We start from the raw sequence: 71,335 nt of genomic DNA, 5'->3' as shown, positions 1-71,335 counted from the left end.
CTTTAAGTGTTTCATGTATAGAATTTCTGGTACAAAAAACCTTTTGGTTTCAACTAAGTTCAAAACCTTTCCTAGCCCTATAAATAAGGCTTTGCAGCAAGGCACTTGGGGGATCACTCATTCACCCAATTTTCGTCCATTCATCTAGCCACACCACTCTACACATCCTAAAATCCTAGAAACACAATTCCAGCCAAACACTACACCTTGCCGTGCCTATCCTCCATCCAATTCCATAATCCCTAATCCTAAAACACATCCCAACCATCCCATTCACCTTTGTGCCGTAGCAAGGAGAAAGAAGGAAAGACTCTTGGATGCTCAAGCTTCGTCGTTGGTGCATTCTAGGTGTAATTCGTTTTATGAGTTCAATGTTTAATTTATTTTCCTTTCATTTTGCTATGAACATGAGTGGCTAAACCCCTATTGGTTAGGGGTGATTTCGAAGCCATAACTATGTGTGCAAGTTGATTTGATAAATTCCAGTTATGAGTTCTTGAATCGTGAATGCAATTGGCTTAACTGTGTGAGTAATAACGTATTTGTGTTTGTTAATTAGGGGTCGACACTTAATTGGCTTGCATGAATATGATGCTAGAATATAAGTTTGTTTCACATAATTGTCACACACTTATATTCACAAGTAGTGAAGATTGCTAGTCACAATCGCGTTAAGTTCAATTCCTAGCATAAGTGTCATGATGTCATAGTCACAAGTGCTTTGTTAATGCTTATAGTTTTCATTGAACGTAATGATCTTTGATTGTATCTTTATTATGATGTCATGTAAGGAACTTTTGAAGAATGCTTTGGGTTGTCGTATGATGTCATCCAATTCAATAACACAAGGAAAACTTGAGAATTAACTAGTGATGTCACGGTTAATTTGGGGCATTGTCATTCATAATTCTATGAAGGAATAACTGGAAATCGAGTCATTTGCATACTTGTCATGTGTGGAGAAAGAACCCCTAACAAGTCCATCATCCATTAAAAACCCCAAAAACGTTTCAAGATCAGTTTTACTTTGCAATCTGTTTTCTCAACTTTAATTTCGTCCAAATCAAATCCCCCTTTACTTTGAAGTCTCAATTTAGTTAGAAATTGTTTTGGTTCATGTTTTTAAGTGTTTTGAGTCAAGTTCTCAACCAATTTCGTCCAAATTAGTGTAGGTGCTCAAAACTGCCCAGAAAGTGGTTTTTAGGCAGTTTTGAGTCTTCTAGTTGCTGTTTTGAGTTTTTGTTTTGTTTTAGTGTTTTAACTTTGGTTTTTCATTCTTTGAGTCGAAATTAGTGTTTTTAACTTTGTTTTGGAGTTCTTAGGTCAGTTTTCAAGAGTTTAGCAATCCCTCCTAATCCCCGGTTTTGAACGATCCCTACTTACATACTTTGCTACAATTGTCAGAAGAGGGTTTAATTTGTGTGCTTAATATATTTCGCATCACCGTAGCTCAACACTTGTACAGTGTGAGTTTACTTGTAATAGTACTTCAAGTGATCAGCGTTCCATGGATGGCCAAGGGTCTTGCCATCGGAGCTCCTGAGCTTGTAAAAACCAGGGCGACTGATGCCAATAACTTTAAACGATCCATCCCAATTTAGGCTAAGCGTGCCTTCACTCGGGACTCTGTCGCAGAGTAGTCTTTTCTTCAATACCCAGTCCCCCACTTTGAAAGAGCGAGGTTTGACTCTTGAGTTATAGTAGTTAGAGATGCGCTGCTTGTAGGCGACATTCCTCAAGTGAGCCTGATTTCTGTGTTCCTCGACTAGATCCAAGTTGAGGGTGAGTTGTTTGTCATTTTCACTTTGCATGTAGTTTTAGACTCGAAATGTTGCTTGCTCAAGCTCAATTGGGATAACAGCCTCTGTACCAAAGGCAAGTGAGAGAATGGAGTTTCTTCTGTTGAAGTCCGATATGAAGTGCGGTATGACCAAAGAACTTGTGGTACAAATTCTGGCCAACAACCTTTAGCCTTGTCCAAGCTGGTTTTCAAAGTGCGCTTGATTATTTTGTTGATGGCCTCAACTTGTCCGTTAGATTGGGGATGAGCTGGAAAGGCAAAACATAAGTTGATGTTGAACTTAGAACAAAACATCCTGAACTTCTTGTTGTCGAACTGTCGCCCATTGTCCGTGACTATCGCATTAGGAATGCCAAATTTGCAAAGGATGTTCTTCCATACGAAGTCTTCTATTTTTGCCTCAGTAATGGTTGCCAAAGGTTCTACTTCGGCCCACTTTGTGAAGTAGTCAACTGCAACGATTGCATAGTTGACCTTGCCCTTTCCTACAGGCATTGGGCCGATCAAATCAAGTCCCCATTGGGCGAAGGGCCAAGGGCTGATCATAGGAGTAAGAGGCTCGGGAGGGGAGTGGTGAATAGTTGCGTAGCGTTGACACTTATCACATGAGCGGGATATTCTGATGGCATCTTGGTAGAGTGTTGGCCAGTAATATCTTTCGTGAAAAACCTTGTGTGATAGGGATCGAGATCCCACATGATCTCCGCAGACTCCTTCATGTATTTCTCGAAAGACAATTTCCGCTTCCGCAAGTGTGAGGCACCATAAGTATGGTAGGTTAAAACCTCGCTTGTAGAGTTGGTCATTAATGATCAGGTAGCAGGTAGACTTGTATCGAATCTGTTTAGCTTGGACTTTATCATTTGGGAGAGTACCATGAACAAGGAATTTATAAATTGGGGTGATCCAGCTATCCCCCTGTTGCAAGTTGCACACTTCTGTGACCATGGTGCTTGGTGTTGCCAACAAGTCGACATGAATTTTTCTCCCAATCTTGTCTTCCACTGCTGAGGCGAGGCGAGCCAAAGCGTCTGCATGACTGTTTGCCGCTCGAGGGACTTGGGTGATTTGGTAGTGGAAATGCTTGAGCAAAAGCTGCGTTTGCGCAAAATACGCTGCCATGGAGTTATCCTTAGCGTCAAAGTTGTTCGTCACCTGGTTAACCACCAATTGGGAATCACTGAAGATATCAATTTGTTTAACTCCAAGGTGTTTGGCCAAACGTAAGCCTGCTAAAAGAGCCTCATACTCGGCTTCATTGTTTGACACCTTGAATTTGAAGCGAAGAACATACTTCATTGCCACTTTGTCGGGGGTAGTCAGGATTAGTCCTGCTCCACAACCCTGTTGGTTGGATGATCCATCAACATATAGAGTCCATACTGGGAGTGTTGGTTCTACCTTCCGGGCTTCCAGGGGTGATGAAGCCGCTGCCTCAGGTGTAGGAGAAATGTCAACGGAATAAGTGAATTCGATAATGAAATCTGCAACTGCTTGGCCCTTTTCAGCTAGCTTTGGGTGGTAGGAGATGTCAAACTCTCCCAATGCTATGGCCCATTTGATTATTCACCCCGAAGTGTCATGACTCTGAAGTATTTGTCGAAAGGGGTACTTGGTAAGCACGATGATGGACTGTGCTTGGAAGTAGGGGCGAAGTTTCCGGGCAGACATGACTAATGCTAGAGCTAATTTCTCAATGTTGGAGTATCGTGTCTCCGCATCTTGTAAAGCCTTGCTAGCGTAGTAGACAGGCCGTTCGATACTACCATCCCTACGAATGAGGACGAAACTAACTGCTGAAGCTGAGACAGATAGATAGACAATTAGAGTGTTGCCAACTTCAGGTTTGGAAAGCAGAGGGGCTTTACTCATGTATTCCTTGAGGTTCTTAAATGTTTCGGCACATTCATCAGTCCACATAATGTACTTCTTACTTCCTTTAAGTGCTTTGAAAAAAGGAGCGCATTTGTCTGTGACCTTAGAGATGAACCTGATCAAGGCTGCCACCTTGCCAGTAAGGTTCTGGATGTCTTTTGAGGTTACTAGTTCTTTCATGTCCATGATTGCTTTGATCTTCTCGGGGTTAGCTTCAATGCCTTGTTGGCTAATCATAAAGCCCAAGAATTTTTCATAGCCCACACCAAAAACGCATTTGTTGGGGTTCAACCTCATTTGATACTTCTTCAGGATGGAGAAGGTTTCAGACAAGTTGGCAATATGTTGGTCAGCATGTTTGCTTTTGACTAACATATCATCAACATAAACTTCCATGTTTTTCCCAATCTGTTCAGCGAACATTGAATTGACTAATCTTTGATAAGTCGTCCATGCATTCTTTAGGCCGAATGGCATGACTTTATAGCAATATAGTCCTCTATCAGTGGTGAAGGCCGTGGGTTCTTGGTCCGAAGTGTTCATGAGGATTTGATTATACCCTGAGTAAGCATCCATGAAGCTCAAGAGTTCACACCTTGCTGTAGAGTCTACAAGTCTATCAATGAGAGGAAGGGGAAAGCTATCATTCGGGCATCTTTTGTTTAAGTCGGTGTAGTCGACACACATTCTCCACAAAATCTTTTGAAGCAAGAGACTTTCCTTGGTCGGAGACCACATTTGCTACCCACGTTGGATAATTGACTTCACGGATGAAGCCTATGCTTTTGAGTTTTTCAACTTCTACCTTCATTGCTTCATATCGTTCAGCATCATAAGATCTTCGCTTCTGTCTCACCGGCTTGGTCTTGGGATCAATACTCAAGCGATGACAGATGATATCGGGAGAGATGCTTGGCATGTCCTCGTATGACCAGACGAAGACTTCAGTGTTCTCTTGCAAAAAATAAATCAATGTCAACCAAATGGGTGATGACAAAGTGGTGTCAATCTTCACTATGCGATCTGGATAATCTTTTGAGATAGAGACCTTCTCCAACTCTTCAGCAGGTTATGCTTGCTGGGTGAAAGAGTCATCTCGAGGATCGTCAGGTTGATTGTTACCACCGTGAATATTCAAGTTGGCTTTGTCCGAGCTGGTCTTGATAACTTCATCAAGTATAGAAAATGTTTCTTTGGGTACATGCAAGTGTTGTTGCTTGATTGAAGTGTTGTAACATGACCGTGCACTAAGTTGATGTCCTTTGATGTAACCATTGTCATAGAGGGTTGGAAATTTCATCAACAACATATGTGTGGATACCATGGACTTGAGATTATTAATGCCTGTGCGCCCAAAGATGACATTGTATGTCGTTGGGTAGTCAACCACCAAGAAGTTAGTGGTGATGGTGGTTGTGTACGGGCCTGTACCGATGATGAAGGGTAAATGTACGCTCCCTAAAGGTTGCATGACATCATCAAAAAAGCTTATCAGAGGAGAAACCGAGTGATCGAGCAAGTGTTCAGCTACATTAAGTGTTTTGAAAGCTTCAGCAAACATGATATTGACCGACGCCCCCGTGTCTACCAAGATTCGTCGTACATCAAAGTTGGCTATGTAAGCCTCCATAATCAGTAGGTCGATGTGAGGATAAATGATACCTCTTTCTTCCTCAGGGTAGAAACATATTGGATCCTAGTTAAGCTTTTGATACTTGTCTCCCCTGATGTCTTCCACGTGAAACACTTGGTGGCCAGGCTTCAACGTTCGTTCATTGTTTTTCATGGCTCTGTTGGAAGATTCAGATATGGGTGTGCCACCGCTTATGGAATATATCACATTCACTTGGCGTTGGTTGCGGTTATCCCTTGGAGGGTGAAGAAGGAACTGGTCAATTTTTTCTTCATGTGCTAAAGCTTCAATATGATCACGGAGGGTGATACATTTCTCGCCGTCATAGCCATTATACTCGTGGTAACCACAAAACATGTATGTGTTCTTCATGGACTTGAAATCTGGCTCCCTCGGCTTTGGCTTTGGTATCAAGTGAGCTATACTGGGGTAAATGGTCGTGCATGTGGCGTTCAAAGGTGTGTATGTCTCATACCTCGGGGTAGGACCATTCTTGACATGTGTTTGGCCCACTACATTGACCGTCTGGGGGCGGGTATTATCGTGGTGATACCCTTGGTTATCGCGATAGTGCCTCTTACTCTTCTTATTAAAATGAGACTAGTGAAGATGAAAGTCTTTCCTCTTACCCTGAGAATGATACGTCTGTTGACTTGGCGAGGTATTAGGTAAGGCAGGGGGAAGCGTCACTACTGTTTGGAAGGTTGAGGTCTTCTCATTCGGCTGGATTTGGCTTCCACTCCCCATTTGCTGATAAGGGATGGTTGTAGGGGGTTTCCCTTGATATGTCATTGTCTCGGCGAAAGCATGGTTATAAGCATGTGACATTACCTCAGAGTAAGTCTTCCAAGTGTTAGCATTGATCATGTACTTGAAGAAACAATCGCGTAAGCCTACCGTGAAGGCTTTAAGGACGGTCTTGTCATCTGCTTCAGCGCAGCGAGAATACTCATGGCTGAAGCGGCCAGCATACTTTCGTAGTGACTCATTTGGCTTCTGGCGAATAATGTACAAGTCATCTGCGGAATGCAAGCGATCTGTCTGGAAGATATGTTGAGAGACAAATAGTTTCCTCAGTTCCTCAAATGAGTTTACTGTCTCAGGTGGAAGACGACAATACCAATTCAGAGCTCCGCCAGATAGGGTAGAGGGGAAGAGAAGACATCGTTCTTCATCAGTGTGCATCCGGTATGCCAGGTGGACTCAAAGAGGTTAAGGTGTTCAATCGGGTTCTCCCTTCCAGTGTAGAGTTGTAAGCCAAGCTTCTGCTTTGTCTTTGCTTGGAGGGGGTGTCGAGGATCCTCCTTGTAAGAAGGCCAGGCCTAGGTTGGTTCCAGTCAGGTATTTCGGCCTTCAACTTGTTTACTTCCTCAAGGAGTTGTAGGACAAAGGGGTCCTGAGTGGAGTCACGTACTGCTGGATCTTTCTTCCATAAGTCTCCATCTCCTCTTGGAAGTAGGAAAGCTAGGTCAAGGGCATGAGATTTTTCTTTGGACTCACCGTACTAACTTCCAGGGCGAGCCTATTGAAACGCCCCTGAGTCTCCTGTACCTTCATATTCCTCTAGGACATGTCACTCATTCCCTAGATTGGCAATTGGCTTGGGGCATGGGAGAGGACCGAACCTTTCAGAAACCTTTGGATCATTGACTTTCGAGCTTATATAGATGGGGTTCTCTCAACGTTGCCTCAAGAAGTCCCGACAGTCACGATAAACGGCTTTTGATCCTTCCACTCTTTCTGCAAGAAGGTGTCTTCCTCCAGTTCTCCTGCTTCGGGTCGAAGTAACTGGGTCGAGAGAGGTCTCATGTTGATCAACACCTTGATGAGTAACTCGCTCCCCATTAGGGATATCCATGTTGAAGACAGGTGATCCCCCGTGTTGGGGGGCACCCAGGTGGTGGTTGACTTCCCCGGGGACGATGAGTTCATGTGTTTGAGTATGCCTAGCTTCATGGAGCATTCCGAAGAGCTTCTCATACTGCTTTTGGAGGATCTCATTCTTTATTGCTATCTTGTTGTTCTGAGCCTCTAGCTCATCGACTTTAGCCTGAAGAGCAAACCTCTTTCGTTGCTTTGCACTAAGTGTGATGGGGTGTCGTTCTGCGTGCTGTGGCTCCCTTCACTCCCCATGTTGGAGAAGGGTGCCTGGTCGAAAAAAAGTATGCGAATGGTGGAAACCAGCTTGACAAAGCTAGAGAGAGTAGGAATAAGTGCGATTCCCACAAACGGCGCCAGATGTTGATGCACAAAATCGGCGAGGACTTTGGTACAACAGAAAGTGTGAAGTTTGTGACCTTCGCTAGATTACTCTAGTCATTAGTGTGGATAAGTATGTAAATGGATAAAGACAGGGAGGCAAACAACACAAAATGTACGTGGTTCACCCAGATTGGCTACGTCCATGGAGTAGAGGAGTTCTCATTAGTTGTGAAGGGTTTACACAAATACATAGGTTCAAGCTCTCCTTTAGTGAGTTATAGTGAATAGTTTAGTACAAATAACATTAGGGATTATTGTGGGAGAATGATCCTCTTTTATAGAAGAGAGTTTCTAGTTTTGTTGTGACATTGACACGTGTCGTGTTATGATTGGTCTCTGATATCGACATGTGTTGTGCTGTGATTGGCCTCTGATACCGATACGTGTCGCGTTGTGATTGGCCTCCTAGTTAGAGGAAAAGTGTTGTGGGTCCTTGACAGTATGTTGTTGACCGGTGTTTAGTAGTTTTGGGATTGGTCAAGTATGGTACAAACAAGACTGACATAATTAATGTCGTATCAGTTGTGTTTATTGGTATATCGTTAATTGCGAACATATCAATGATATAGTAAACAAATATCAATGACATGTTGAAAAACTCATGTCATTTTCTTATAGGTTGTTATTGGTTTTTCTCCGTTATGGTGTGTGTTGATTTTCTTTAAATCATCATGGAGCAGTGTATTTTTCTTGTCAGATATCATGGAGCAGTTTGCCATCTCAAATTTGTTTTAGTCCTCTTTTGAAGAACTTCACTGGAGAATGGGCTGGTGTTACGTTTAGTGGTATGTTGTAGCCAAGGCCGTCTCTGAGATTTCGGAAAGTTCTGTGCAAAATTTATGAAAGGACCCATTTTAAAGATAGGCTTTTTAGAAGGAAAATTCACACTTAATAAAGGTGCACTATCAGAATAATTTTTTTTTTTTTTTGAACAAACGATATTATTTACACTAAGGGGGTGGGGGAGCTGGCTAAACCTCACAATGGGCTAGCAATAATGTGGTTTAAATTCATCTTTGGCGAGAATCAAACTTAAGACCTCTCACTTACTAATGAAAAGGAATATCACTAGACTGTAGTACTAAGTGAAAAATGCACTATAAGATTTTTTTCTTTTTTTTTTTTTGAACAAACGAGGAGGAGGGGTGATCTTAGTCTCACAATGGGCTAGAAATAATGTGGTTCAAATTCGCCTTTGACGAGAATCAAACACAAGACCTCTCATTTATAAGTAAAGAGGAATATCATTAGATCGTAGTACTGAGTGGCAGTGCACTATAAGATTTTAAAGTGCTAATAAAAGTTTTTTTTTTAATATATATAACATTATTACATATAGGAAGCCTTTAAGAGAAAGGATCCCCATTTTTATGATCCCCATTTTTTTTATAAAAATGGGCATTAGTTGTGGGGTCCACACCACAACTAACTTTAACGATCCGAACCATCTATTTTTCAAGTTGTACCTCATAGATCATCCTTACAAAATATTAGCCAAATTGGAAATATTTAAGACATCTAATTAGGTTCAAAGAAATGAACGAATACTTCGTTATATAAGAAACAATGAAATTTGATCTTGATAATTAAATAGGCAAGTGGTTTCGGATTTACTTAAATTTTTGGAAGGATGATTTATGAATCGAAACTAACAAAATAGACGTTCGGATCGTTGAAATTCGATGTGGAGTGGGCCCCACACCTAATCCCTATTTTTTTCAAAAAATGGGGATCTCTTTGCATAAAGTGTCTGATTACATATAAATATAAGATACAAAAAAATTTTAGGGGTCCTGTGCAATTGCACCTTTCGCTCCCCCTCAACGCCGCCTCTAGTTGTAGCCTTAAGTAAAGGGTTGATCGGAAATTCTCTCATGAACATTTTTATTCACAAGTGAAGATTTAGTTAACAATCATTTTTCTGGGTCCTTTATTGTGCAGGAGAGTAGAGCCTGTAGGTTGATTACTTGCAATTCTCAAATAACAAAGGTAACCGTTGTCAATTGGTTACGAGGCGGAGGTTCTTAATCCTAACCGTTGTCAATTGGTTACGAGGCGGAGGTTTTTACCCAAAATTTCAAAACCAACCTAACCCAATTCAAAACGACCCGACTTTTCGATTTTTATCCCAAACTGACCGATTCAGTTTCAAACTCAGTATAGAAAGTCTTAATCTTTCAGTTCATTTTGAACCAAACCGATATTTATATATTTATGAAATTGTTTTGAAATGTCAAATGAATTTATACACTTTTTTTTTTTTGTTGTATGAACCGAGATTTTAAGCGATTTGTCATATCAACTTGTTGAAATCATTAATTTGTCACCTCATCCTAATTGCATTAAGTTTTCAATCCAAAATAATTCATGACTTAAGTTTAGGGTTATTTTGGGCATTTCAACACCTCATTACTCTGTTAAGTTCATGATTAACTTGTTATATCACTCTAACTCTGTTAATTCTCCCTGTAAACCTTAGACTTTGAAGGAAATCAGTTGAAAATGTTGTGAACATTAAGCAATATTTTCTCATTACTAGGTGCCCTTGATTTTCAACATGATTAGGCAATGGACTAATACTTTTGACATGGTAGCAACGAAATGAAAGAGATGTCATTATTAAGGGAAGTGTTATTGGCACTCCAAAAATCTCATTCTACACTCCTCACAAGTGTATTTTTCTTTCCAAATATAGAAAGTTTGGAGTGTAGAATGAGATTTTTGGAGTGCCAATAACAATTCCCATTATTAATCACATTTTGTTTATGGATTGGCCATGTTTTTTAATTGGGTAAATTACACTTTACCACCTTAGGTTTGTGGTTGATTTCAATTCCTTACAACATCTTTAAAACATTTCACTTTCATACCTCAAGTACTATTTTATTTCAATATAATACATCTGTTACATTTTCCATCCATTTGTCCTTTAAGAGCTGACGTGGCTACCACATCTGTGCTACGTGGCTAAACACTTAATAAAAAATTTAAAAAAATTATTTAAAGAAAAGTTATAAAAAAAAATAATAAAAAAAACAAAACAAAACCCAGATCCCGTTTGTCTTCCCCAGCCCACCCGTGCCTACCCTCCCACCCCCCATCACCCACCCCTTCGCAATCCCTCATCTTTACCTCTCTTCTGCAACACCAACACCATCCTCATCTTCTTCCTCGTTTTCACTCCCATTTTCTTCAATTCCAAACCTCCTAACCCCATAAATCCCCTAACTGGGTCTCCCTATTCCCATTCAATCCCCAATTCTCCCCCAAAAAGTCCCAATCTTTCTCCACCATTGACTAAAAATTCTAGAGAGATCCGAACCGCCCCAATTGGGTTCCCAAGGGAACCAAATATCCCACTCAATCTAACACCCTTTGAAATCCCAATGCTGCAAAACCTCTTTTTTTTTTTCTTCAATCAATAAAGTGCAGCGAAAACGTTGAGCTTTGAGAGAGAAAGGGACGTAGAGAGAAAAATGAAAGGGAGCTAGAAAGATCAAGAGAAAGTGATTTGGGATCAGATGCGGAGCTCCATAGGGACCCCAATTCCTGGACCCAGCTCCGAATCTTGAGCCACCCCTAAACTCCTCGTCTGGCTCCTCCTCTTCGTCTCTTTAACTTAACAAACTAAAATCTCCGTCGGCTAGTTTACTTTATCGGGTTGGTGGGGTGGGGCGGGGGAGGGTGGGTGCGGATTGGGATGGAAGGGTTGGGTTGCGGGGCAGAGGACGAGGATGGGGACGGGGACGATGTTTGGGTTTTTTTTTTTTTTTTTTTTTTTTTTTAAAATGCATAAAAAATTATTTTTTTGCCATGTGGCACAAATGTGGCAGCTACTTTAGCTCTTCATAGACAAATGGATGGAAAATGTAACGGATGTATTATATTGAAATAAAATAGTATTTGAGGTATGAAAATGAAATGTTTTAAAGATGTAAGGAATTGAAATCGACCCCAAACCTGAGGTGGTAAATTGTAATTTACCCTTTTTAATTAGTCAAAATTAAAGGACTTGTACTAAACTGCAATGAACAACTTGTAGAAAGGAGGTCAAAAGTCCGAACTAATCATGTAGACAAGTCATGTACAAGACATGTGACTTATTTTGGATGAAAAGTTAATAGTGTTAGAGTGAAATACCAAATTAATGATTTCCAAAAGTTAATATGGCAAACCGTTTAAATTTTTAGTTAACATGACAAATTGAAAATGTGTATAAGTTTATACATGATATTTCACAAAAAAAACAAAAAAATAAAAAATAAAAAAAATCCTATAGCAAAATTGATGCTAAGGAGACTCACTATACCAACCATCAACTTTTGATGATAAATACATGTTATGTAGTAAAGGGAATTGTTATTAGCACTCCAAAAATCTCATTCTACACTCCAAACTTTCTATATTTGGAAAGAAAAATACACTTGTGAGGAGTGTAGAATGAGATTTTTGGAGTGCCAATAACACTTCCCGTAGTAAATATTAATTATTCAACTTAACATCTCCTCAAAACCACGGTCGCCATCCTTTTTCACTCTCTCTCCTCGACTTCACTTCACTGCACTTCAGTTGCAGATCGACAACTTCACAATTTCACAACACACTCTCTCTCTCTCTCTCCTCTCTCCCTTCTCTCTCTTGTTAGACGATAGAATCCTAGATGAAGTCTAGATTTGATTGTATCCTAATTGTAGTTGTATTCCTAACTTGTAGGGATAATATCTTGCTCTGCAAGGAACGTACTTGTATATATTTCTTTCTCACGTATCAATACAAAATACACTTTTCCCATATATCCTTCTCTACATGGTATCAGAGCATGTTTCAAAACCCTAGCTTCTTTTTAAATTTTTTTTTTCGGCAACCTCTTGCCGTTCCTGTTCTTCCATCATGGGAGACTCAGATTCCTATTCCCCTTTTTACCTTCCCCATTCTGATCATCCTAACCTCGTTCTTGTCTCCAAAAAATTAAATGGTGACAATTATACCACCTGGGCGCGCGGCATGGAGATATATTTGAGCGCCAAGAACAAACTTGGCTTTATTAATGGTAACATTGAGGAACCATCTTCCTCCGAGGATCCCGATACTCACGCTACTTGGCGTCGCTGCAACGATATGATTCTTTCCTGGCTTCTTCATTCGTTGGAGCCTGACCTTGCCGAGTCCGTCCTTTTTTCCACCACTGCCAAAGCCGTCTGGGACGACCTCCGTGAACGGTTTTCCCAAAGCAACGTTCCCCGCATTTTTCAACTCAACCGTGACATTGCCATAATCTCCCAGGGCACTTCATCTGTTTCAGCCTATTTCACTCGTCTTAAGGGTCTTTGGGACGAACTTGCCTCGTACAATGACCACTGCACATGTTCCTCTGGTACCAAGAACGACCGCCAGCAGCTTATGCAATTTCTCATAGGGCTTAACGACTCTTTTTCTGCCGTTCGTGATCAAATCCTCTTGATGAACCCTCTGCCCACCGTTCGCCAAGCGTGTTCCTCCGTGTCTCAGGCCGAAAAGCAGCGTTCCATGGGTTCTCTCCGTTCGGCCAACCAACCTGCAGCAATGGCGATCCGTGGTTCGTCCCGTTCTTCCTCCGACTGTCCTCCTCTTCACTGCACCTACTGCAATTATGATTTTCACACCCGTGAAAATTGCCACAAGCTCCATGGTTATCCTGTTGGTCACCCTCTTCATGGCCAGCCATGGTGGCCCCCCCGTCGGTCTACATCTGCTGGTGTTTCACGCGGCCATGGTGCTATTGCTGGTTCTTCCCGCAGCCCTAGTACTCGGCCCCCCACCAGCCTCCAAACCCACACTGCTCCAGTCCCTCCATCGGTCCACCACGTGCAAGGGCAGCCCACGCTGCATGATGTGCAAGTTGCTATGCCCCACCTCTCGGCTGACCAGCTCTCCCGCGTACTTGCCGTCCTCACTGACGCTAATAACCCTCCTTCGTCTCCTCAGGCTCATGCCGTTTTAAGTAAGGATTTTGCCAAAGGTTTGTCTCCTGTATCTTCTCGTCATGGTCAATGGATTCTTAACAGCGGTGCTACAGATCATATTACCTCCTCTACTTCGTGTTTGGTTAATACTTCTACCTCACACTTGCCACCTGTTTCTTTGCCTAGTGGTGCCACCGCACCTATTACTTTAACTGGCACCCTTTGTTTAAATTCTTCTGTACATTTGAAAGATGTTTTATGCGTTCCTACTTTTAAAGTGGACCTTTTATCGGTTGGTAAGCTTACAGATGGATTATCGTGCTCGGTAACTTTTTTTCCCTCTTGGTGTATTTTGCAGGACTTGGTTTCGAAGGCGATGATTGGTGTGGGTAAGCGACGTGGCGACCTATACTACCTTGTGGCCCTTGCCTCCTCCATTTCATCCCGTCAACCCCTCTGCAATGTCATCAACATCCCGTCCTCCCTATGGCATAGGCGCCTTGGTCATCCTTCCCCTCCTCGTTTGCAAGCTTTAGCTTCTCGTTTTTTAAATTGTTCTTTTGATTCTAGTCATGTTTGTGATGTTTGTCCCTTGGCGAAACAAACTCGTCAACCTTTTAGTTTAAGTTCAATCTCAACAACTTTTCCTTTTGCTTTAATTCATTGTGATATTTGGGGCCCAAATCGTCAATCTTCCCTTTCTGGAGCTCATTATTTTTTAACCATTGTGGATGATTTCTCTCGCTTTACATGGATCTTTCTCATGAAACATAAATCGGATACTCAACAATTAATCAAGGATTTTTTTGCTTATGTCAATACCCAATTCCACACTACCATCCACTGTATTCGTACTGACAATGGCGGCGAATTTCTTTCTCTTCGTCCATTTTTCTCTGATAATGGGGTTCTTTTTCAAACTTCTTGTGTTTATACCCCTCAACAAAATGGCGTTGTTGAACGCAAACATAGGCACCTCTTAGAAACCGCACGTGCCCTTCGTTTTCAGTCACATCTTCCTCTCAAATTTTGGGGTGAATGTGTCCTTACCGCTGCTTATCTCATAAATCGTCTCCCTACCCGCCTTCTTCATAATAAATCTCCATTTGAGATCCTCTACAACAAAGCTCCCACCTATGATCACTTCCGTGTCTTTGGCTGTCTCGCCTATGCCACATCTGTCATTCCCCCTACAAAATTTTCCCCTCGGGCCCATCGTTGCATCTTCCTTGGTTACCCTCCCGGCCAGAAGGCCTACAAACTTTATAATCTAGATACCCACCGCATCTTCACCAGCAGGGACGTCGTCTTCCATGAAGATTCATTTCCTTATATCCTTCCACCTTCTCCTACTCCATCCCTCACGCCTACCCTGCCTCTCCCTTCCCCTCTGGACCTTCCTTATCCACCCCATTCCCCTACTGCCACGGCTCCCTCTCCTACTGCCACTTCCCATGACCACCATCCCACCCTTCCCACCCCGGCCCCACCTGTTCCCTCCACCGACACCATCCCACCCTTCCCATCTCCTACTGCCGCTTCACATACTCCCCATCCCTCATTTCCAAATCCGGCCCCACCTATTCCCTCCACCGACACCCCCTCAATTTTACCCCCTTCCACCGCTTCACATGATCTCCCTCCCTCATTTCCAAACCCGGCCCCACTTGTTCCCCTCCCAGATATTCCCTTAGTTTCCCCCAACCCACCCACGGATCCCTCCACCTCTTCCCTTATCCGCACCTCTTCCCGTACCCATCATCCCCCTTCCTACTTAAAGGACTACGTTTGCTCGCAGGTGATTCTGCCACCACACCAATCATCAACTTCGCCACCCAGTTCTCCCAAAGGTACGCGATATCCACTTTGTAATTTTATTTCTTATCACCGTTATTCTCCCAAACATCTTTCCTATGTCTATTCTGTTAGTCGGCCTCTGGAGCCGTCCTCATTTGCCGAGGCTGACAGTGATCCTAATTGGCGTCGTGCCATGACTGAGGAGCTTCAAGCCTTACATGCCAATGGTACTTGGACCTTGACTACCTTGCCCCCTGGCAAAGTTCCCATTGATTGTAAATGGGTATACAAATTGAAGTATAACTCTGATGGTTCCATTGAGCGTTACAAAGCTCGCTTGGTTGCTAAAGGTTACACACAGGCCGAAGGTATTGATTATCATGACACTTTTTCTCCTACTGCTAAGATGATTACGGTGCGTTGTCTTCTTGCTCTTGCTGCTAGTCAATCTTGGTCTCTTCATCAGCTCGATGTTCATAATGCTTTTCTGTACGGTGATTTACATGAGGAAATTTATATGTCTCCTCCTCCTGGTCTTCGGCGACAAGGGGAGAATCTTGTGTGTCGCCTCCACAAATCTCTTTATGGTCTCAAGCAAGCTTCTCGCCAATGGTTTGCCAAATTCACTACTGCCATTCTCTCTGCCGGTTTCCACCAATCAAAGGCTGACTATTCACTGTTCACCAGAAAGACCGGTACTTCTTTCACTGCCTTACTCATTTATGTGGATGACATTGTCATTACAGGCAACGATGTCAGTGCCATTGATTCTCTGAAGTCTTTTCTCCGTGATCACTTTCGGATAAAGGACCTTGGTGAGTTAAAATATTTTTTGGGTATTGAGGTCTCTCGATCTCAACGTGGGATTTATATTTCACAGCGAAAGTATGCATTAGAGATTCTCAAGGATTATGGTTTTCTGGGAGCACGGCCCATTGCTTTCCCTATGGATGACACTAAATTATCTGATCGAGGAGAACTTCTCAAGGATCCTGAAAAGTATCGGCGCTTAGTAGGACGGTTGATATATCTCACCATAACCCGGCCAGATATCACATATTCTGTGCATGTCTTAAGTCGGTTTATGCATGAGCCGCGTATACCTCATATGGATGCTGCGCTTCGTGTTGTTCGTTATTTGAAATCCACTCCAGGTCAAAGCTTATTATTTCATTCTGACAATCAGATCAAGTTAGCTGCATTTTGTGACTCTGATTGGGCAGGTTGTCCTATCACACGTCGTTCGACTACTGGGTATTGTGTATTCTTGGGAAATTCGTTGATTTCGTGGCGCACAAAGCGACAGAAGACTGTGTCACTTTCTTCAGCAGAGGCAGAATATAGGGCTATGGCGGGTGCTTGTTGTGAGGTAGTTTGGCTTCGGTTCTTGTTAAAGGATTTGAACATTCCTTTAGATAGCCCTTCCATTTTATTTTGTGATAATCAAGCAGCATTACATATAACCGCTAATCCTGTTTTTCATGAGCAGACTCGTCACATTGAGATGGATTGTCACTTTATACGTGATAAGATTTCAGATGGAACTATAGCAACCGGGTATGTTGGTACGGCACACCAGTTTGCTGATTTGTTCACTAAACCTCTTGGGAAGGACAAGTTTTCCACTTTGACACGCAAGTTGGGTGTTCTTGACATTCACTCTCCAACTTGAGGGGGAGTGTTAGACGATAGAATCCTAGATGAAGTCTAGATTTGATTGTATCCTAATTGTAGTTGTATTCCTAACTTGTAGGGATAATATCTTGCTCTGCAAGGAATGTACTTGTATATATTTCTTTCTCACGTATCAATACAAAATACACTTTTCCCATATATCCTTCTCTACATCTCTCTCTCTCTCTCTCTCTCTCTCTCTCTCTCTCTCCACCATGATGACTATCACCATCGCTAAAGTTCCTCCTCCATCACTTTTCTCGCCACCATCGCTACAAATCAACCACTGCCACTCCATTTCAACCATTGCCACCACTGAATTTCAACCACCACACTTTACCGAACCGACTCAAAACCGAAATAAGTTTCGGTATTCTTGATTTTTGGGATCCCAAAATTTTTTGTTCGGAGTCGGGCCAAAAAAATCTATTTGACTATTTTGGGATTGTATTTCAGGAATTCATATCCGGTTCAAATTTGAAATCTCTCTTATATTTAATACAATCATCATTTGACCGTTAGATATGTCAATATATTTCGTTAATGCAACCATCATTTGACTGTTTAGTTGATTATATTAGATACATATAAGCATTGTGACAAATTCTCCAAATTTCATACATTTCTTATTTTCCAAGTGTTTTTTTTGTTCCCTTTTCTAAGTTTTAGATTTTTAAAAGAACAAATGAGAGTAAGAGAGAGAAACATTTCGTACACTTTACAGGAGTTAGGAGTAAAGAGCAAAATTTTGGATGGAGCACAAAACAATAAATAATGCACAAAACATTTGAATTACGTAACGTACTATTGAATATTGATGAAATAAATAATGCACAAAACAATAATTTTACGAAATGATATACGAATATGATTCTAAAAAGTAATATCCCGGAAATTAGTCGGAAAGAAAATAAACTGGCATATATTCGCGCCCTCCGCCCGCGCGAATCTTTGGTCCACCGACTAAAAACAAGAAAAAACACACGCTAACGTCGACGCGGCAAAATCCGACTGCAAATCTCCCAGCAAAACCCCAAAGCCCCGCTCCTCCCCCTCTCTCCTGTTTCATTTGCTTGCTCGCCTACTTGCAATTTCACCAAATCCACAGCTTCTCTTCCTCCGAATTCCAATTCACTTGCTTTCTTTTGTTTTGTTGATCTCCGCAATCTCCAATCTCCGATGGAGAATTCTGAGGCCCACGAGTTGGGGCTCACAGATCGCCGGCCGGGCGCTCTCGGAAACTTCCGAGTCCTCCCCGACGATCTCATCTGCGACATCCTGGAATACCTCCCTCCTCGCGACGTCGCTCGCCTCGCTTGCGTCAGCAGGTGCCCGTTTGAATTTTGAATTTTGGGACTTTGATTTGCATTTGGATTTGAAATGTTTCTGTTATGAATTGAAGTTATCGTTTTGGTATTTGATTTTAGTTTATTTTATTGGATTTTTGTATGTTGGTTTGTATTGATTACTTTTTGGAATTGATTATATCTTCTGGGAGATTTGGTATGTGCAGTGTGATGTACATACTGTGCAATGAAGAGCCTCTTTGGATGAGTTTATGCCTCGGTAAAGTAAATGGTCCGCTTCAGTACAAAGGCTCGTGGAAAAAGACGGCACTGCATTTGTATGAATCGGAGTTTATGCTGTGCTTTTCGATTAACTGTACATTAGTTTTTTTCAGAATTTGAGTCCTAGTTGTTGTGTTTTTGGATGCAGAGAGAATGTACAATATGAATGCGACGAGGCTGGCAGAAAACCACTGTATTTTGATGGTAATGGATGTCGTGTCTTTCCAATACAAAGTCCTCTTTTCTTCTCTTCTATTGAAAATCTTCTCAAGATGATGTCTTTTATAATTTCCCGCTGATGGTTTTAGTCATTTCCTATTTACTTTCTGCAGGATTCAACTCCTTGTTCTTGTACAGAAGATTATACAGGTGCCATACCACATTGGATGGTTTTTCTTTTGACGATGGGAATGTGGCAAGGACGAAGAACCTCGCTATGGAAGACTTCTCTCGTGACTATGATGGGAAGAAACCGGTACAGTGATGAATGATGTTGATTCATTTTTTAATTCACAATTTAGATTGAATTATAACACGCTGGAAGAAATAGTTATATTTTCTTCCCATTGATTATATATTGACATATTCTTCTTTTAAAACTTAAATCATAGTTTTAGATTTGAGAAAGAAGGATGCTCTTTCACAGGACCCCCATGGATGAGCCATACACAAGCATGTGCTGATGTTTTTGTAATGGATGCCATATCAAATAAATGAATAAATGGAAAAATATTTTATTTTCTATTAAAAAATATATATATCCTATTCGTATTGCTACCACCGACCATTAACACTTTGCCACACCATACTCCCCTACTGCTCATTCTACCATATCCACACCCTTCCATTACCATTCCCTCAGTATCACCAGCATATTTTACAGCACTAACACCTTTCTATAACCGACCATGCCACCATCGTCATTACCATAATACCACTTTACAACCACTGCAGTTGAGTTCACTATCGAGTACCACAACCTGCCACATCAAGTGGAAAAGGAACCAATAAACCTCTTTACAACCTTTAATCACTAGCACCTCTATGCCTGATTTTTCCATGCTTCTGTTTTCACAGCTTAAAAATATCCTCTCCCCCAACAACCCAAAGTTTCCCACCATGCTCTCATTTGATTCACAAGTTCTAGCATGTCTGATTTAGTTTTTTTTCTTTTCTGAAAGAATTTTTCAAGTACACATGGCGCCAAAAGTTTCATATTTTGAGTGCGGTCATTATTGTGTTTGTGTTCACTATGGTATTGATTTTATTCTGGGAGAATAAAAGGGAAACCGGAGATGAAAACCTGGGGTTGTCCAAATTTGACCTTTTTCCTATGCTTGATGGTCTTGTACTATAGAGAATTTTAAATTGCAAATTGGTAGTCACGATTAGCATGATGTTTATTCTGTACATACAGACTGGTTTTAAGCTATTCACATAGGTCACTGCCAATATTACCAGGTTTTGCTCATGGGGTTAGCTGATGCTTGGCCTGCAAGGCATACATGGACATTTGACCAGTTATTGCAGAAATATGGAGATACAGCTTTCATAATTTCTCAAAAGAGTGCTCGTAAAGTCTCAATGAAATTCAAGGATTATGTTTCATACTTGAAAATTCAACATGATGAGGATCCCCTATATATTTTTGATCACAAGGTGCTCAATGGTTCTGTGTTTATGTTTGAGTATACCTTCGGATTATTTTGTTTTTTTTTTTTTTTTTTTTTAATCTAATGTAACTTCTTTTTTAAGCAGTTTGGAGAGGTTGCACCTGCCTTGTTGAAAGATTACAGTGTACCTTGTCTATTTCAAGAGGACTTTTTTGATGTTTTAGATGGAGATAAACGACCTCCTTTTAGGTGGCTCATTATTGGGCCACAGAGGTCTGGTGCCTCTTGGCATGTTGATCCAGCTCTGACCAGTGCTTGGAACACACTGTTAGTAGGCCGTAAGAGGTAAAATTCAACTTTTTTTCTCAAAAGCTCTTGTATTTAAGAATATATCGTTACTTATGCTTGTGTTAGTTGGGGACATGGATTTAGTATAACACTTGCATTTTGTGTAATTACCGATTTGTTCTACTTCTTCGTCGTTCGAGCTCCTCCACTAGTCCAATGCTGTTTCTAAATTTATATCAATTACAGAGTCTCCTTTTTGCTTGCCTGTTGTCCAGGTTGAATTTGATTTAATTCTCCCCACTCCTCGCAAGTTCTCCTCTCTTACAGTTAATGGATAGGATAGCTCATTATCGTATACCTAAAACATGAGGCTAATGCTAACCTGAAAAAAGTTGAGAATACCATCAATGTATTTTGCTAATGCATCCATCATTCCCAAATCGTCTGAATGATGTTTTTTTTTTTTCCTCTTCTATTCTTTATTTTTATTTTTATTTTTTATTTTTTTTGCCTGTTTGGAATTAAATTATTGAGGTCAAGATTGCGTTTTGTGAAGGTGGGCCCTGTATCCTCCAGGAAGAGTACCGCTAGGTGTTACCGTACATGTAAACGAAGAAGATGGTGATGTCAATATTGAAACTCCATCTTCACTGCAGGTATTTTATTCAGCTGTTCTAATCCTCTATGATTTTTCATGTTTTCTGTTGTGGTTTTTAAGTTGCTGTTATTGGTTCCTTTTTATGTGTTCCAGTGGTGGCTAGATTTTTATCCACTTCTTGCTGATGAAGACAAGCCAATAGAGTGTACCCAAGTTCCAGGGGAAACTATTTTTGTTCCAAGTGGATGGTGGCACTGTGTCCTAAATCTGGAACCAAGTATTGCCGTTACCCAGAACTTTGTAAATCCCAAAAACTTTGAATTTGTGTGCTTAGACATGGCACCTGGTTATCGTCATAAGGGAGTTTGCCGTGCTGGATTACTTGCACATGAAGAAGGAAATTCGGAGAATGATTCTATTATCTCTGATCCGATTAGGAAAAAGAAGAGAGTGAGAACTCTCGAACCTGGAGAAAAGAATGCTGATGCTGCCTCTAATGACCGTAATGTACCACAAGGGAGTTACCAGGGTTTTTCGTATGACATCAATTTCTTAGCCATGTATCTGGACAAAGAGAGAGATCACTACAACTCTCCTTGGAGCTCAGGCAATTGCATAGGACAAAGAGAAATGAGAGAATGGTTATTTAAGCTTTGGTGTGGAAAACCAGGAATGAGAGACTTAATCTGGAAGGTACTTCTACTTGTTAGCCTATTCTTCATGCTTTCCTAATTGAATTTTATATAAATTAGTGAAGTGGTTGCTGGTAATCTATATTTAAGAGTCTAGAAGACAGATAACAGGATTTTCTACATGGGTTTTAATTTCTAAAGTGGTGGATCCTTTGCCAGTGACATCTATCCCAATCACCACCACCCCACCCACCACCCCCCCCCCCCCCCCCCCCCCCCCCGCGCGCCCGTAACTATCATGTTTACTTGCACTTTTTCAACTATAGTAAGCCACTTTGTGCTTAAAAAAAGCTGTTCACTATTTTGTCTCTTGTGAGCTTCTTGTTTCAGTTAATTTCTTGAAAGGTGCACTCCAATTTCTTTTCTTTTACTTTTTATTAGAATTGTGATTATTTCTTGCTGTGAATTTCAGGGAGCTTGTCTTGCATTAAATGCAGGGAGATGGTCCGAATGCCTGGCAGAAATTTGTGCATTCCATAATTTGCTTTCTCCAGCAGAAGATGAGAGGCTTCCTGTTGGCACTGGTAGCAATCCTGTAAGTTAAATTTATCAAAGTGGCACATTTTTGCATATATATATATATGTCTGCTAATGTCTTCTTGGACTCATAATTTAATTCTCTCTCTCTCTCTCTCTCTCTCTCTATTTTTTTAAGGGAAACAATGTTAAAGAATGAAATCTTTGTCCAATGCGCGGATGAGGAATCCATAATTGAATTACATGAAGCTAGAATAACATACGATCTGAGAAAAAGACTTAAGCAAACACAATCTGTACACTAAATTTAAACTTCATCTTCCAACAGGTAAAAAAAAATTCACATTAATGAAGAATAATGATAAGGTCATGAATACTATTGGATCTGCTAGTCAACTAAGCTGTGGGAGGAGGTAGCATATAATTTAAAGGAAGGTTTAGGATTGGATCACTAGATCTAAACCAAGCATTCTCAAGTGTGAAGACACTTAACCCCTTCAAGCAGTCAGTAATTTTGTACCCTGTCATATGAGATAATACGACCAATGCCTAGTCATGTCCTGACAGAAGAAAGCAGTCACCAGTAGGCCTCAGAGCATATTAGAGTAGCCATGGGAAACTAACCACAGTACTGGGGATATTTCCTATCAGTATTAATACGAATAATTTCACGAAAGTTACCACTAGGGTGGCCAGCTGAGGGGATCATAGATTATGATAGATGAGAAATCGTATTGAGGAAGGACCAAACTTTCTATTATTAATTTTCTCGATTCATTAGAGTTGTAGTTAGTTTTTGAGTTCAAGTTCTGGGGTATTACATGACAATGTATGTGATGAGTATTAGGGAAATAGATGATTCTGTCCAGCCTGGGTGGGCAGCTGAAGGGATCAGAGATTATGATAGATGAGAAATCATATTAAGGGAGCACTAAACTTTCTATGTTTAATTTTCTCGATTCATTAGAGTCACAGTTAGTTTTTGATTTCATATAGTTCTAGACCTCTAGGGTATGAAAAAAAAATGTATGTGATGAGATTTGCTAAATAGATGATTGTGTCCAGCCTGAGAGTGGTATTCCATGAAGATTCTCCCCTTATTTCTCTTAATTATTTCCAACAGGTTTATCTCTTGAGCGACTGTGTAGTCAAAATTTTTGTTGAAGAAGGGCTGGAAACGTCACTCTATGGTCTGGGCACAGAGGTACTATTTTTCTTTTAATTATTTTCTTGCAGCATTTTTTATATACATCTAACATTTTAGTGCCCCATTGCAGCTAGAGTTTTACAATCTCCTATGCAAAGTCAATTCCCCTCTGAAAAATCACATGCCTGATGTTTTGGAAAGTGGGATCATTTATCTTGAGAATGGAGTTTACAGAATTGTACCATGGGATGGCAGCACGGTTCCTGATGTGATTGCCAGATGCAATCTTATTCCTGAGAAGTTCAATGCAGATGGTTGTCCTTTTGGTGTATGGAGTAAAAAACAATTTAATTACAGAAAGGCTGGGATGCCAATACATGAAACTGTCAGCTCACCTGAATGCTCAAGAATATGGCCATATCTTATAACAAAACGATGCAAAGGAAAAATATACGCAGAGTTGTAAGTGAATTTAGTGTATAAGTTTCCTTCTTGTAGTTCAACTTCTATTTAGAGTATACACAACACAGCTCTTTAATTGGCCTTGTTTTATTTCTAACTTTGCAGAAGAGATACCATATCATTGGAAGATGCACTGAACTTAGCATCCTTTCTGGGAGAGCAGTTCCGTAACCTCCATCTCTTGCCCCGGCCACCTCTTAGTGTCTCAACTTTCTCAGATATTGAACCAGAAATAGATATGCCCTTATCTAATGATTGTATGGAGGCTGTTCCTGATAAATCAAAAATTCCAGCTGAATGGAATATTTTCATCAGAACTCTAATCAGGAAGAAGAAGGATGTCTCAAGCCGCTTGGTTAAATGGTATATTATCTAGTACTTCTGGATAATATACTACTCTGTACTTTATTTACGTATCTGTTTTGATATACTGCTCCATACATGAATGCTGTGATTATGATAGAGTTTGTTTCCGACAGTAGCATCTATACTAATATATAAAACCAAAGATTGCAACATAGTACATCATAGTAAACGAAAAAACGAGTATTAACTTTTGACCTTCCATGGAAGGTATCATGTGGTGAACTCAAAATGCGTATCAGAGAACTAGACCATTCTTGTTTACCCCAAAAAACAGAGAGAGAAAAAGTTATTTTTTGTAGAGGTGTCCTAATAGGTGTCAGATTGTTGTAGATGCTAGGTCTTGTCAATTATGTCATACTTTAACTAGAAGATTCTCATTTCATAGCTTTATTTAATCAGTTGTGATAGGTCTTGACTGTCATACGTCATTGTAGTAGATATAGTTGGTTTACCTTGATGGATAGTCCATAAAAGGTTGACTGGCTGGATTCTCTCAAAACATTGGGATTTTTATTAGATATTCAAGGTGAAGGAATTGACTCTTGTTGTGATTATCAATAGCCTGAGTAAGCGTGTGCTGTTTCAATCAAGTCTTTCACTTGCAGTTGAAAGTACTGTGCTAAAGCACATTGCATTTTTATGCATCGTATATCAAGAGTTATATTTCTTACACATGCCACACGTATTCTTGTTTCATGTTTGTGCTTTGTTTCATTGTGTGTATTTTTGGGCATTAGTGCTCCTGTGTATATGTTTGATGTCTTGAAATGTTGCAGAACTGGGTTTTACTTGCTGAGAGATATTTTTCGAATCTATTGTTCTTAGTACATGTAGTGGTGGTCAAATGTATTTATTTAGTGTAATCTGGGCTCCAGTATGTTTTAAACATGGTATGAGATTATCTTACAGGGACAGCTGTTAAGTATCTGAGTTTCAATATGCAGGGGAGATCCAATTCCTGCCACACTAATAGAGAAAGTCGATGAATACTTACCAGATGATTTGGCCAAGTTGCTTCACGTATTTGAGGTCTCTACCCTGTCCCATCATTTAATAAACATGTCAAGATCAATTTCAATTTTATAATAATTTAATGTAGATCACAATCTTTCAAGACCATACATATGCTTGGTCTGATTTGACCATTTACGGTTTCAGGATGAAAATGGCTTAAACAAAGTGGGTAAACTTTGTTCCTGGATACACTCAGATATCATGGATGATAACATTCACATGGAATCGTGTGGTGCTAATTCTTGCTTGATTGAGAACACCAAAGACAATGGTCTGGTAACCAATGGTTCAGAAAATGGAAATGGCAACAGTGCAGGGACTGAGTCATGGCGTCCTAGCCACATTCTTGATTTCAGTGATCTTTCTATAGGTTGGTATTTAGTTATTGAATTAATTTTCCATGTGTTGTTTTATGCTTGTGTCATTGCATTAGTACTTCAATCATATGTTGATTTCTGTTATTAACTTTTCCATGGTTAATCTTTTTTTATGAGTTACAGTTTTGGAATTTGTATGTGTTTATTTTAGTTTTCCGCTTTATTATTTACTATGCGGAGATGCCGGTTAGTTTTACTATGTGCATAGTTATCCTTGTTTATAATCTTCAAATTATATATATTTGTAAAGTATCATACACTTAGTACACATCTTCAATTGGCTTTCTGATATGATGTTTAGGCTTGTATGTACTGTTTTCAAGTTGATTCTTTTATTTCTTTTGCAGGTGACCCCATTTTTGATATAATACCCATATACTTGGATATACTTAGAGGTGATACGCGTCTCCTTAAGCGGCTTTTAGAAAGCTATAAACTTCCTTTAGTGAGTGGAGAATCACAGAATAAGTCTGTTAAGGGTGGAGACGAGTTTGGACGGCTATCCTACCATGCGATGTAAGTAATAACCCTCGTATATGCTTGCTTATGCTGTTTTATCAATTTAGTTGGAAATATATCTTATAATGTTTTAGGCATTTTCAGTGGTATACTGTATACATCATTCGTGTGCTATTCAAACTATGAGAATAGTTACGCAAAGGGTATGCAATGCCTTGGATGTAAAGCCAAGGAAAATTACATTCTGAACAGATATACCCTTTGGTTTAAAAAGGAAAATTACATTCTGAACATTAGCAGTCAAATTTGCCAATCCAATGTTAATATTTTAAGTTCTTACATCCAATCTCTGTTCATGTTTCGTATCAGTATCGTCAGTTGGTCGTTGTTCTGTCAAGCTTGCATTGATGTTTATGTTTTATCTGCTTTGGTGCAAAATGTTGCCCAAACAATGACGGTGGTTGAATTTATTTTGAATGGTTTCATTTGTGTAGGTGCTACTGTATTCTGCATGAAGAGAATGTGTTGGGAGCTATTTTTAGCATGTGGAACGAACTCAAGACGGCAAAGACATGGGAAGAAGTTGAGCAAGTGGTGTGGGGAGAGTTGAATAATTACAAAGGTTTCCCTGGTTTATCTTCCACTTAGCATTGACTGTTGCTAATTTATTGTTTTATCACTTCATAAGGTCCAAATAATGCGTAAAATCATGATACCATGTAAGCAGAGGCCAATGTACCCCCATTTTTATATATGATCGAACCAAGTTTCATGTTTACTTTGTTATGTTCAACATGTTTTTCCCAATCTTTTTTTGTCAAATATGTATTGAGTATATCGTCTTCGCTGTGTGAGTTTTGGGACCAGCATTAGTGCAGTCAACTCCCGCTAAACCGAAGGTTAGTTGGTGTTATCTTTAACATGCTCGAGAAATCTTAGTTATAGGCTTGTATGTGGACGCAAATTTGGTACATGGTTGAATTGACGAAATTTAGACTACAACCAAAAATACTATTAGCGTAATTGACGAACACCTAGAAAAATGGGAGGGCGTCCACCAAAGGTTCTTCAATTCTTAAGTCAGAAAAGTCATTTGAGAAAAAAAGAGAACTAGAGAGAGCTTTGAATAATTACTTTTCCTATTCGACTTGGCTATTTGTAGACATGAACCCTAGCAAGCAGCTAGGAGGGGAGGTTGTAGGTCATATTAGGCAGACCGTAACGTCCATACTAGGCAGACTGTAACGTTCTGCTAGTGATGGTGCAGACTGGTCTCCACAATCTTGCTAGCTAGTAGTCCTAAAGGTCTATTGGTGTAAGAGCGCAGGCACGCCGGACATCCAAAAGGATACTCTGAAGAGTTAGCTTCTTGCCACCGTTAGGCTAGATATGGGCTGGTGGCTAGACATATCATGGGCCCCAAAGCACCTTTGAACATTGAAGGCTCAAAGGTCTAATTATCACAAGATAAACAGGTACCACGGTACCTCTTAAAGGACAGACAAATGCCATGTTCCCTGGAGTAGTTCAGGATCTGCTCACAACGTCAAGAGTAAAACCATCATAGCGAGCATATGATCCATGTGTCCTCTTATTAGATGTGGTTAATATGTGTATCCACAAATACCCTCACTTGTATTTAAGTAGAAAACAAAAAGAGATGTACTTCCTATTTGCATAGGAATTTTCTTCCAAGACAAACTAGGTTTGCAAGCCTTGGTAGGAAAAGGTTTTCTTTTTATTTTCCCACAAGAATTTGGTATGTAGGAGATATACCTTAGTTGAATTCTCACAAAATTCTTTACTTTTAATTCAGGCTTTGTGAGGAGAATTCAGAGAGAAAAATCTCGGTATGAAATTTTTCCCTCTTTCTTCTTCCTTCCCCGATTTCATCATGCATTACCGGCTCAACGGGGGCTGCCCTCTGGTACATCTCGACCCGGGCAACACGGATGTGCTACAGGGTGCTGCACCCTGGAGCTGCTGTTGGCTTTACCGAACTTGGGATGGAAACCGGACCCAATTGGGCATGTGCTGCTTGCTAGAGCGCGCAAGCGCGCGTGGGCGGGGGTTGCAGGTGCGGGTTGCCTGGAGCGGGTAGAGCCGGTCCAATTAGGCCGGTTCAGCTGACTTTTCCATTTTTTTGTTTATATTTTTGAAAATTCCCCGGTTCTTTTTAGTTCAATCCAACATCAATCCATTTTCTGTTATAAATAGACAAAAGTTAGACAGATAACCTTTGCAAAGGACAGGGGCTAAATAGATGCAAAATATCACACTATAACTTTAACACAAAAGTATTGTTAAGGAGGTGAGAGATACTGATATTATTTCTCTTGCTTGCTTTCTTTTTGCAGCGTACATTTAGATAGCACACGGAGAGTTCTATTTATAGAGTAACTCCCGTAACTACAACCATCCAAATACAATAATGATACTTTTGAAAGTATCAAACACTATTCCTAAGTCTTTATTCCTTTGAGGGCATTCACCCACTAATTCTACAACATTTTCAGCATTGATATCAACAAAAGCGATATCTGACTAAATTAAGGTGTTATGAGCATCTTTTGAGATTTTTTTTCCCTTTCTTTGGGCAATAATTTAAACCAAATACTGTAATGTTTCGACATGTAGAGTTGATTTACAATCACGAAGAATAATGTGAAGCGACAAGGATAATCTGTGTACACGTTAGAAGTCTAGTTGAGTATGGATTATACGGGCAAACAAAACTATCAAATGACAAATTAATTCGGGTGTATAGCATTAGACTTTACCTTGAAACAGAAAAATAAGATACGATAAAAGAAAATTTTAACAAAACACTACAAGTACTTTCCATTTTTAACGAAAAAAACATTTTTACTTTAAAAACTACCACAATTCACTTACAACACCTTTTTATCCTTCTAATTAGAACTAAGTTTTCAAACTTTTTTCATTAATTTTCCTAAGATAAAAAAGGGAAAATGCAGCCACAATTATTAACGACTTATAAAAAGCTCCAATATATTAATAAAACGGAAGTTCTCCTAGTGAAAATTCCAATTATCTCAGCAGCAATAGAGCAAGAACTTTAAACAGTCATCAAGTAGCACAAAAACCGGAAAACAATAACACACTAACATCCATCTTTCAACTTTAACAAAACTTAGATGACTCGACCACGGATTATGCTGCAATAGATGGCTTTGAAGCAGCAGAGAGCCTGGACCTCTTCTTGGCCAAGCTCTCACTTCGGCGATCCCTCTGCTCCTTCAATCTTGATGCAAGGAGTTTCTGGTACTCAGCAGCCTCAGACTTGGCCTTTGCAACCCTCTTCTTCTTGTCTGCAATTCTAGCTCTCTTTCTTTGCAGGGTCAATGGAGTGACCAGTCTCTGGATCTTGGGGGCCTTGCTGACCTCCTTACCTGCGAAACCAGATGGGATAACCGAGTTGAAAGAGCCACCAAACCAAACAAACTTCAAATGTAACACATTACAATACCAAGATTGCTTATGAATCCAACAGTCTAAAGGTACAAAATTTAAGCACAACCAGAGGACAGGAAAAGATATTAACTACACCTATGCCATATGTAGATTCTTATAATATGTAAGTCGGCTAACAATAATTTTCTAGCTAAGGATTCAAAGGCATTCTTTAGAGAATAGTTTCCTAAGATAAGGATACTGGCAGTTTGTCAAACTGTCAAAAACATGAGATACAGTATAACGATGCATCAAAGCGTACAGTTTAAGAAGCCAAATCGCCCAAACATGAGCAAACAGAGTGGCAACAACTAAGAAAGCTTACCCTTTTTGTTTGTGAATGTTCTACGGTATGTGTTGACATACTTGCGAACATCATCTTCTTTTGAGAGGTTAAAGAGTTTGCGGATCTTAGATGCCCTCTTGGGACCTCTCATCCTAGGCTTCTCAGTGTCGGTCAAACCAGGAAGGTCATTGTCACCCTTCTTCACAATGACCAAGTTCAAAACAGAGAGGTCGGGGCTGACAATGCACCCACGCACAGACTTCCTCCTCCTCTCACCATTTCTCCTTCCATAACCACGGAAGCAAGGAGTTCCTGACCAAATAAATTTACCAGGTTGGGAAAAATGAAGACAAGCTTCTGGGAAATTTATTTATGAATGGAACAAATACTGATATTAAGCATGAGTTTCTAACAACCTCTGTGGAGCAAGAGGCGAACACGTCCAGGGGTCAACACTCCCTGCTTCATGGGGAAACCTTGCTTGTCACAGCCTCCCATGATCTTGAAAACATAGCCCTTAAATTCCTGTTTCACAAATAATAGTCATTCAAAAAACTTGAAACCCAAATGAAGAAACACGAAAAAGACAGAAAAAAGTGCAAGTTGTATACCTCTCCAAGAGCATCTCCGCTGACCTCCTGGGAGATTCTCTTGTCAAAAAAGGCACGCCTACACAATAGCAGAAGCAAATAAAATCAAAACCTTTGCCCAATGAAATAACTAAACAACTGCTAATTTAAAATCTACAAGCCAAAATCTAAGCAAACTGTTTCTGGGAAAGAATCGGAAATAAAATGCTAGCATTCAAATCAAAGTTTAAAATTTCAAACCCTAGCGTTCACAAAACTAAAAAACAAATTTCACAACAAATCCGAAATACAAGGCAAATATTCAAGACCAAATCTAAACAAAAAGCAACCCAATAATCCAATTTAACAGATGCAACAAATATCAGAAATGCAAAACAAATATTCAAGGCATTCTAGCTAGACACAATACATACTCAAATCGTCGAAAACAGCGGTACAAAAAATTAAAATCATGGATAAAATTGCATTAAAAAAAATCACATCATTTCAAGAAAACCCAGATGAAAAAAGGCGTTACAGTTTGTGGTCATCGTCGATTTCGAGCTTCTTCTGGCACCCAGTGGTGGGGTTGGCGATGTTGAACTGCACAGTAAACAGGTATTAGGAGTCAGCGAAAACGGAGAAGGAAGAAGGAGAGAGAGGAAAAGATGGGAATTGGGTGGGCGAGAGAAACCTTCATGTTTGGGTCTCAGATTGCAGAGGCAGCCGCGCAACCGAGAGAGAAGGAAGATCGGCGGAAACTATATTGCGCTCTCTCGCTTGCTCTAGGGTTTTGAGCGGCGAGTGATGGGCATTTTATACACTGGAGTTTTGTGTGGTTTGTGGGGTTTAATGCGGACGCTGTCGCAATTTTTGGGATGAAGGCCCAAACTTATGTAGCGGCTACTGGAAATTGGACTCAGCTCATTTGCATTACAAGCCCCATAAGCGATATTTAAAATTTTAGGGTTTTTTGTTTCACAACAATTTTTTAAGGTTTTTAATTTTACCCAAAAAAAAAAAAAACCAGAGAAGGATAGTACTAGAACTGTTTTTCTTTTTCGGGGACAAGTTCATTTCATTATTTATTAGTGTCTTTTGGGCGAAGTCCTCTTTTGTGTTGTCGAGTGATAGTTGCAGATATCGTTGGATCTCGTGGACTTGTGATATTCTTGTGTAGTCTTTCCTTTCATTTCGAGTTTATCTCTCGTTGTCAACAAAAAAAAAAACATTATTAGTGTTTAAATATTCATGTGTAAACTACAAATAGAAATTTAGTACTCTCTATTGGATTAGGCTTATCGCTTATGCGCTTCTTGTAATTAGAGAAGGACTCCTAAGCTTTTAGATGGAGCACACAAGAAGTTAGGCTTACGCATTTTTATAAATTCACCAACTGAAAATATAAACATAAGGCATTACGCGAAACAAAAGAACACACAAGAAGTTCTATTATCCCTTTTCTCTTTCTCGTGTTTTTTATTTTTTTTTGGGTGTTTGTCACACATTCATTTATTTCTCACACAATGTTTTTTAATTTATATCATTTAATTTTGTTTTAATTCATTGAATTCAATAACTAAAATTTTAAAAAGTCGTGCAGAAGGTAGAAAGGGGTACTTAAATAGCACTGCTTGTTTTTTCTCTCTAATTCTGCTCTACAACCAAACATGTTTTTAAAAGAATGTATATGTCTTGCACATTTGCTCTGCAATCAGGTTGTACTCGTGGACATTCTCTTTAATTTTATTGCTCTTTCTATCAAAATAAATAGGATAAATTACACAAAACTACCTCAATCATTAGGTCATTACCAGTTTCATACCTCGTCTTTAAAAAGTTTCAATGTCATACATCATCTATGAATTTGTTACAATTTCATACATTCCATCAGTTGTATGTCAATTCCTCCGTTAAATGCTGACGTGGCTTGAGGCGAGACTGTTCTATTAAAAAATTAATTAAATTTTAAAAAATTTTAAAAATTAAAAAAAAAAAAAAAAAACCCAAAAAACCAAACCCAAAATCCCCTTCCCCCCGAAACCCCTCATTCCTTCCCATCTTCCCCGTCGGTCCCCTCCCCCCACCCCCCAAGACCTTCCTTCCAAGCCCATTACCTCACCCCAACCTCCCCTCCCATTCAAAATTAAAATAAAATAAAATAAAATAAAAAAACCAACCAGTTGAGGTGGTTCAACTTTGATGGGAAGGATGAGGTGGTTCGACTTCGATGGGAAGGAAGGGTTGGGTGGGGTGCGACGATCTAGACAATCTAGGTTTAGATTTATTTGTTTGTTTGTTTTTTTTTTTTTTTTTTTTTTTTTTAAAGTTTTGAATGGGAGAGGAGGTGAAAAGAGTGGAGGCTCAGGAGGGAGAAGAGGCCAGGGGGGGGCGCGTTGTGGGGGTGGGGTTCAGAGCTTGGAAGGAAGGTTTTGGTGGGCGGGGCGGGGCGGGGGGGGGGGGGGGGGGGGGAGGGCATCGACGGGGAAGATGGGAAGGGAATGAGGGGTTTCGGGGCGAAGGGGATTTGGGTTTGGTTTTTTTTTTTTTTTTTTAATTTTTTAATATTTAATTAATTTTTAATAGCAAGTAGGTCCCACCTCAAGCCACGTCAACATTTAACGAAGGAATTGATAGACAATTGACGGAAGGTATGAAATTGTAATAAATTTGTAGATGGGGTATGATGTTGAAACTTTTTAAAGACAAGATATGAAACTGTTAATGACCCAATAGTTGAGATAGTTCTGTGTAATTTACCACTCTGTTTGGGTGAAGAAATTTAAGATTACTAAGGAATTTAAAAATGACGGAAATTGAAATGACGAGATTTTATTTTCTAGAATTTGTAAATTTTCTTGTTTGGTTAACCTAAAAGAACAATGAAATTGAATACGGAATTTGTTAATTTTAAACTCTCAATCATAGAAATTGAGAAATGACACCTATTTACATGGAATTTGAAATTAGGATTTGGAGGTCCCAAATTCCAAGTTTTTTTTCCATGCGGAAATTCTAAATTTCTATGTTTATGAATCCAAACAAGAGAATTGGTGCCTGTCAATTTATAAATTCTGACTTTTACCAAAATTCCATGTTTATTTTCCTCATCCAAACATAATGTAAGGGATGTGTTATCCACACACCTCATTTTACTTCTCACACACCCTTGATAATTTCTATCCGTTGATCTTCTTCAATTCATCCGATCCGACAACTGAAAATTAAAAATATGTGTGAGAAGTAAAATGAGGTGTATGAATATCACACGCCATAAATAAATATGGTAAGTGGGCCTAATTATATCAAAGAACGAAACAGAAATTTGTTCCGTTTATTAATCATGTGGTGTTGGGATTATCATTGACCCATCTGATAAGCCCCAAAAACCACATCACCATCACAAATTAAAATATTTATTGGAAAGTGACCGCTCTTTGATGGTTATCCTCTAACTTATCATCCATATTGTATCAATTTATTTTCAGCTCTATATTATCAATATTGTGAGGATTAGGTTTAGCCTCATAATAAACTAATAATGATGTGGTTCAACTTCGTCTTTGGCAAATATCGAACCATCTTATAAGCCCTAAAAACCACATCACCATCACAAGTTAAAATATTTATTGGAAAGTGACCGCTCTTTGATGGTTATCCTCTAACTTATCGTCCATATTGTATCAATTTATTTTCAGCTCTATATTATCAATATTGTGAGGATTAGGCTTAGCCTCATAATAAACTAATAATGATGTGATTCAACTTTGTCTTTGGAAAACATCGAACATAAGACATTTCCTTTACAAGTGAAGAGAAGTATCATTAGATAATAATACTAAATGACACACGTATAGTGCACATTAGTGTTTGAGAGCACGGCTATTTTTTTGTTGGTGTTTTTGTAAGATAGTTACTAAAAGCCCATTTCTATACATTTTTGTCTCCAAATCATATATGTATTTCACGATGTTGAATTAAATAAATATTAAATAAATTAAACGATATGCACGAGGAGAAAACGGTGTGCCGCTACCATGGACTAGTTGGTCTCAATATTTGCTCATAATATTTTGGGTTTCTATCACAAATAATTCCTAAAATTGAAAATCAATTAATGTAGTCGTGAAAATAAGTGTCGTAAATTAATGTGGTCATTCCGTCACAATTCTGTTAAAATTTTCATTAAGTACTGATGTAGCACATAAATGGGTCCCACAAGATTTACAGGGTTTTATCACAATTGATCCCTGAAATTGACTCACACCATCAAGATGGTCCTTAAAATTGAGCTACACCATCAAGATGGTCCATAAAGTTGAAAATCGTTGAATGTAGTCCTTCAAAATAGGTGTCGTAAATCAATACAATCCTTCCGCTTAAAAAAATTTGTTATGTGCTGATGTGGGTGTAATAATTAATTTAAAAAGTGTCTAAATACCTTTTTGCATACTGAATTTTTTTTTCTTATAGTAGGACCTACTCTGAAAAGAGATCTCTTTCATAAATTTTCAAAGACACAAGGCTTAACCAAGACCTAAGAGAAGAGATGGTTTGGAAATAGTTTTCAACCAACAATAGACGCACCTCAGTTATAACCTTAAGTCACCAGACCACCAGGGAAGCATCAAACAAGCTCTTCAAGATTAAGGTTGTGAGTATGTTGATCACATAAATGTTAACGGTGATGTCTTAGAAGTCGTTGCCAATCAACCAAGTCGTCACCAAAGGTGATCACGATCTAGGTTCAATTCGGTGAAGGGTGTCGAAATGTGTAAAGATGCGTGTATTGAGATTTTTTTTAGAGAATAGATAACAAAGGAGGTAGAGGAATGTGGACTGGGATCAGAGATGATTGCAGGACTGGGTTTTTAGGTTCACAACTTTTTATTAATTATTAAATTATTAAACTTATTTGTAATTTTTTAATTTAATTAGACTTGTGTTTGATCCATTTATGTGTCACATTAGCACATAACAAAAATTTTGACAGTGTGACAAAATGCTACATTGATTTGGGACACTTACTTGCGAGACTACATTAATCGATTTTCAATTTTAGGGACTATTTTGATATCACAAGTCAATTTCAATGACCATTTTGATGTCGCGGGTCAATTTCAAAGACCATTTGTGAGGAAAAAAAGACTTATGAGAACCATTTATGTGCCACATCAGCATTTGACGAAATTTTTAACAGAATTGTGACGGAATGATTACATTAATATAAGACACCTATTTTCAGGCTTTTCATTGATTGGTTTTTAATTTCAATGATCATCTTGATGGTGAGGATCAATTTCAAAAATCATTTGTGATAAAAACCCTAATATTTTTGCACATTCATATATTTTTCTCCTTCAAAAAACAACTATTTCATTACACATTTGACCATGTGAAGGTTAAGGCTCTGCAAGAACAGAAAGAAAATGTTCCAACGAACACATTGCACAAAGCAATGTGCAAAAAAATATGTTCCAACGAGCACATTGCACAAAACAATGAGCAAAAAAATATGTTCCACCTTACTAGAATCCAACCAAAAAGGACGAGGAGTTGTGAACTGAAACCGGACTCGAAGATCAATCGACCTTGTTCATCCAAGGGGTTCAAATGGGGGAACCCTAGAACCGAAGGGGTATTCAGTCGCTAGGTTTCTCAAGGATTCTCGCATTCGAGTTAAACTCATCTAGTTCAAACAGACTCTATACAATAATTTTCCAATTGACGGTAGTAATTTGTGTTAGCAAGTTCTGTTCTCATCAAACTTGTTTAATTAATCGAGTCAGATGACCCGATAACAATCAAACTCGTTCACCAGTCGAATCATGTTCAAAGAAATCGTGACAAAATATAACAGCAAGTCATCTGCAACAAGTACAACATATCTGATGAACCATATCATACAGCTGGGTTTGCCTTCAAAATCTATTAGGTACCTACTGCTGCTGGGTAAGAAACAGAGTCACAGATGGGGGATTGGTGTCAATTTTGCACATAATACTTTTGTACATATCAATTCACAAATCAAACCTATACAAAAAGCAACATACAATCTTCAGCCAAGAAGCAGTAAGCATTTCAAACAAAGGAATAACTTTTTTCTTAAGTGCTTATGCAATAGAACTTCTAGATCATGCTAACCAAATTCTAGCTTCTGAAAACTACCTAAAAGATAAGCAATTAACAACCACAGAGTTCATCAAACTTTACCATCCTAACCAGAAAATAAAATATAAAAAAACCTACACACCAAATCTTATTATTTGACCTAATGATTGGGGCCTAAAAGCGCCAGCAGAAACGCCCTGTAATGCCCAGAAGTCTCCGAATGAACCGCATCATTCAACGTCTTCCCGTACTTCTTCAAATACTCCGCCTTTATAAACTGCATATCGATTTCGGCCCTCGAAACGATCACCCTCAGGAGAGTACTGTCGTCTGTCCCCAGACCCTTCATCGCCCGGTGCAAAACCTTCGCAAAGTACCTCCCGGGATGCTCCGCGCACTGCAAGATAGTCAGAAGTGCGTGCTCAAAGTACCCAGATGTCTCCTTCTTCACCGCCTTCTTCAGCGAGCTACCGTACATGTTGTGGTAGGCGGCGCTCACGGTGGCCAAGTGGGCGCTGCTCCGCCCGCTGAATATCTGCACAAACACCTTCTCATCAGTTCCCAGTCTCTTCTCCCCGGCGCGGAAGAGAGCTTTAGCGTCATGCTCCGCCGCCGCCCTGTCGACCTCCAAACCCTCGTACCGCGGCGTCGCCACATAAGCGAGGAGGAGCTTTTTGTGGTCCCCGGAGGTGTGAAGCTCGATGTCTTGCTCGAGGTAAACCCCGAAGGCGGAGAAGTAGATGTTCTTGAAGTGGAGGATCTGAGATGGGGTTCTGGAGCAGATGACTTCGGTGGCGGCTCTGAGGTCCACGATGCCGCCTCCGGCCAGAGCCTGGCGGATGATGGTGGCGTCGCGGGTTGGGGGGTCGTGCATCCAGAGGAGGACGGACTTCTTGGTGTTGCCGCTGAGCTCGGAGGAGAGGCGCTTGGCGAGGTCCTCGTGGTACATGGTTTTGTACTCCTGTTTGAGGTAGGCTCGCTGGGTGGCGTCGCGGTGGGCGAGGATGTTGATGACGGCGGATGTGTCGCAGCCCAACCCTTTGAAGGCGCGGTGGAGGCTGATTGCGTCGTCCCTGGGGGTGGTCAGCACCGGCGGTATGGTCACAGAGGCCATTGATTTTGTTTCTGCAACTAGAATCGATGAATTTTGAGACCAAGTTTATGAATTGTGGGATTAAATTGGAAAATATTGAGATAACATAAATAGGTGATCTACCAAGTAAAGGAACAAATTTAATCTGAGAAGGAAAGGGAAGGGGAGGTCAACATACATCAACTTTAATGTACAGGTCATGCCGTACCAACTTTTAGGTAGCATTCAATGCAAATTACGTTTAAAATTCATCATACGCGGTGTGTACTAGTTTAACGTTCAGTTTAATCATGTTTGCAATTCGTTACACGCATGCGCCTACTATCGATTAACTTGAACCATAACAGTAAGCATAAATATTTTTAAAAGGAAATTTTAACCAAAAAAAAATAAAAAATCTTGATACTGTTTATTTTAATATTAAAAACATATTTTTAGACTAAAAAAATTAATCCTTATACTATTTACTTTACCTTTTATTTTATCTTTATTGTTAAAATTCAAAGTTTTCAAATTATTTTCATTAATTTCCTTTTTAAAATCTATTAAGACAGTGGATTTGATAGCGCTTTTTATATCATAAGCATAAAATTCTAAAAAATTTATATAATCTATATATTCTCATTGTGAGAAGGTTTTTGACTAAAATATGTCATACATGTCTTAAAGAGCAAGGTAAACGAATAGTTCAAATTTTTCTGAAAAGACAAAAAATTCAAATTCAAATTCAAATTGAATTGAACTAATAAATAAAAGCAGATAAAACCAGTTTTCTCACCGCTTCGTATGAATTGAATTATGTTGCTGGTTCAAATTTGTCCCTATTGATTAAGATTGTTCTATATAAAAGGTTGTTACTTTTTTTTAGGCATGCATCAATAATTGGATTTGTTGTATAAAAAGACCTTGTCAGTTTCAACCTTCTTTTTTTGGGTCAAGAAAGCTTCAACTTGTTGACGATGCTAAGTGTGGGGTCTCTTAATAATTGAAGACGCACTAGAAATCTCCTAATTCATTTACCCAAAAAAAAAATTTTAATAGTAAATGTATTGAGTAAATACATATACGATAGTCAAGTCCCTAATTTTGGTCATTGGTCAAAACTAAATCCACATGCATATATGCTTATGATAGTAAACATTTATCCTCAAATGTCAAAGTTAGTTCGAATCTCCTTCCATATTCTTTGAACAAAATAAATAGATAGAAACGTTACACTACTAATATAAATAAACGTCATGCAATATGTGGAGTAAAAAATAATCAAGAAAATTATGGATGTGACACGTGAACTTTTAAGTGAAAATGACAAAATTACCCTCGAGGCACATCGGGATTCTCACGCGCATGCAACGAACAATAATGGCTCAATCAAGGAAAAGTCAAAGGTGATCAAAATGGTATTTATTCAAATCTCTCTCATCACTCCTCATTAAATCCTTATTCAAAAGGTAACTCCCAATTTTCCTATTTAAATTAGAAATAATTGCCATGTTAATTGCAAGATATTATTTCACATAATATCTTGCAATTATTCATAAAAATTCACCATATATGGCCGGCCTCTATTCTCCAAATAGGGTCGGTCACACCCCTATAAATAGTCATATTCTCCCACTAAAAAGCTAATCCATTTTTGATACCCACAAACTCCAAAACACATTCTTTTTAGAATTCTAACTTTGGCATAAGAGATTCTTTGGCCAAAGCCCCCTCATTCATCATTGACACGTGAGGCTTTTGACATTAGTCTTAGGTGTTATTATTTTGCAGCTGCATTTTTGTCCAAGGAGAAGATGGTGGAAATTTGCATCCACAAATTGGTGCTTTCATTGAGAGTTTGATTCACACGCTCAAAGAAGACTCTCGCATTCAAAGTTTCTCATTTCTCATTCATTTGTAGTTTTTTCATACGTTCTTATTCCTAGAATTTTTTATAAAGTTATTTGAATAAATGTAAAAGAAAAGTACAATGACTAGAAATACAAAAACCACAACGAACAAAATTTCCTACGTTCAAGGACTTGGACCAAGTGATGGTGATCAAGGCATAGCCCCACCATGACGATCCACGAAGCTCAACATGACAACGAATGGAGCAGCACCACCCTGGATATGCCAACGGCAGCCACCGCGGTAGCAGCCATTGTGGCAGCTCACGGCGAAACCCAAGCCCACGGTGAAAGCATTAGCTTGCAGTTGCAAGCCCAGACCCATGCTACCTTGTAGCAACAAGCCTAGGCCCGCGCCACAAAGGAGCCCAGCACGGCCGAGTGCAAGTAGGCCCAAGCTGCAGCCGCAGTTGCCAAAGTCGCGCCGAGGGGAACCCAACGCCCACAAGCTCCAGCAGCCTAGCTCGCGCCCACGATCCGACCCTTGCTGGCGACCGGACCCATTCCCGCAATCTAACCCGAAGTCCGGCCCATTATTGTGGCCTTTCTAGCAGCCCAAAACATGTCTAAAATCGGTTCAACCATCCCGGCTTCAGATTTCTGGATCGACGATTAAATCGAGGGTATTTTCACCCCATTTCTCTGCAAATTTGACAAGTTATATAGTTGACAAGCGCCCTCGCATAGCAAACGACCTTGATGAATTAGCTCTTACAGCGTACTGAGATTCAGTGTGCCCCAGACGATGTGTCCTGAAGTAGGACAAGGGCAAACGATGAACCTCTCTAGCAACGTCCTGGCAAACAGCCACTCGACCAGTCAAGAACCAAGCCTTCTGTTAATGTACACTCTTGACTAGGTCCCCGAGATAGCGTATACTTTCGTCTTAGCGTGCGGATGAGCGTGCATTCTTGGTTAGGCCCATGAACGAACATACATTCACGATTTGGGCCATATTCCGATAATCAACATGAGCAACCTTCCAGGTGAAGGGTTCATGCATGGCTAGGCTCACAAGGAGCATCATTGACCTCACATCAGAATAGGTAGCACGATGGACGGAGATAAGCAGTCACTCAATCCGACCCAAGTTCAACTAACAACTTGCGAAAAACTCGCTCGCCAACTAGGAACATACCACATGCACCGCAGCAGCAGCATAGAGAACTTGAACACATGGAAGAGCAGCTTAGACCAGTAGGTCACGACCATGGGCAGTCAATAGCTCCACTACCCCCAACAAAGGTAAATTTAGGAAGAAGTAAAGAGGCTCCTGATTGAGCGATTGTACGATTTCCAACACAATGAGGTCACTGACAAGACTCTATGACGGGACATGACCAACATAAGCAGGTCATCCTTCACGGACGAGATCAAGCAAGTATAGCTTCCACACAAGTTCAACATGTCGTATTTCACATCATTCAAATGGGGTGGAGACCCAGAGAGACATCTAAAGCACTATCAAAGTGTAATGATCCTCTATCGAAACAATAATGCTCTCATGTGCAAGATATTCGCCACCACTTTACAAGGCGAGGCGCAAGATTAGTTCCACACCCTGCTGCCACAATCCATCTAGAGTTTTGACGAACTTTCTTTGGTTTTCACCAAAGAATATTCATCCTATTGCTCGATTAAGAAAAAGTCCGATCACTTGTTCAACATCAAGAAAAACCCAAAAGAGTCACTCTGTGACTATGTGAAAAGGTTCAAAGCAGAGAAGGCAAAGATAGTTGAATGTAACGACTCGATAGCTAGTGCATTCTTCCAAAAAAGACTCCCAGTAGATCATCCGCTGTTCGGAGAATTGATCATGAAAGAAGATCTAACTCTGGTAGACTCTTTCACTCTGGCAGAGAAGCATGCACTTTGGGACAAGGCTCGGCGAGCAGACAAAGCACCCGAGAAACCTCGAAAAGAATAAACAGTAGCTAAAAAAAAAGAGGACGATAAGCAGTACAACAACAAAAGCAGGCATGAGGCCAAGCGCAGAGGCTAAACCCCAACTAAAGAAGGCCTGACACCAAATGACTATTTTAAGTTCTCGATCCTGATCCACCAAATCCTTTGTAACATCAAGAACGAACCATGGTTCAAGCTGCCCAAGCAATCAAAGGCAGATACCTCCAAGTTGGACCATAGCAAGTACTGCGCATTTCATTGAAGTCCCGATCACATAACTGATGATTGCTACACTTGGAAAAACTACCTAAAGAAGTTGGTGAAAGAAGGCAAGGTCGACAGATACTTGGATAAGCTAGTTGCGCATCCTAGAAGAAACGCAGACGCTGATGAAGAGTCGTCGATTAAGACAATCCGGATCAATGGCATCTTTGCTGAATCCAAGCACTTAAGGACCACCAACAACTCCAAGAAAAAGAAGATCTAATAGGATATACTAGCCTCATAGGTCCAGGCAGTCAATGCCCAACCTAGACCCATCATTGGTTTCATCGAGCAGGATGCCGAAGGCGTCGACTAACCACACGACAACGAATTAGTAGAATCTGTCTAATTAGCCCACACTATAGTCAATTGAATGATGGTTGACAATGGAAGCGTGGCTAACCTACTTTAACTCTTAGTAATTCAGAAGATAGGTCTGGAAAGCACAATCATACGCAAAGCGAAGGTACTCACCGGATTCAATGGACACACCTCGATTATCATCGATAACATTACACTTGACGTGAGAACACCACCAGTTATCTCAAAGTAGATGTTCATAATGGTAAGCGACCCGTCTCCCTCCAATGGGATTCTAGGGCGACTTTCGCTTATAAAGCTAGACGTTGTAACCTCCTTCAAGTATCAAAAACTCTGATTCCACATTCCGAAAAAAAGGAATCGGAGAAATTAAGTTTGACCAGGCCATATTTCGATGATGCACTATGCAAGTACTGAAGGAGTAAAAAAAGAAGACATTACCCTTACAGAAGCTATCGAGGTCCAAATGGACGACGAAGCTACCAAATAGCAACTACAGCAACCAGATTAAGAAGATGGTGTCCAAATTAATGCATTAGCAGACAAAACGGGATGGAAACCCGAAGATGAGGCCGAGCACATCATTCTTGATCCCCTGCAGCTAGAGAAGACTGCTAGAATCAGCTCACGCTTGAGCCCAAATATCTACTTGGCAGTCGTAGAAGTAGTTGTAAGCTTTACCCTCATATGAGAAGAGTTGGGGGCCCAACTGCTGGTATTCTACACTTCTAAAGCTCTTCTAGATGTGAAAACCAAATATCTGAAGATCGAGAAATTAATTTTGGTGCTAGTTTTTACGGCTCGAAAGTTCATACCATATTTTCAAGCTCATACATTTATCGTCATAACTCAGTATCCTCTACGATCAATCTTACATGGTCCAAATGCTTTTCAACAAGTAATGAAATAGGCATTGGAAGTTGGCCAATACGGCTTAATTTTCTAACCTCGCACGGTAATAAAAACTTAAGCCTTGGCCGACTTTATAGCAGAATTCACGTCTAGCCTAGACGACGCAACAAAGTGACCCAACGAAGTCCTAGAGGCAACTGAGCACGGCTTAGCCATGCATGCTTCACCCAATAGAGACTTATGGCATTTGCATGTCGACAACGCATCCAAGTGCAAGGGCTCAGAAGCAAGCATGGTCCTTATCACCCTACACGATTTAATGCTTGAGCATGCAATCACTCTAGGCTTCAAAGCATCCAGCAATGAAGCAAAGTATGAAGCCTTACTAGCAAGCCTCCGAATTGCAAAAGACTTGGCGGTGGAAAAGCTTGCAATTCATTCTGATTCCCAGCTAATCACCAGCCAAACTACTAGGGCATACACAGCAAAACATCCAAAGATGGCACAATACCTAGATAAGATACAAAAGCAACTTGAGGCATTTCAGACTTACACCTTCACTCAAGTTCAATGCGTAAACAACGCCCACGCGGACGTGCTAGCCGACCTAGGCTTCGCCCTCGACCATCAACTCAAACCATTTATTCCTCCAGCAGCTGAGGTGTCACAGGTTAGTACAACTGCAAACTGGCTAGATTTCATTATAGACTACCTGATCAATGACACACCCCCCATGGAAAGATTGGAGTCTAAAAAGCTCCAAACAAAGGCAGCACGTTACTACATGTGGAACAACGTTCTTGTTCGAAAATCCTACACTGGACCACATCTTCACTGCCTAGCGCATCCCAATGACCTAAAGATTATAAGTTCAATCCACGAAGGCGGTTATGGAAATCAATTTGGAGGCCAATCCTTAGCACATAAGGCTTTTAATGTAGGCCACTATTAGCCTAATATGCATCAAGACGCTAAGGAGTTAGTACAAAAGTGCGACGTTGCCATCGCTACAAGCCGGTACCAGCAGTCCAGCCTACACCCGCAAATGAGTCATTGGTCGTTCATGCTGTGGACAATTGACTTGGTAGGGCCAATGCTACCCACTACTAGGGGCAGATGCATGATGATTGTGGCAATTAACTATTTCACCAAGCGGGTAGAAGTGGAGCCCATGACAACCACAACTCAGACGGACATAGAGCGCTTCATATGAAGGAACATCATTTGCCGATCTGGCATCCCTCAATCCATCGTCACAAATAACGGCTCGCAATTAGTAGGAAAAGATTTGGCGATGTTCTTCCAGAAATACGGCATCAAACATCATATGTCCACGCCGAGGTATCCCCAAGGCAATGGGTAGGAAAAATCATCTAACAAGATGATTCTCGACTGCCTTAAGAAATCCCTCTCCGACATAAAGGGAAAATGGCCAGACGAACTTCTCGGATGTTTATGGGCATATTGCACAACCAAACGACGAGCAACCAGTAAGACTCATTTCTCTTTGGTATTTGGTTCAAAAACAATCATTTCTCCCAATGTCATCGTGCAAGTATCAGCACTCTACTGCCAAGCATCGAGCAGAACAAAAATGAGATGGCCACAAACATAGATCTGGTAGAGGAAAAATGCGAGAAGGTTCTCACCCGCATCATAACTTACCAACAGCAACTCCTCTCCAGCTACAACAAAAGGGCCATGATCCAGCAGTTTCAGCTTGGAGATCTAGTCTTAAGAAAAGCCTTCATCAATTCCCGCAAAAAAGGCTCCAAAAAGATAGATCTTATCTGGGAAAGTCTGTACAAGATCAGCAGAGTAGGCGGCAAAGGTAGTCACACACTCACCACCATGAATGACAAAGAGAACGAAAAGCTATAGAACACCTACAATATGAGGAAGTACCATGCGTGACCTCCCGCTATATCAAAGCCCGAAGACTCAAGCAACTCGACGAGCACCACCTTACAAACCGAGGATTATCTAGTTGTTATGTAGTTCCCACCTTACAGCTAAGATTTCGTTCGTTTCACTGGTTTTTCAATAAGGAATTCAAAAGTAATTTACAACTTGGTTCGGCTGCATGCTTACAACAATTGATCACTCATGCACTTCAAAAGAAGATCGCGCCCTTTTTAAGGACTTATCGCAGAAATTGCACCCTCTGGGGACCAACCATTTTTTATTGTACGAGAGGGTAAACCAATTCCCCGACACCCACATGGGTTTGCTTTCTGATGCGAGATGATAAACTATACACTTCAAATATCCAGATGTGAATGAGTCGGGTTACCCTGGTATTACTAGATGCATGATGGCTTGCGCCAAGATTCCTAGAAGTAGCCACAATGGTCTTTTTCAAGGCTTAGCTAATTGAAGGATTTTTGGTCTCTTGGCCTAATATGTGGGGAACCGGGCCTTAGAGAGAGATAAGGCATATTACGCAGTACGCCCTGTAAACGGTTGCCCTAAACCCTAAAGCTGCTACCGAGTGCACTAAGTTAGCCTACAGTTTCTAGAAGATTGCCTACGGCTTGCCCTTCAAGCAATAAACCGCGTTAAACTTATACAACCGCACATTTTTGTGAAAGGTTAAACAGTTAGTGTGTGTGTATACAAAACTCTATTTACTGCCGACATGCTACGCAGTCGATAAACTTCATCTATGCCAAAGCATGGAACGATCGTTTAGATTTACACTAATACCTAAAGTGTTGTGATACTTGCTACGCAACCCATGAAATTGGCTACATAAGAAGCATAAAGTTCTCTCAGACCTTTGCTTACGAAATTCCATACAACCGCGTACTTTTGATACGAAAGGTTAACGAATTTCATGACCAAAAAATCTTTAGTATGTTGTAATGCAGGCTACAAAACTCAAATGATTGAAGAAATCCAAGGTTAGCAGCCAAGTGGTCACGCAGACTCGTCTGCTTCTGTAAGTAAGGCGTCCGGCTGCTAACCCTATAGCTAACAACTTCGCAAAAGTTCTACACCAACACCTACGACTGCATAGGCTATGTGAGCCTGTCTGCTTATAAAAAAATAGCATGTCTGCTAGTCAAAAGGTCAAAGGTTGGGCATAAACAAAAGAAGCGGAAATGAAGAAAAACAAATTAAACAAGTTTATTAAATTTTCTAGCAAAATTTGATAAATAAATAGCAAAGGTCGAAGGAGTTCAAGCAAAGCAAAAAGCAACAAGGAAAACAAAGAAAATCGTAAAGGCTACCTAGAAGACTACTTTTTAGCATTTTGGACGTCCTATGACTATTTAGTCGCCGCATCTTCAGCAACCGCGACGCTCTCAACAACAGCATCTTCAGCGCTTCACTCCCAGCTGCCCCAGCCTGGACACCAACTTCTCTGACTACTTCACCAATGGAAGCCTCAAAAGTAAAGGCAAGCAAGCCTTCTAGAAAAATAGAGAATGTCTTGAAGTTTTTCCCAGTAAACTCAAAATCAGACAGCCTACCAAAGAGATAATCAACATAACCCAGCTTGTAGAAATTAGCCTGACTCTGAACAAGCAAAGCCTCGAGCCCAACCTTCTCATCCTTCAGCTTTTCGTTCTCCTCGAGCAGACCAACACGGACATGCTACAGTTCATCTACTTCCTTAAATTTTCGTTGATCTTCAATGCACCTTGAAGTTTCAACACTTGGGTTTAAGCCTATCAACGACCTTCTCGAAGTGGATCACTTGATTATAAGCAACAATCAACTCTTCATCCTTTGCGTAAGTAGCAGAACGAAGCTCAGAAACTGCACGCTTAAGATCTTAAATCTGAGGTATGTAACATCCAATCTCCTTCTCTGCACTTTCATACTTAACTTAGATCACATCAAGCCTAGTCTTCGAGTCAACGATCTCCTGATGAGCAGTCTCAAGCTGTAGAGAAGTAGGGGTAAAGATATTGGACCCCTTTAAAGCAACAAACTTAGACTCCAACCTCTTGATCTTCTCAGGAGAAGAATAAGCTTCAACTGCCATAATCTTTGCCATCTCATTGGCAACCTTGGTGTCCTCTTGGTTAAGGAGCATATACTCGGCTACCATAATCGTCATTTTATGCATCATAACTAGCAGAGCAGTCATTCTATATTGGGTCGTATGCTTCGCAAAGGAACTTGGGCAAATAACCCATCTAAAACCATCAACAAGTTTGGCACACGCGTCCATGTCTTCAAGCAGATTTGGCTTCAAAAGTACACAGATCTCAGCAGCCTTTCCAAAAATAAGCTTGGTGGATTTCTCATAACTGCCCACGTGGGCAGACTCATTTTTCACAGTAGGCAAACCAGTCTCAATAGCAAAAGAAACATGCCTTGGCGCCACTTTAGCAGTGGAGTCCACCTTATCGCTCTTCATATTAGCAAGCCTCTCCGAAGGTGAACTAAACTTTGCTCCCAACTGATGTCTTGGCACAAATTTCGCCACTAGGGGCATGACGTAACCTCTACACTAAGCAATCCTATTAGTAATCGTACTAACTACCTTCGGCATGGCAGACGTCATTGGCTCAGACCTAGCGACCTCATTTTTCCTCCTCTTGGAAAAAATCAAGTCAATAACAAACCTATCGGTAGTAGGCAATCCCTCATGAGCAACGAAGGAAGTTTTTGGCTTCTTCTGAACTGGCATTTCTTGAGCAGATAGAGAAGATCTATTCTTTTTACCTTCATTTACAGCAGGCTCTACGATGGCGATCGAACGAGCTAATACCTCTACCTTGATCTGCTTTATCTTCTCTCTCCGGAGTAGTCCATCTTTCTCCCGGCGAAAAGGACTAAGAAGCTAACGCAATTCACAGTACTCAGCGGGGACACCTAAAGCAACATGCACCTTCTTCATATCTGGAAAAGTCTTGGGAGTTGAGCCAAATTCTGAATCTACAAAAGCAAAAGAGAACAATCAACAAATCAGAGAGCAGCTCAGCAAAAACACAAAGCAACCTAAACACTAAGCAGTCTACTTACCGGTGATGAAAATTGTCGAAACACGCAACTAAAGGGAAGAATCAGACTCCCACTCTCCATTTATCTCCAAAGTCTCCTTGGATTAGTCATGATCTCCCTTGCTCGAATGATCAAAGAACGTATGTCAAATAAGTACCAGAATTCGTTGACGGTCAAATCCAAGTCAAAGAATTAGCTTAGAATGAAGAATTCCATCATCACACATATCGTATTTAGAGAACATTGAGCGGGAGCACACTTCATGGAGCAAAGGACTTCTTAGAATAAACGCGGCATGGGAAAAGTAAATCCTAACACGAAATAGTAGGGGTGAAACTTGATGGCTTTCTAAGCCCCACTACATGGCTCACAGCTACTACCCTTCTTGACACGCTTCACACGCACCCTAGATGGAATGGCGTGCCTATATGTTTCAAGGAAATCTCTGAATGAGTCATCAGAGCTAATTTTGAAGTGAACAGCCTTGAAGTAACCCACTTTACTCAAAGACTCGCCTTGGCGATGCAACGGCGGCACGCCATCGTTATTCTTAAGGCTTAAAGAAGACATACTTGAAGAAATTCTACAAAGATACAAGGAAGAATCATTAGACGACTGTAAAAATTAAAAACAAAAAAATAGAAAAAAAAAGCATCAGGCCTGCGGCCCAAAGATAGTAGTCAAGGGAACGCAACCCGTGCTATCTCCCATCTCTCTCTCAGTCCAACACGCTAGGCACCGCCATTCTCTTGGCCCAAAGGCCTCACGGCCCAATCCAAAAGGAGGGGCCTACCGCCCTCGTGCCTCCCTCTCTCTCATCTCTCCAGCACAGGCCCAAGCTCAACGGCTGAAGCTGAGAAGTTCCTGATTTGAGCCAAGCCCTAACTCGCCTCTGCGGCCCACGTCGTTGCACCCAAACCTCAGCCCACGCTGAGCTGCCGCTGCACCAAGCCACCCACGGCAACAATGCCATGACCCCTCCAAGCCACTTTTTTACACATCCTCGACCCTTATTGAGCCAAATTTCAAGCCTCGATGCTCCAAAAAATTACGAAGACAATGAAAAATTAATTTATTCTTACCTTGGTGCTACGTGAAAATGAAGAAACCAACGAAAGACGGTCATTATTTGGGTTAATTTGTAACCGTCGCACACGAGTAAGGGCGGGTCCAAGCGGTTCGGGGTGGGTACGGGTCGGGTCTATTTTTTTTTTTAAATCTGAAACGGGGCGAGTCCACGTTAATTACGGAGTGGGGCAAGTCTTAATTGCTGAAGAAACGGGGTCCCCGACCCGAACCGTTTCCATCGTCCAAAAATCTTAGATTTAACCTAGTCCGTTGATCAAATCTCTGCATTAAAACATATAGCAAAGTCTGTCTCACAGACCTCGATCGCACTCAGACTTTCCCACTCCCCGAATCTCCTCCAATCTCTCATCTCAGACCTCGATAAGGCGCACATCTCCATCCATCGACTCTCCCCACTTTCTCGTTCTCCCTCACACCCCTACGCAACTTGACGCACTAAGACTCATAGTGACTAAGTCGACCTTGGTTGTGTCTACTTCACAACAACTAGCCACCACCACCATTGTGGCATCGTTTCCTAACTTTCCTCCGGTCCTTCCAATCGTGAGTTCTGGCCACCACCACACCATCCTCGCCATTGAGAACACCACCATCATCCTGCAAATCCCTAGGTAATTTATGAATTAGGGTTTCTGATTTAGGAACTTAGGGTTTTTGCATAAGCTTTTCAATTGATTTAGGAATTATGTGGGTTTCTGATTTGGAAATTTAGGTTTTTTGGGGTTGTGATTGCATAAACTTTTCGATTCATTATAGGGCTTGTTGTGATTTGATTACTTGCTGAAACTTTTCGATTGGTTTTGAATTTTATGGATCTGCTTATAGATTGTAGATTTTAAGTTGTTTGGTATTTAAATTTGTTACAATTTTTTGAAGATATTGATTTTTGACTAATATTGGTAATTGAAGCCGCAATCTTGATGCTTGTAAGTCAAAAGCAATAGTGAAGATTATTTGATATCCATTATTGGTTTCGATTTTTAACCCCGAATCGAGACTGACTAGATTATTAAGCAAAGCCAATAATGAAAAGTTTGTTGGCTTTCTTTATGTTTATGAAATTTGTTATACTTATCATGTAATATATTTCATGCAATTACTGATTATGTAATATGCTTCTAATCTCTCATTTCTAATGATCTCATATGTTTCTTCCTCAATTGTAGTTAGAAAGAGGTCACAAGGAAGGGTGTCGTTCTTCTACCATAAATCACCAGAATATTGGAAGTCATTTCGAATGTTAATTTCGATGTTATTACGGAGCTTATATGTTATTTTGACGTTCGGACCTTGAACTTTCGATGTTATTTATATTTTTGATGTTATTTGAAATTTTGGATCTTATAATCAATAGGCTCTGTACTCGGTTCTATTTTCGGATCTTGGAAATTTGGATTTTTTGTGTTATTTGGAATTTTGGATCTAGGAATTTCGAAGATGGAAAAAAAATGATGATGCAGTAGAGTATGTACTCTGTTCTAATAAAAAAAATTGAAAATAGACCCAACAATCAGTTCTTAAAGAAAGAAAGAAAAAGTACGTGGACCCGATCCGAACCAGCCCGTTTGAAATGGGTCGGGTTAGGTCCAGTTCCATATTTAAAAATTTCATTACCTAGCCTAGCCGTGCTCATCCCTAATTTATGTGTTTGTTTGGACTAAATGAGGAACTTCATCTTTCGATTTTGGAGCATTTGGATTAATTGTACATTATTGTAATTAGTAAGATAAGTTCCTTTTTCTTGAATTAACTTGACTCCTCGATGATGAGGTGGAGTTCCTTGTCTTCAAGATAATTTATTCCCAATTTACAAAATTCCATACTTATAATCGAAATTGTTCTTATTATAAATCACTCAATAAAATTTATTTCTACAAAAAATAATAAAATATAAGATCGTTTAATTATAGAACAGTATAAAAACAAATGGTCAAATACAATAAAAATAGTTATGAATTGTCTATCTGTTTTCTATAATTGCTTGACTAAATGACCTTACTTTTAAATTGAATTTCAGTAGAGATGATCTTTCCAGAGTAATTTATAATATGAATGATTACGATCATGAGCAAAAAGTTTGTGAACTGGTCACAGAGTATTTTGAGGAGGAACTCCTCCTCAATTTTAAGGAGCCAAGCTTTCCTCTTCATAAGATACATTCCCATTTAAACTTTATTGTACTTGGTTTTTTTTTTTTTTTTTTTTTTTGAACAAATGATATTATCTACTATTTTTTGTTACAATAATATAGTTCAAATTCGTCTTTTTGCAATAATTGAACCTAAGACCTCTTACTTACAAATGAAGAGAAATATTATTATACCGTAGTACTAAGTTGTAGACTTTATTATAATTAGAACTAGGAGAGATTAGTTTCTTTTAATCTCCAAGGATTATACACTATGAGAAAACTCGTACAAAAAAATTCTCACATAAAACTAGTTCTGGTAGTATTCTGATTGTGGGAGAATAAAAACTCATCAAAGTTTCGAGTTCGGCTACAATGATTACATCTCACTTAGTAATACAAGTTTTATGGATCATATAACTGTGGAAAGATCCATTTGATCCCTACATGCAAGACCTAACTGCTAATTTTCAAAATGACTCGTGGTTTGTACTCTGAAAGAAAAATTGCAAAGTTTTGTTACTTTCAGCCATCGTGTCCTCACATCATACCTTAAATTTCAAGTTTGTCCATTAGCTATAATTCAACAAACATTAACCAATTAGCATATAAAATAATTAAACTAGTAAACAACTTATTTGGAATCAATATCATTCTTACTCCAGTTCTAAATAGTAAACAACTGCAATAAAAATTCGGATTTTGACTCCTCCCATTATGGCTACATATAAGTGAACATGTCATACATGAAAAGTTATGACGCTTTTTAAAAGAAAATAAAAAGAGAGAGAACCTTACAACAACAGTAAACCCAAAATGATACATAAATCAAGGGCCATGTATCAGACCATATCACAAGAAGGTCCCAAAAAGTCTAACAAGATCCCAATACTCACAAATTCACTCGTATGATAATGCATGTACACTCTAATTACTCATATTTGGCAAAACAAAATCACCACTTGTTTCAATATCTTCAACATAGGCTTCAAAATCATCAACATCCATGCTGCTGCTTCCGATGAGATGCCTACTGGCATTCGGGACGTTTAATGGTTTCCTTGCCTCTTGTATTATGGACAGAACTTCTTCAACGCTTTGCGACGGATTATTTACATCGTTGCACTGCCAACTTCCTCCTTCCATCATTTCCATAGGTAAGTTCTTTAGAAACCAAGGGTGGCTTTTGATTTCTGGGATATTTATTCTCTGCAGAGAGATGGTAAGCAGAGACCGCGGTGAGAAAGCTGAGCCGAACAGATCAATTTCAAAAAGAAATGTGCAACAAGAACCAGATGTTTGCAATAATATGAGGGAAAAACAAAATTCAAGGAAACTCTTCATGCTCGCTAACAGTATACCAAAATAGATTACAAGAGTATCAATACAGTCATGTAGTACTTTCAGCACCAAATTAAAAACTACGTTACCTCTTCAGGGTTTGCTACAAAGATATGAGATAAGAGATGTCTACATTCAATTGAAACTCGGACATAATCTGGAACTGAGTACTGCACACTAAGAATCCGCTGCCAAACAACACATATTGTGTTAATGACAACTCAAGAACGAATTAGCAAGTTTTGATATATACGATGTTTAACTTCTGTTCCATTTTATCGGCAAAAAACACTTACCCCAATTGTTTTTCTAAAGTTTCTAGGGTCTTCGGGATTTTCAAAGGGATATGCTCCAACTATCATCACATATAAGGTGACTCCACAAGACCAAACATCTGCAATCTGTAATATCTAAGATTAGATCGAAAGATGCTATAACAAGTTATAATGTCGATCACAAGGGCGCAAGAAGTGGACTTACCTTTCCATCATATTGTTTTTTAGATAGGACTTCAGGTGCTATATAAGCCGGTGTTCCTACAGTAGATTTAGGCTGAGAATGCAATAATGACTACAAAACAAAGTGAACGAATTAATCAAAGTCTAATTAACTCAAATCCCTAATGTAGATCAGTATACTAAGGTTTGTGGATTACCTTTGAGTATCCGAAATCACATATTTTTACACGGGGTGCTGTACTGCCGTCTAAGAGTGTGTTTTCAAGCTTAAGGTCTCTATGACAGATTTGCTGCGACAAACAAATTATTTCCTTACTACAACCAACACTTCCAATATCAAAAGAGAAAGAAATAATAGTATACGACAAATTAACAGACAAGTGCCGCATTACATACCATTGAATGACAGTAACTAACTCCTGATATCAACTGCTGGAAGAAAAACCTTGCCTGATACGAATCAACAAGTAAATCGAAATTTTTTGTAAGTTTAGTTATATTATGAACTGTTTATGTAAAAATGTTTCAGACCTAACTTTCCCTAACAGAAACTCAACAAAAATCGAGATGGATTCCATTTCAGGGGACACTAAGAGATCCCATATTTCAGAATCTACGTTAAATACATTTCCAATGAAATTTTCTCAGCCTTCAAAACTACTTTACCTCATCCTCACTAAATCTGCCTGCATTGCATATTCTCCCGAAGAGTTCTCCCCCAGCGGCGTACTCCATCACTATGGCTAGATGAGTTGGTGTCAGAAGGACCTGCAAGAAAGAGACCGCACTACTCCCAAGTCAATTATCTCAAATAAGCCATTGTAAAGATTATTTCCGCTTCACAGTAAAAATAAAATGCAGGAAGTAATGCTCATTTTTAGCAGAGGCATTTCTCTTAGTCCCACTGCATCCCTGGTTCAAAGTTCTAACAATCCCCCATCCCCTTGGTGCATTTCAGAGTATAAATACCACGTTTTAATAAATAAAAACATCACATCTGATCATCCATACAAGGTTAAGCACATTAAAGACCAAATTTAGCATGTTCAGTGTTCAGCCACCCAACCCCAGCGGATACTTATACAAAATTGAAACAGAACTTGCCAAATTCACTCTCTTAAAATTAAAAATGAATGTAGTTCTTGACCACTGACCTCTTTGAATCGAACGATATTCGGATGCTTGAGTGATCTGTGGTTCAAGATTTCCCTCTGAACATGTTCTTCTATCTGCATCACCAAAGAAATTATATATTAAAAAAAACAATATAAAATTCAAAGGATGACTAAAAAAGAGAACGCAGAAAAAAGGAAGATATAAGAGTTGAAGAGAACCTTGTGTCCTCTCTCAATGAACTTGACAGCATAGAGCTCTCTGGTGAGCTTGTCTCTGACCAGCCTTGCCACCCCAAAATTCCCAGACCCAATATCTTTCACAATCTCATACCTCTCCATACTATTACACCAACGAATTCCTAAACCCTAAATTTGCAATCTTCTTCTTCTTGTAATTTGACAGACTTGACAATCCAGATCATGAGACATCAACTTGGACTAAACTGGAAAGGGATTGGAGTGGGGTCAGGCACTGACAAAGATTTTAGAGGGTTTAGGGGATCAGGATCCTCTCTTGACCCTTAAAATCTGAGCCCGCTGAGCAGGCGATCGTGGTCGTTGAAATTTGATCCAACAATTACAAATAAGAGATCCTCTAAAATTATAATAATTGTAATCGTTGAATTAAATTTCAACGATCATGATCGCCTGCTCAACAGACTTAGATTTTAAGGATCAAGAGAGGATCCTGATCCAAGGTTTAGGGGGACAATTGGAAAAATGGGTTGGTGTGAGACTTGTCATTAAAATGTCTTGACAAGCCATGAGATTGAGAGGCCACCACACGCTGTTTGACTGTATGCTTTGGAAAAGAGTAATACTAGACCCATCATATTTTAGATTGTATTTATAAATCAAGAAATGCGTCATAAATAAAAAAATTAGGAAAGATTACCCGTTTTATATGTGAGAAATATAATTTTTATTTTTATTTTTTTTAAATATTGTTGTTAATATTTTTAAGGGAGGAGTTATTTGTTTTTAACAAGATTGGCAGGCATTCGGAAAAAAAGGGATTGGCACTTAAGGAGAGAGAATGAGAGAGAGAGAGTGAGTATAGAAGGTAGTGATAAAATGACATGGCTGTGAGGTTATAATTATAATTTCATTGTTTTTTTTTGTTTTTTTTTTGTCTGATAAAGGGAGTTCTACTAATATATAGTTTATATAAGTACGTTAATTAATATTTATGTAGTAATTCAATCATTAACAAGACAACAATCACGTCAAAATAAATGAGTTTGCATATGAGTTAGGCAAGGGCAATGTATCCACATGCTACACTCAAATTCGAATTATCTTTATGAAATATTATGGTATGGTGGTATTCCTCTTCACTTGGAAGTGAGAGGCCTTAGGTTCGAATTTCGTGGATAACAAATTCAATACCTTAGGTTGCCCATTGTGTGACTTAGCCGAACTCCCCCTCTCCTTAGTGTAAAAATATTAATGTACGTACACTAAGAGAAAAAGGAAAAGAGGATGATTTCCCTTATGTAGAAAAGATTGGATAGTGAATTATGAGCTCGGTTTGAAAATAAAACTCTTTTATTTGGTTTGAAAATAAAACTCTTTTATTTGGTTCTTAATTAAGGACTTTAAGGAGAAGCAAAAGATAAAATTACACTTAGGACTGACTGAGTATTGACGAAAACAATTTGCATAGAATGAATGTGTGACGTCCCAACCTAATAAAATATAATATTATTCAGAGAAAGACTTTAATTGTGTTATTAAAACAGAAGACTTCAATTGTGTTATTAAAACAAAACGTCACATGATGAAAAACCCATTCTACGTAAGTAGTTATGCTAAACGCTAAACTATGGGCGCGAGTTGGATAGAAAATTCCAACTCCAGCTGATTCCAATCGGAAAAATTCCAACTTTTCCTAAAAAAGGAATTTATGTTAACTCAGGAATAAAGTGGAAGATAATTTAGAAATAAATTGGAATTTTTGTTGGTCCGGTTCCAATCTAATCCGTCAGAAATATGTCTACCCCAAACCTTGGGTTGGAAGTATTATTTTCTGGGCACAAACTAACAGTAACCCAAAATGCGACATACATTAAGGGCCCAAATTCACAAGTAAGATTTGTGAATGCAAAAACACCACTTAAAGTTTCAATATCTTCAACACCAGCAACCAAATCGTCAAGGATTCATGCTCCTGCTCCTGCTGCTGCCGCTGCTTCGAGGACGAGGCCTATCAGCAGCATTCAGAACCTCTAACGATTTTTTTGCCTCCTGTATTATTGTTAGAACTTCGTCTATGCTCTGGGCTGGAGTATTTACATCGTAGCACTGCCAGCTTCCTTCTTCCATCATTTCCACAGCCAAGTTCTTTAAGAACCACGGGTGGCTTTTAATTTCCGAAACTGTTATTCGCTGCGAAACAATAAATAGTGACCAAGATGAGAATGCTAAAGTGAACTTAAAATTTCAACTATAACCAAATCGTTATCTAGTAGTTTCAGCACCGAAGTAAGAGCTACATTACCTTTTCGGGGTTTGCCACGAATATTTTAGATAAGAGATCTTTACATTCCTTGGAAACTCGGACAGTATCTGGAATTGAGTAGCGTACAGTAAGGATTCGCTGCCATAAGACATACATGCAGTATATTAACTACAACTCAGAAAAGAATTAGCCAGTTGTGATATATGCAATGTTTAATTTCAGTTACATTTCAATGGTGAAAAAGGTCGTAGTGCAACTAACCCCAATAATTTTTTTGATGTTTATAGGGTCTTTAGGATCTTCGAAGGGGTATGCTCCAACTAACATCACATATAAGGCAACTCCAGAAGACCAAACATCTGCAATCTATAATTTCTATAAGATCAGATAAAAAATATACTTAACGTAATTACAAGCTCCAGTGTCAATGAAATGGCACTTGAAATGGACTTACCTTTCCATCATATTGTTTTGTCGAAAGGACCTCAGGTGCGATATAAGCTGGGGTTCCTACAGCAGATTTTGGCCGAGAATGCAATGCTGACTATAAAACATGGTGAAAGAATAAATTACTCGAAGTCTCACTATACCGAATCCCTCTTGTGGATCCGTACTCTAGGGTTTGTGGAATACCTTTGAGTGTCCAAAATCACATATTTTTACTCGGGGTGCTGTGCTGCCATCTAAGAGTGTATTTTCAAGCTTAAGGTCTCTATGACAGATTTGCTGCCAGAAATGAATTATTTCCTTACTACAATCAAAACACTACCAAAGAACACAAACACTAGCAAATATCGTACGAGAAAGAAACAGCAGTATAACATATTAACAGAAGAATTCCGATTTAGATACCATTGAATGACAGTAACTAATTCCTGATATCAATTGTTGGTAGAAATACCTCGCCTGATGCAAAACAACAACAAAAGAATTGAATAAGATGTAAATTTTATTTCGATTATAACTGATCGTTTAAGTAGATGCTTCAGGAAATTTAAAAAAAAAAAAAGAGAATGGACCTCGTTTTCCCACTTTTTAGTAAAAGAAAATCTAGATGTTTTGCATTTTCAGGGGACATTCTGAAGATCCAAAGTTCCAAACTACAAATATTTTGCATGAAATTGTCACCCACTCAGTAATTAGTTAATTACTTTACCTCGTCCTCACTAAATTTTCCAGCCTTGCATATTCTTGTATAAAGTTCTCCCCCGGCAGCATACTCCATTACTATGGCTAAATGAGATGGCGTCAGCAGGACCTGCAAGAAAAAGACCCTAAAACTCTTAGGTAGGCCATTGCTGATTCAAAAGATCACCACCATTACTGAAGCTTCAAGAATTAAGAGAATTGCAAGTGAATGTACTTTCTTATTGAGAAAACAGAATGAGTTGTGATCGTCCAATATGTTTCAGACACAACATATACACCTTCGTTAATGAGCTGTCATTAACTAAATAACTAAAACTGATTATTAAAGGACTCTCATCTTACGGAAGCTGTCACGCACGAATCAAAAGCTGATGTGGCACCTTACTATCCATTATCCTCCCTCAAGCTTACGCTCGGTATCTGGAGCATGATACTCTTTCTAAGATAAAGAAATTGAGGAGAATGCAAGCCCTTTGTCCTGTTCTGTGCAAGTTGATCAGAGCTAGAAAATGATAAACTGCAAGATCTCTCTCTGCTCTCTATTGAAATGAACAACCTCTTCCACATATTTATTGTCACATTGAAACACAGGGTTATGAGCTAAGGCAATAGCGGATATATTATCACACCAAGGGATTGGTGGTCTATCATGCAAGTCCAATAGCAACTTTCGAATCCAAGCTAAAGCTTTGTACTCTGCTTATGTGGAGGAACGAGAAACAGTCGGTCCCGAGCAATGGGATAAGTAACTGCAAGGCTTTTTGGGCAGAGTTCATCACAAGGCACAAGGCACGCTCAGTTGCAAAAGGTACTTTACCTTACAGAAGAAGGTTTGGACTTTGATGAGACTTTCAATCCAGTGGTTAAACTTGCCACTGTCTGGTTAGTTTTGGCTTTACCTTCAACTTTCAATTGGATTCCTTTGTGCATTGTTAGTTTTGGCTTTACCTTCAACTATCAACAACCTTCAAATCCTATCAATCGAAGAACACTAAGGGTATGTTTGAGTGAGGAACTTTACAAAATCCAAATGATTTAGGCATAGTGATGAATAGATGGGTCACATAATGTTTGATACGAGGGGTTAGAAATGCACCACATGAGCATTACAATAGGCATGACAGAAGGATTTGCAAATGACTACTTGGAAGGACTCATTTACAAATCCCTATCACATGCTTCTGTATGCCCATGAGGTGCATTTTCCAATTCCTCCGAACTAACTTTTTGTGATCCATTTCTTCTTCATTTTGCCTAAATGCATTGGAATTTGGAAGTCTCTCGTCCATAAACAAACCCTAAAGGCGGGATTTTAGCATATTTAAGTAGAAAGACATGCTATATGTTTACACAGCAAATTCATTCTCAAATGAAAACAAACAAAATCAAAGTGATAAGCATGCATCCACCAAAACAATGTATTCTATTTATTAAAAAATGAAAATTGGATATTTAAGTATATTTACATAAACTTATGATGACAGACCTCTTTGAAGAGAACGATATTGGGATGCTTCAGTGCTCTGTGGTTCATAATTTCCCTCTGCACATGTTCACCTATCTTCATCACCAAGCCAATGAAATGGATTAAAACTCAAAACCCAGTACCCAGAAAAATTAAAAAAAAATCGATATATCAGAAGAAAAAATAATGATTTAAAAGAATAAGGACAGACCTTGTTGCCTCTCTCAATGAACTTAACAGCATAGAGTTCTCCGGTGATCCTGTCTCTGACCAGCCTGGCCACCCCAAAATTTCCAGACCCAATATCCTTCAAAATCTCATACCTCTCCATGTCATACGAAACGGAAACTGCCAATTAATTTTTCGTTTAATTATTTTAAGAGGGTTTGGGAGAGAAGACAAGTTGGAAAGATGGTTGGTGGGAGAGGGAGTGTAATCATTAAAAAAGTATTTTAAGGGAGAAGACAAGGGATTAGAGGCCACACAGTTTATGCCGGCAATCGAGTGGAAATTAAGTAAAGATGTTTTGGACTTTTCAATCAATTATCTTCTGTTCTCTCTCTGTCCCATGCGTGAGACGGTGCTGGAAACTCTTCCAGTTACTTGCCCCCAACCCAAAGCCCCTCCTCTCTGCATATTTTGGACTGGTTTAATAAACAGTTTTTTATTCAAAATGGTTTTTAAGATTTGCACAAGGAATTTTTGGCCGGAAGTTTGAGCAATTTTCAAAACTTCGTAACTCAATCGGTTCTTAACTAAATTCAACTCATAATATATCAAAATGAAGAAAGAAAAGTGTATAACAAGATTATACCTATTTGGAAGCCTAATAGTTTCCATCGATGATCAGAAAATATCCTAAAAGATGACTGGTCAGTGGAAAAATAGAAAACTAGCAGGAAACTGGGTAAAATTTAAACATTCATAACTTCTTCAATACTCAACGAAATCGAATGATTCAAAAACAAAAATCATTCTTCTCGACAAGACGAAGAGAATGTTACCTTTCTTGAAGGATAAATTGTCGTGGTTTGGCTGTAAAACGACTCGAAAATGGTTGTCTTGATCGTCAAGTTAGCCACTTTCGAGCCGTTTTCCGGCCAAACCACTGCAAGTTAGCCATCAAGAAAGTTACCATTCTCTTCGACTCGTTGAGAAGTATGATTTTCGTTTTTAATTCACTCGATTTCGTTGAGTATTGAAGAAGTTATGAACGTTTAAAATTTAACCAGTTTCCGGCGAGTTTTCTAGTTTTCCCACATACCAGTCACCTTTCAGGCTATTTTCCGGTCATCTTCGGCAACCATTGGGTTTCCAAATAAGTATAATCTTGTTCTACACTTTCCTATCTTCATTTTGATATATTATGGGTCGAATTTGATTAAGATACGATTGAGGTACGAAGCTTTGAAAATTGCCCAAAGTTCCAGTCAAGAGCTCTGGGACACTTAACGGAGTTTTTAACGGAATGGCCAAAATAATGGATGATGGACAATCTCAAGGACCATTTCTATTGATTTTCAATTTCAGGGACCAAAATGATGTGTTATGCAAATCTCATGAAGTATTTTGATTAAAATAGTTCAGGTTGCACCTTTTGGATAAACCTTGGCTAACTTAGACATGAAATGTCTAGGTGGCCCCTCTTTTAGATATCCAACATGTGCCATCTCACATGCAAAACTCATATTTTTACTGTATTTATATTCACACTTCTTAACTTTTAACGTCCTTATTTGTATTTATGATTATTAAATTAAATAAATTAAACAAAAAATATTAGATGAAATTAAACAAGGTATGTGTTTATTATTCATCTATTTTTGTGGGTCAACCTTGAGGAGTGAGGGGTGTGTGACCGCACATGGTCCCTAATTTTTAAGGGCCCTAAATTTTTGTAACCTTTATAAGATACTACATATAGAAAAAATTGTGAACATAATTCACAAGTCGTCTTAACAAAGTTGTCAAGTATTGGTACTTCCATTTAATTGTGCACGGGTTTGACTCCCTATTGGGCATGTGAGGCGTAGCCATTATGGGTCTATTTGAGCTACATTATTTTTTTTTCTTTTTTAAAAAAAAAAATTATATATAATTTAATTTCTTTCATTATAAAAGATAACTTTTGCTAATAAATCTATAATTAGGAATATCATAATGAATCAAAATCTTAAAAATATGAAGATACAATCTTAAAAAAAAAAACCCTTTCCTTATATGATAATTTAATCTAATACATATTATTCATTTATTATTTTGGTCACCGTTTAATGGTCATCTAATTTTCATTTCATCAAGACCATTTAGCCATCAATATATCATCAAAAAGAAAATTATAGTACAAATTTGCTTGCTTTCTTCTCGTCGCAGACCCGAGTTTGCAACCGTTGCAGTGAACGGTCCAAATGGGGACGGATCGAAGCGGGCAATCAGCGAGTTGGGGCTAGCTCAACTCGTCGCATTTGAGGGTCATGTGGAAGAGCTCGAATCGTATCTCGTTGACTAGCTAGCAGTCATGCTGGATGCACAACCACACATGACTGCGGCAGTGGCCGAAGATTGTGCCGATGACCATGGATTTCGAGGAGAGGGTTTGCTGGGGCGGAATCGCCACGTCGTCATTTTGGGTGGGCGAGGTGGATGGATGTGTAAAGGAGGGAAGGGAGGGAGGGTTGGGTGCAGATGGGATTGCTGAAAAAGGTGGGTGGGATTTGGGTTTGAATTGGAGAAGATAGGAGGGGGAAGAAAGGGTGAGGGGATAAGGGGTGGGTTCAAAAAACTGAAAACTGAAAAAAATTGAAAACCGAACCAAACTGAAACTGAAAAAATCGAACCGAATCGAATTCTTTTGGTTCGGTTTCGGTTTCAGTGGTCTAGAAATCGAACCGAACCCAATTAATTAAATTAATATTTTTATTATTATTATTATTTAATCATTTGTTTTGGGTATTATTTTCTAAACCCATTTTGTAAGTCTAAATGTGATGCCCAATGTGTTGCCAAACTTTAAGCTCAAAATGTTAAAAATAAAGCCTTTAGAAACTCTAAACCCAAAATATTGCTTCTTTACCAATACACAGATTATAAAAAATAAAATTAAATAAATAAATAAATAAATAAAGATGAAACTGGAAAACAAGAGCAAACTGTACTATATGCATGCCACATTTCAAATATTGTTTTGCATTGGTTATGTATTTCTCTATGTATAGCAAACCTACAGCAAATAACAATCATTATATAACCTACCCACCCACGGATACTGCAACGAAAACCATAAGCTTCTCGGAGATCATTTATAAATCACAGGTTGATGAATGTTCTCCGCTTGGATGGACGCCATGCCATGATGATGGTTTTTCTTGCATACACGGAATAAGAGCCTACTGTTCCAGGTAGTCATGAATACAGCTTGATTAGATATTCATTTGTTCTACTAGCTAGCTTTCAGTAATATAGTTTATCACCCTATTTTATCAAGTTTAAGGTCTAAGCGTTATTATATTTTTGGGAATGATTTTAGGGCAGCTAAATAACATGCCAATATCCAGATTTTCAAAAAAATAATTCATGGAAAAAACCAAACGGAACCGAAAAAAACTAAAAAAAAAAAATGAACCGAACCAAAATTTCAGTTCGGTTTCGGTTTTGGCAAAAAACCGAATCGATTTGAACGGAACCCAGTCCTACTGGGTCCATATGCAAAAAACAATTAAATGATCATTTTTTTTTAAGTTTTTAATATTTTATTAATTTTTTTAATAGAGAGTGGGCTCTGTTTCAAGTCACGTCACTATTTAACAGAAGAATTGACAGAAAACTGACGGAATGTATGAAATTGTAAAAAATTCTTAGATGTATGACATTGAGATTTTTTAAAGATGGGGTATGAAACTGTGACTGATCCAAAATAGTTAAGATAGTTTTATGTAATTTACCCTTTTAATTTTCTCAATTTAACTCATGTAGTTTGCGTTTACCACAAAGAGTAATTTAGGGCATGAGTGGTTAAGTGACACATGACCCTAGCATTCTCTTGTTTGAAGGATATAATATGAATTTGCGTTTTAAAATTACAGTAGTTAATGGCAAACGGACCGGAAGTGAAATGACACCTAAATTACTAGAAATGAAGAAATTTGTTATTGATATTCCAAAAAATATGCAAGTTAAAGGATGAATTCTTGTAAATGTCAATAAGTTTCGAACTAAACTTGTAATTTTATTTTTGTTTTTTTGAACAAACTAAACTTGTAGTTGTGTCGTTACTTTTTCATTTATTTATTTTTTTGTGGGCGAAGGGGTGGGGATTTTGTGGAAGGGTAGACTCACTGTAGACAATCCTAAATTTTTATCCAATTTTAAAATTCCAGTTTTACCCGCGAGTTAAAGACATACGAGCATGTGGTTGGAGATGGTTTGGGAGGGGTTCAAGTTTATATTTTAAAATTTTATCTCATGTGTTTGTGATAATTTTAATATAAATAATATTGTTTGTTAAAAAAAAAAACAAAAAAAACATACAATCTATTGAATTAATCATATAAGATCGTGGACATGTTTATTAATCTTATCGTGATTGACACATATCTTACCATCTAAAGCTGAGATTAGGATAACGTATTTAATCTCTAGTCATTCGTCACTCTTAGACCCTATCAAGCTCAACTTGCAAAAGGGAAAAACAAGTTGCTGACAGCCATTGTGTTTCAAGTTGGCTTGTTTCTTTTAGTCCATCTTCAATCTTAAGGTTAAAATTAAAAATTTTTAACGTAGAAAATTTTAATTTTAATTCAGAAACAATTTTTCTTCTCCAATTTTTATGGGTTAAATTTTAGCCTGATATTATTAAATAATAAATTTACGACTTAACTTAAATTTGAGCAATTTTCAAAACTTCGTAACTCAATCGGTTCTTAACTAAATTCAACTCATAATTCACAAGTCGTCTTAACGAAGTTGTCAAGTATTGGTACTTCCATTTAATTGTGCATGGGTTTGACTCCCTATTGGGCATGTGAGGCGTAGCCATTATGGGTCTATTTGAGCTACATTATTTTTTTCTTTTTAAAAAAATATATATATAATTTAATTTCTTTCATTATAAAAGATACCTTTGGCTAATACATCTATAATTAGGAATATCATAATAAATCAAAATCTTAAAAATATGAAGATACAATCTTAAAAAAAATCCTTTCCTTATATGATAATTTAATCTAATACATATTATTCATTTATTATTTTGGTCACCGTTTAATGGTCATCTAATTTTCATTTCATCAAGACCATTTAGTCATCAATATATCATCAAACAGAAAATTATAGTACAAATTTTCTCACACCACTAAAGTGGAGGTCAGCAGGTGATGCTGTAACAACCTGTCCCGAAAATTTACGGAACGAAAGGGCAATGTTATTATTTCATTTTGGTTTTGGGATATTTGTTTAAAATATTGTTTTTGGGTCTTAATAGGTGTGCCCAAAAAGGGCCTACATTTGGTTTGTGTCCCCTGCCCCAATTGCTCCCTCACTTCTCCCGTGTCTCTCACTCTCGGATAACTCTCTACCCCTCTTCTTCTCGCTACACTCAACCCTCCCCGAGGGCAGCTTATACACCCGCACAAACACACACCAACTCTCTCTCGGACCTCCCTCACCTCTCTTATCCCTCTCCCTTTTCTATGTGTGACAACCCCAGATGTTGGAGACCTCAAGCACCTCTACAAATGCATGAGGGAGCTCCGACGAGTCTCCATTACCCTCGACATGGGTAAGTCTCAAAAAACACTCCAAAACTTTCCATTTTGGTCCCCATATTTCACTTCTAATTGTATGTATGTATTGTGGACGTTGAAAACATCGAGAAATCACCTCGGATGAACTAAACCCAATTTCCAGCGAGGGAACCCGAGACTTGCCAGCCGTTTTAGAAACCTTTCGGCCCAAACCCACCAGCCCAACCCCGATGGAATATTCCGTCAGGGAATATTCTCTCAAATATTCTTTCTGTTGACTTTTTCAAAATTTACCAGGATCCTTCTTAGGGTAATTTGACGTCTTGAATCTGTTTTTTACGTCCGTTTTTCCAAATTCAATCATTTGAATATAGTTTTGTTAATTGTACCCTTTATGTGCTTAGGTGCAATTATTAGCGGCAATTCCTTCATTCCTATTTCGTATGGCTCTTCGACAACGGAATATCTGTGAGTAGACCTCTTCTAAAATGTATGTTTTAATAGTAGAAATGCATACATGAAAAACATGATTTAATGGTTATGTTTTACGAAACGTTTTATGAGTAAATTAGATTTACACTTATGATATATCATGCTTTACTGTGAATATTTTGGAATACCATATTTTATCGAACTTATGTTTTTTGTAGTATATATGATGGATGACTAGATACTATTTATGAACATGTTTTCTTTAAACTTCTTTATAGTATATATGATAGAGGACTATATGCTATGAAGATGATTTTGAGATATATGTACTTATGTTTGGAAAGAGTATATTCAAGGTTTTGTGTGTATCTAGTGGTCATTGTTCAGCCTATGGGCGATGATACTTATATTGACCTACGTGTTGGGTGCTATAGGAGTCTACGGGCGATTGATACTTGTGAATGAAGTGTTCTGAAGGAAGAGTTCTATATGCCTTCGGGCAATACTAATACCCCTAGTTAGCACACTATATACAATATATGTTTTATGAAAGTTTTCATGGCATGCTAGGGTTTCGGAAAACCTACCACATATTATGCTATTAGTTTTCATACAACTTTGGGGGTTAGTACGTTATTGAATAACTGTTTCAGTATTATATATTTATCAACTTAGTCTACTCATGTTTGTTTTGCGCCCCCTCAGGACTTAGAATTGAGGCGTACAATCCTGGCGTCAAGACACTTCTGCATCGACATCTTCGAGTCCTCTCGGTGTGGGACCCATTCCTTTATTCATTCAATTTTATATTACTTATTTTTAGTGTTCTAGATTAGTTGTATGCTCTGAACACGTTTCTCATTTGCATATGAATTATATTTAAATTTATAAGTCTTATTTATTTTCTTTGGTTCTCATGCATTCTAATATGGTTTCGTCACTTTTCGGGTGTCGGCCAGCACGTGCCTACCCTGATGTTTGGAGAATATCAGGGTCGGGCGTGTCATATGCTCACCCCCCTTTGATTACTACTAGATTTATTTGGTTTAATTAATTTAAGACTCGAATTTCAAATTTTAACTAATCTCACAGTAATCAACCGGGTGGGGGTTAGAATCATCCTCACTTTAGGGCATGAGAAAAAATGCAATGAAAACTAACAATTCATTATAAGATGGTACAAATGTCATAACCAATGATTTGGTTAACTAGTTCATAATAAAGTGCATGAATGGTTATGATTATGATATTTGTACGGTGGTATAATAGGTACATAGTCACACACCTTGCTTTTTTATAAAAGTAAGGAGTTTCGAACCCAAAAACATAGGAAATGCAAATAGGTACATAGCCACCACACATGCTTCATTTTTATTTATTTTCTTTTGCATTTATATCAATTTATACAGAAGGAAAAAAAAGAAATATAAAAGAAAATATAACAACCAAAGTTTAGACCATGTAAGAGATTCCGTTTAAGTCTCACACAGGACCTTCAAAATCTCATAACCGACACCCTGCATATATGCAAATACTCAAATTTAAAGCTATACTAAAATGGCTTATTTGGAACTATACTTAAATTTAGTGTTTTCTGATTACAAAAATTTCTTATGACCATGTTTCGTAGTGCTTGTAATAGATGCGTTTTTAGAATAATTGCTTTCTAAGAAGCATCTTTAAACGAGCATTTGTATTTTAAGTCTAAAAAATGTATTGGATTTGAGTTTTTGTTAACAATATCTTATACACATATTTTTATATTTCATTTTAAAAATTGAGTCTTGCATGGGGAGAAAATATTAGAGATAAAAGACACTTTTGAGTTTTGACAGTTTTAATATCTGCATTTAAGATTATTAGACTCACAACTTAAATATCTTTCTTGGATAAATAATATTTTTCCTTGTTGGCATTAGCTTCACCCTTCAGCACTTTGGATGTTGTTTGTACCATATAATAACGATCTTGAAATCACCGAGTACCGATCAACTAAGAAGCCTCGTGACCCCTTCGAAGGGTCCATGTTGAGGCATGTTGCTGAAGCACACGAGCCAACCTTAAACAAATGAGCTCTCCATTCCTCCAACTTGGAGCGCACTTGCTCAAGGATGCGTGACAACAATACAACAACGTTCATAGAGTCTCATATCGATCACAAACAAGAATGGGAGACTCTCCTCACCTATAAATGGAGACTCCTCTTCCACAATTAAGCTCACTTGGATCAACGACCCATAATCCAGGCTTAGTCCTTCACGCGTGCTTATACGTACCATTGTATTATGTACACACTACATTATTAATGAAAACTCCTCTAACCAAGTGGACATACCCCACTTAAGGCGAACCACGTACATTTGTGTCTAATTTCCCCTTATCTCTTTACATATTATCTCTACATAATGACATAAGCATCATCGCGTAGGTCACTTCACCACACTTTACGTTGACTCAAGATCCACTCAATTTTATGTATCAACGCAGAAATATTTGATATCAAATTGTAAGTCTAAACTTTCTAGTGCATCAAAGATGCTCTAAATTCTTATACTTGGCCTAAAAGGGGTGGGTTTAAATTTTTCTGTTTTCTCCTCTAATGCACATACTTCAATCTCAATTCAAGACTATTTTTAGTTGTTAATGACAATGCGGATGCTCACTTATTGTTCATGTTCATGCAAATTAAGAAAATTCTTCATTGGTATTCAGCTTATACATGTACTTCTATTCGGACACAACGAACTTTTAAACTATTCTAACATATAGAAAAGAAGATTTCGCAATTTGAGTTCTGTAAGGTGAACACAGTACTTTGATCAACTGCTCACTCACGTGTGCAACTATACATATTTCAAAAACTAGATGCACAAACATATAGAAAAGAAGATTAGCAATTTAAGTCCCATAAAGTGAACAAACTACCTTGATCAACTGTTCACTCACTTATGCAACTACACATACTTCAAAAACTAGATGCACTAACATATAGAAAATAAGATTAGCAATTTAAGTCTTATAAGGTGAACATACTACTTTGATCAACTGTTCACTCACGTATGCAACTATACATATCTCAAAAACTTGATGCACTCCGAAATACAAAGTTAAGAGTCAGGAAGTCAACAACGGTCATCACACGCTTGAATAGGAGGGCCAAGATATGGCGCTCCAGCAACAAACAGATCTTCGGGCATGTCCCTTTCCTCAAGCACTGCATAGCCTGCTGCTCCATAAATTGGACACAGTAACAGATTAGCCATGACTATTTATATGAAATAAAAATTCTGTGATACTCTGGAATATATAATACTTTGATTTTTAATCGTTAGATTTTAATCAAAGACCTAATAATTAAAATATTCAAAATACCCGATACTCTAGATCAGTGTAAAAAAATCCCTATATGAAATTTAGAACTGAATAAATCAGTGGTGGTAAATGGTAATTACAAATTACCAGGAAGAGATGGAATAGGGAAGTCGAAGAAGTAAGTAGAAGGCCTGCCATGGTCGTCGGAGTAAGGTGGCGTCAGTACATCCAAGATAGCACAGGGAGTTACTGCTGTAAAAGAATGAATGTTCCCGCCACTTCTTGGAAATAATACACGAGTCTCACATGGTGAGCTTATAACTCCATCAAAAACCTTGCCTGCCAATCCAACTGCAAGCACCCACAGATTAATCAATTTTAACCACAATTTCCACATTGTTTTTTCAATAAAATCCCAACACAAAATAATGAAATGAAAAATATTGAATTTATGAATATTATTGGCTCTTACATGTTCTGAAGCTAGAAGAAGTTTCCACTTTGATCCAATCGTAAGATTTAACATAAACAGAACCGTAGAGGAGTTTGGTAAAGACTGTCATTCCAGGGTGATCATGAAGGGGAAGCGTAGCGCCAGCCGGGAAGCAAAACACGCCTATCTGCTCGTAACGTTCTTCTTACTTGTCAGAATTATATGTGATGTTATAAGACTGTCAAAATACGTAATATATCAAATTGGCGGACAAGAGTACGTAAATTATTCGCTTACAGAGAAATGGTCACATTCATGAACATGAATGTAAGTGATTTGGGAGATGCCTTGCCCAGAAACCAATCCCTTGCAGCTCCTTGGACTCGAAGATGGAGATCTACCTGAACCAAATTCATCGATTCCGAAATCTATGGCTTCAAATGTGCCTGCATTTGATACAATTTTAAGCTCTAGTTATTCATATAAAAACAAAGTGATCATAACAAGCGAAGAAACATACCAAGGAGATTTTTCAGCCATTGGATTTGTCGGAAAGTTGGGAGTGCTTTCGGATCCGACAAGACGACATTGCAGGCTTCATACAGCATTTGTATTTTGCTTTTCTCCAATGTTATGCAGTTCATTGCTGTTCGTATTCATTCGTCGTAGAATGTCTGACACCTTTGATAAATAAAGAGATAAAAAGAGAGGACTTTTGAGCACAAGCTTGCGTCATTAAACCAGGGGCCATATTTAGACTTTTCACTTTTTTCAATGGGCTACGAGAAGCCTTCGGATTAAAGAAATTGTGCACACAACATATGCCCTATGTATACATTTAAATGTGGGCTGAGATTTAGGGCAACTTCTCTTCTGGCTTTCAGCAAAATTAGGAAATACGTCAAATATGGTGTAACTATCTAATTAGGCCAGTTAGGTCGGTTGGCAGTGACACTTAAAGCACGTATATACGACTATATGCACATTCATACCTAGCTTGAACTTGATGTTCCATGGTTGGAACTTTTTTCTTTTGTTTTTTGAGTAGCTTCCAAAATCGCCACCCCCTAAGTTGTTCATATCCAAAAATCAAAACCCCAAACACAACACACTTTCATATTATTATTATTATTATTATTATTAGCTCGTCTTCTCAACAGGAAATGCAAGTATTATATAAGGTTGCATGGGAAGGATTCGAAACTATTACAGTAAAGGAGGAGAAATTTCAAACTCGCGATGTGTTGGTGGAAACCCAACATCCGATCAACTAAGATATTAGACCACATGTATTGAAAGTCATCCATGAACAATTATGGCATACATTAAAAGTCACTCACCTTTGCATAATCAAACAAATTGATATAATTTTCATTTAATCTGTAAAAATTTTACACTATCGTGATCTTTATACGCCTTTTGTTTTTAAGTACAATCTTCAATTGGTTTTAGAGTCTCATTATCTTATACTCCACAACCTAAGAAAATTGCGGTCACTCGATGTTCGATCTTATTTTAATGGTGGAGTAGAAAGTACAATAACAAAAGTTAAATGCATCTGCTATTAAATTAAGATCAAACAGTAAGCAACCACATTTTTCTTTATCCACGGGGTCTAGGAGAACAAGACTATTGGTCTTAAACGTATTTATATCTTCATTCTCCATCATGTTGAGGTCCCGTTTGGTGTTGCCATTTTTTTTTTTTTTTTTAAAACAAAAAATTGCTTTATTTTGAAGATAATTAAGTACAAAAAAGTATTAGGTAAAAATAAAATATCTTGCTTATTTTAAAAGCAATGACTTTTAGTCACCAGCTTTTAAAATTGGAGATTACTTTTACAAAAAAGCAGAATTAAAATGTACCCATGTTAAATCGAAGCGTACCGATGGATATTAGGTTCGTTTATTTTAAATGTACCAATATGTATGTTTTAGTAACTTTCTATTTTATTGTTTGTATATACATTTTATATATGTGTATTATGTATTTGCCAATTGTTTAAAGAAAAAACTTTTGCAAGTTGTATTTTTCTTTTTTTTTAAATTGCAAGTTGTCTTTTAGGTACTTTTTATGAGTCAAGATAAAACACCAGTGTTGTAGATGAGTATTGGAAGATTTCAAATTTTCATAAATTTAAGAAACTAATGACAATTTTTAAAATTGTAAATGCACAGTAATAATGAAAAGAAAACGAGATAATTTGCCAAAAGGAAGTAATGTGAAATGAAATTAATAATCCCCAAATTTATAGGAGAATGTTTAATCAAAATTTTAAAAGAAATAGATGTTTAGTTTAAGTAATTAAAAACAAGGTACCTATATCAAAACGTCTTTTTAAATTTGAGCGTAAAGATACAACAATGTTGGTTTAAAAAAAGATTTTTATCACAAATGGTCTCTGAAATTGACCCTCACCATCAAGATTGTCTCTAAAATT

At 38.7% G+C, this 71,335-nt stretch overlaps 6 protein-coding genes across 7 annotated transcripts; 1 reads left to right on the top strand and 5 right to left on the bottom strand.

The window, feature by feature from the left end:
- Positions 1 to 17,847: 17,847 nt before the first annotated feature.
- Positions 17,848 to 26,823, top strand: LOC137741089 (lysine-specific demethylase JMJ21). The gene is made up of 16 exons (XM_068480898.2): positions 17,848 to 18,312; positions 18,498 to 18,608; positions 18,701 to 18,756; positions 18,885 to 19,027; positions 20,014 to 20,211; positions 20,311 to 20,510; positions 21,010 to 21,109; positions 21,205 to 21,744; positions 22,156 to 22,278; positions 23,344 to 23,424; positions 23,498 to 23,829; positions 23,935 to 24,192; positions 25,140 to 25,224; positions 25,354 to 25,579; positions 25,934 to 26,102; positions 26,540 to 26,823. The coding sequence occupies exons 1-16, from the start codon at positions 18,164 to 18,166 to the stop codon at positions 26,691 to 26,693; spliced, it is 2,925 nt and encodes a 974-aa protein (XP_068336999.2). The 5' UTR covers positions 17,848 to 18,163; the 3' UTR covers positions 26,694 to 26,823.
- A 2,217-nt stretch (positions 26,824 to 29,040) lies between these two features.
- Positions 29,041 to 31,242, bottom strand: LOC137749043 (small ribosomal subunit protein eS6). The gene is made up of 6 exons (XM_068489232.2): positions 31,069 to 31,242; positions 30,913 to 30,977; positions 30,417 to 30,474; positions 30,222 to 30,330; positions 29,845 to 30,117; positions 29,041 to 29,458 (listed from the first exon to the last, which is right to left on the bottom strand). Exons 1-6 carry the CDS (start codon positions 31,072 to 31,074, stop codon positions 29,220 to 29,222), a joined length of 750 nt encoding a protein of 249 aa, XP_068345333.1. The 5' UTR covers positions 31,075 to 31,242; the 3' UTR covers positions 29,041 to 29,219.
- Positions 31,243 to 36,363: 5,121 nt separating this feature from the next.
- Positions 36,364 to 37,828, bottom strand: LOC137744272 (annexin D5). The gene has a single exon (XM_068484129.2). The coding sequence runs from the start codon at positions 37,597 to 37,599 to the stop codon at positions 36,646 to 36,648; it is 954 nt and encodes a 317-aa protein (XP_068340230.1). The 5' UTR covers positions 37,600 to 37,828; the 3' UTR covers positions 36,364 to 36,645.
- A 13,843-nt stretch (positions 37,829 to 51,671) lies between these two features.
- LOC137737204 (serine/threonine-protein kinase SAPK2) lies at positions 51,672 to 54,703 on the bottom strand. The gene is made up of 9 exons (XM_068476618.2): positions 54,122 to 54,703; positions 53,942 to 54,016; positions 53,454 to 53,555; positions 53,184 to 53,237; positions 52,985 to 53,077; positions 52,810 to 52,899; positions 52,626 to 52,730; positions 52,419 to 52,517; positions 51,672 to 52,197 (listed from the first exon to the last, which is right to left on the bottom strand). The coding sequence occupies exons 1-9, from the start codon at positions 54,239 to 54,241 to the stop codon at positions 51,916 to 51,918; spliced, it is 1,020 nt and encodes a 339-aa protein (XP_068332719.2). The 5' UTR covers positions 54,242 to 54,703; the 3' UTR covers positions 51,672 to 51,915.
- A 1,135-nt stretch (positions 54,704 to 55,838) lies between these two features.
- LOC137734111 (serine/threonine-protein kinase SAPK2) lies at positions 55,839 to 59,604 on the bottom strand. The gene is given in 10 exon segments (XM_068473415.2): positions 55,839 to 56,061; positions 56,063 to 56,290; positions 56,403 to 56,501; positions 56,625 to 56,729; positions 56,818 to 56,907; positions 56,997 to 57,089; positions 57,216 to 57,269; positions 57,520 to 57,621; positions 58,999 to 59,073; positions 59,189 to 59,604. Coding segments are annotated over 10 exon segments (1,149 nt in total). The 5' UTR covers positions 59,309 to 59,604; the 3' UTR covers positions 55,839 to 55,878.
- Positions 59,605 to 68,028: 8,424 nt separating this feature from the next.
- On the bottom strand, positions 68,029 to 69,714 carry LOC137729352 (plant cysteine oxidase 1). 2 transcript variants are annotated; one of them, XM_068468284.2, is made up of 5 exons: positions 69,416 to 69,714; positions 69,193 to 69,341; positions 68,935 to 69,082; positions 68,610 to 68,813; positions 68,029 to 68,376 (listed from the first exon to the last, which is right to left on the bottom strand). In XM_068468284.2, exons 1-5 carry the CDS (start codon positions 69,537 to 69,539, stop codon positions 68,273 to 68,275), a joined length of 729 nt encoding a protein of 242 aa, XP_068324385.2. In that variant the 5' UTR covers positions 69,540 to 69,714; the 3' UTR covers positions 68,029 to 68,272. The 2 variants fall into 2 exon arrangements, with proteins under 2 accessions (XP_068324385.2, XP_068324393.2); XM_068468292.2 differs by having other exon boundaries at positions 68,029 to 68,373; positions 69,416 to 69,670.
- Between the last annotated feature and the right edge of the window lie 1,621 nt (positions 69,715 to 71,335).

This window comes from Pyrus communis, chromosome 15 (genome assembly GCF_041283825.1).
Source record: "Pyrus communis isolate YQ-2024b chromosome 15, ASM4128382v1, whole genome shotgun sequence".
NCBI classification, from domain to species: Eukaryota; Viridiplantae; Streptophyta; class Magnoliopsida; order Rosales; family Rosaceae; genus Pyrus; species Pyrus communis.
This window is presented reverse-complemented; position numbering and strand designations above follow the sequence as displayed.

Coding starts and splice junctions, on each gene's coding strand:
- LOC137729352 (XM_068468284.2), bottom strand. CDS start 69,539: ATGAACTGCATAACATTGGAGAAAAGCAAAATACAAATGCTGTATGAA. Junction 69,083..69,192: donor ATGAATGTGACCATTTCTCT/GTAAGCGAATAA, acceptor CGTTACGAGCAG/ATAGGCGTGTTTTGCTTCCC. Junction 68,814..68,934: donor TTCTTCTAGCTTCAGAACAT/GTAAGAGCCAAT, acceptor GGGTGCTTGCAG/TTGGATTGGCAGGCAAGGTT.
- LOC137744272 (XM_068484129.2), bottom strand. CDS start 37,599: ATGGCCTCTGTGACCATACCGCCGGTGCTGACCACCCCCAGGGACGAC.
- LOC137749043 (XM_068489232.2), bottom strand. Junction 30,331..30,416: donor GCGGAGATGCTCTTGGAGAG/GTATACAACTTG, acceptor TTTGTGAAACAG/GAATTTAAGGGCTATGTTTT. Junction 30,118..30,221: donor TCGCCTCTTGCTCCACAGAG/GTTGTTAGAAAC, acceptor TTATTTGGTCAG/GAACTCCTTGCTTCCGTGGT.
- LOC137737204 (XM_068476618.2), bottom strand. CDS start 54,241: ATGGAGAGGTATGAGATTGTGAAAGATATTGGGTCTGGGAATTTTGGG. Junction 53,556..53,941: donor ATATCGTTCGATTCAAAGAG/GTCAGTGGTCAA, acceptor TCTTTCTTGCAG/GTCCTTCTGACACCAACTCA. Junction 52,900..52,984: donor GTGATTTCGGATACTCAAAG/GTAATCCACAAA, acceptor TTTGTTTTGTAG/TCATTATTGCATTCTCAGCC.
- LOC137741089 (XM_068480898.2), top strand. CDS start 18,164: ATGGAGAATTCTGAGGCCCACGAGTTGGGGCTCACAGATCGCCGGCCG. Junction 20,212..20,310: donor TATATATTTTTGATCACAAG/GTGCTCAATGGT, acceptor TTTTTTAAGCAG/TTTGGAGAGGTTGCACCTGC. Junction 22,279..23,343: donor TTGGCACTGGTAGCAATCCT/GTAAGTTAAATT, acceptor TATTTCCAACAG/GTTTATCTCTTGAGCGACTG.